This window comes from Callospermophilus lateralis, chromosome 2, assembly GCF_048772815.1.
Source record: "Callospermophilus lateralis isolate mCalLat2 chromosome 2, mCalLat2.hap1, whole genome shotgun sequence".
Classification (NCBI taxonomy): Eukaryota; Metazoa; Chordata; class Mammalia; order Rodentia; family Sciuridae; genus Callospermophilus; species Callospermophilus lateralis.
Genome location: NC_135306.1, coordinates 32,595,805 through 32,659,606, shown reverse-complemented (window position 1 = coordinate 32,659,606; position 63,802 = coordinate 32,595,805). Strand labels below are relative to the sequence as shown.

The 63,802-nt window shown below is 51.3% G+C and overlaps 1 protein-coding gene across 1 annotated transcript; it reads right to left on the bottom strand.

Moving 5' to 3' along the window:
* Nucleotides 1–3,641: 3,641 nt before the first annotated feature.
* Nucleotides 3,642–51,018, bottom strand: Anks6 (ankyrin repeat and sterile alpha motif domain containing 6). Its single transcript, XM_076843251.2, has 16 exons — nucleotides 50,669–51,018; nucleotides 42,011–42,513; nucleotides 38,451–38,495; nucleotides 37,605–37,809; nucleotides 36,258–36,364; nucleotides 34,761–34,906; nucleotides 33,443–33,641; nucleotides 32,630–32,679; nucleotides 29,573–29,776; nucleotides 28,396–28,549; nucleotides 27,191–27,369; nucleotides 20,231–20,414; nucleotides 16,186–16,253; nucleotides 12,941–13,057; nucleotides 7,602–7,698; nucleotides 3,642–4,227 (listed from the first exon to the last, which is right to left on the bottom strand). The coding sequence occupies exons 1-16, from the start codon at nucleotides 51,016–51,018 to the stop codon at nucleotides 4,178–4,180; spliced, it is 2,658 nt and encodes an 885-aa protein (XP_076699366.2). The 3' UTR covers nucleotides 3,642–4,177.
* Between the last annotated feature and the right edge of the window lie 12,784 nt (nucleotides 51,019–63,802).

Sequence of the window (63,802 nt, the reverse complement as noted above, 5' to 3'; positions counted from 1 at the left end):
TTTCCTCTGTGCACTGGGTGGCACCAATGGTACCTCAGATACCGGAATTAAATGTCAAGAACAGGAAGTGCAGACTTGGGCAGGGTCAGCATCCTAGTCTGACTCCCCGGACTGCCACTCACTCTGGGGCAGCCAACGTTGTGTGCTGAGTTGCACCAACTGATAACAAGGAGTTCATATGACCTGACCCGATGGCACCTTCAGGGAGCCCAGGAAGCTGAGCAGTGTGGCTAGTCCCACACCAGCCCCTGGAGCACAAGCAAGGTGGGGACTTGGCTTTACCTGCTAGGGCCTCCCCAGCGCCTTGATGGCACCAGTGATGGTCGCTGCTGCTGAGGATGGCTGCATCCCTGAGTGTCAACTCCCGGAGGAGTCCCTCCGACTCAGATTCTTGACCTCGGCCCCTGGTGAGGACTCAGGTCAGCCTGGCCCCCTGGCTCCCAAAGCCATCCGCAGCCCCCACTGCCAGGCCCCTCTGCACTGCAGAGTCCCCTCCAGGAACATGGCCTCACCTGAGGCACCCTCGCCACAAGTGGGCCCTTGGAAGGGCCCCTGAGGGGATCAACCTACAGCCTAGGGATTGGCCTGAGGTCGGACCTCAGCGGAAGGGGACAAGCAGGACAGCGCGTCGGGAAGGGAGTAAGGGCAGGGCCAGGAGTGCAAACAGAGCAGCCATCCCCGCCGGCCCTGCAGGCCCTGCAGGCTCCGCGTTGAGCATGGAACTGTTTGCCCTCTGCCCGCCGCACAGCCCAGGTCCCTGCAATGGTGGCTTCTGAAAACTCTCCTCCTCCCGAGAGGTTGCCATTGCAAGGAAAGTGGAGACAGTTATTCTGAGAGCAGCAAGTGGGCGAAGGAGCAGCTCGGCTCCACAGCCCGGAGAGACAGGCAGCCTGCAGAAGGGGCCAGAGGGCACAGGGCACAAGCACGGACCCAAAGCCCCAGAGACCTCCCATCCCAAAGGGCCCGTCCTTCACCAGACCCGGGGCCCACCGCATTCCCAGCTCTTGTGAAGCGTTTACTGGGGACACTGACTTGAGACCAGAGGGGGCACGTGGACAGGAAGGAGAGGACCATTGAGAACAGGCCCAAGTCCTTCCGCTGACGAGTTTGGTGAGCAAGGCCGAGGGTGCAAGGCTGGCAACGTCCTCTGGCGACCTTCCAGGTCCGCTCTACTGTGGTGACAGCCCTGGGACACGAAGCTTCATGGCCACTGTGACGTCTACAGTAAGAAGCTTTCCGTTCATCCCTGCTGTTGTCCAGTCATCACCGTTATCTAATTCTAGAATTTTCTTTACTCTCAAGTGCCGCAGTCTCTGGCTGGGCACAAATCACGAGTCTCCACACAGCTTGTAGATTCAAACAGCAATTCTTTATTCCCGAACTCACACCGGCCGTCTACAAACACGTTCTGGGGGAATCCACGTTCTCTGCCCAATCCACTCCGCATGGGCTTCTGTCTCCCAAAATATACTGTCTGACCCTAAGCACTCAAGAGGAACTCAGCAGCAGGATACGCCCTATTCTAAAGGGGGAACACCCTAATCTCCTATTATGCTAAACTGCCCTATTCTAAAGGGGGAACACCCTAATCTCCTATTATGCTAAACCGCCCTATTCTAAAGGGGGAACACCCTAAACACGGATCCTGCCCTGGTCCTTGAGCAAGGTCACCTTACAGAAGTCCTTCCACTAGACAGCATGGGAGTAAGCTGGCAAGGAATTTGTCATACCTACTTGGCTGATGGCTCCCAGCACTCAAGGAAACTCACACATTAGCAGTCACTCCCCATTCTCCTGGCCCTCAACTGGTGAGAGCCTGTGTCTGCTTTCTACCTTGGAATGGTCTCCTATTCTGCATATCCCACATCAATGGAGTCACATAATATGAAGATTTTTGTGGCTGGTCTCTTCTGCTTAGGTTCTCAAGTTCATCCAGGCTGTGGCATGCTACCAGTGTTTCATTCCTTTTTTTTTTTTTTTTTTTTTCCAGTAGTAAACAGACACAATATCTTTATTTATTTTTATGTTGTGGTGAGGATCGAACCCAGTGCATCCCACATTCTAGGCAGGACTCTGCCACTGAGCTACAGCCCCAGCCCCTATTTCATTCCTTTTTATGGTTAAATAATGCTCCATTCTGTAGACAGACCACCTGTTTGTCCATTCATCCATTGATGGATAGGAGTTGTCTGCACCTTTTGCTGACTGTGAACTGTGCCATCAACATTCACAGGCGAGTCCTTGTTTGAATACCGATGTGCATGTCTATGCAGCAAACACTGGAGAGGGAAACTGCTGGCTTCTGTTTAACTTATTGAAGAACCACTTCCCCTTCCCATTATAGCTTTTCTACAGTCACGAGGTTGGACAGGACCTCAACATTCACCTAGAAGTGCTTCTCAGACTTCAACCTCACACATCTGTCAAACTAAAACTCCCTCACTGCCCCCTGCTCCCGCCCAACAAGAAACGTCATCAGAATCAAGGCCTCAGGCCACCCTTGTATTCAGTAAACTCAGTGTCAGGAAAGCTCACCTCCGCCCTCACTCCACCTGTAGCCGTGTGCGGAGCCACTTGCCTGATCCACTCCTCACCCACAATCTCCAGCTTCCTCTCTGGCCACCCTGGCATAGGCTCCTAGACTCTGGCACCACCTGGGAGATGCCTCCCTCCAGCAGCTCTGGTCCTTGGAGTGTTCTTGGGGAGCTGGCCTCTTGCCTACAGCCTCCCAGTTCCCTTGCTCTGACCTCTGGGGCCCAGGGCTCCCTCCTCCAGACCCCACCCTGCTTTCCTGATGCTCCTTGGGGCTGGGCCCATGATAGGAGTACTGAGACCCACGAAGACACTGTGAACTCTGAGGGGAGACTTGCACTCAAACCCTAGTGTCCCTTGTCAGCTGTGCTTGTCCTGGGTGAGTAGTTGCTATCAGTGTCCTCCTGGGCCTCAAATTGAAAAGAAGGGAGCTGTAAGCCACACGGGGTTCTTGTGAGGACCAGGCAAGGCGATCCCCAGAAGCTCCTGGCAACCCCGGGGGCTGGCTTCCTAACAGCTACTGCTGGGAGAACTCTTGAGCCGCGTTTATACCTCTCACATGCACAAAGGCGGAAGACAAGCCACCCTTATTTAACATACACAGTTTGGCACAGGAAAACCTTTCAAAATCCTACATGGAAATAACAATATAATAATAAGAAGAAATGTTTGACATGAGGAAGATGAGAACCTATTCTAGGCCCCCTCAAATGGCATTCTGGGTACAGTGGGTGAGGGCTGGGGGCAAGGCCAAACCCCACCCCCACCCCCGCCAGCCACCACAAGATTTCAGTGAGGAAGGCCAGGCCCTGTGTCCATCAGCCCTGGTGAGAAGGCTCCTGAGGTCCAACAGGATATGGGCACCTGTGGCCTCAAGAAGCCAGCCCGGGGTGGGGGACGGGGGTCACCTGACGACACTGGCATCCTGTGCTCACCCTGGGGGTCCTTCACCTATTTCTCTTCTGTCATCCCCAAGCTCTGTGGCCCACCATCCATTTGGCCTCTCAGCTGAGGAGCTGAAGGGAAGGTGGGCCGAAGCCCACTCTAAGAGGAGCAGAGAACCGTGAGGCCAGCAGGGGGCCCTCAAGAAATACCGTCAAGTGCAGGACTCTCAAGGGAAGGGGACCACCACCCACTCACCTGGGAGGAGCTCGCCGCCCCAGCCAGGCCTGTGGAATGGGCGTCAACTTTATTAGGGAAACACCAGGTCTCTTTGCAGGTCGAGCAGGACCCACTGGTTAATAAGACACGATAAATCGCTTCGAATGCACAAGGGTGGCCACGGGAGGCTGCTCCACCTTGTGCAGATGTCACCTTCATCTGGCCTGCAGTCTCTTCAGGAAGGGTCCCTCAGGTGGCGCTTACTTGGGTGCACAGCTCAGGGTGGATGTCCACAGCGGTCCAGCTGTGGGCCCGGCCTACACCATGTCTTCAGGTGTCTCTACGGCAGGAGCAAACACGAGGTTCCCTCTCTGCCTGCTGGATCAGCTGCGATGACTGGGCCAGCCTTCCTTCTTTCTGTCCACCTTGCCAGGAATCCCAGTGACACAGGCTCCAGCCGGAGGGCAGGGATCCACCGGACGACTCTCCACTCCTTGGAGAGTCTGATGGGGCTCTGATGCCAGCAGAGCCATCAAAGCTGCTGCTACCTCTTGCTGGAGGTTGCTTCTTCTGGTCTCACCCACCCAGCTATGGCTGTAGAGGGACAGGTGGGAGGGAAGAAAGGGGTCAGGGGGAAGGAGGGAGAGGAGGAGAGGAAGAGAGAGGGAGAAAGATGAAAATGTGCAACCATCTTGGAGCTTCCTCGCGTCTGCACAGCTCCCGGGTGAAAAGGGTTTTCTCACCTTATCCGATTCCCAGCCCCTTGGGGACAGCCTAGAATCCGGTAGCCAAAATGCAAACTGAGACTCAAGGAGATAGAGAAAAATGCCTGAATAGCCAATGAGAAATGGCTGAGCCAAGCCAGGGCTAGGTCTGCCTCTGCATCAGTTCTTCCCAGAATAATGCTTTGCTTCTACATGTACCAAAGGACTGAAAATCAGAAAGACAAATACCTCACTTACCTCCCTCCCTGACAATACGTAACCCACACAGGTGTCTGCCGTCTGTGCGGCACTGTCCCTGGCTTGGGATGCCATTTCCCCTCCCCGCCTGCTGCTGTGCCCAGAACTGCCCTACAGGACCAGCTCCAGCTCCCCGCCTAGAGCCTGCCCAGATCGAGCTTCGGCCCTTCAGAGAGGGCTGTCTTTGTGCCATGAACTGCACACACCACTGTCTCTCAGCTCTTGTGAGGGCCCTAAGAGTTCTGTTCCTGTGCCTGGCTCCTCTCAAGCACTGCAGCTCCCTGAGGGCCGAGAGGAGTCTTCCTCTATGATCCAGAGCACGAGCCTAGGGCTGGCCCAGGGTGGATGCTCAGTTAACTTCCTGTGAATGAATGGCAAGGCCAACTTCCTGCAGGACCTGAAGTGGCGGGAGCCTTCCTCTGGCCAGCAGGGCCTCAGACACCCAGCACCTGCCAGCAGGACGCGCTCCACTCTAGGGGAGACCCTAGGACAGAAGCCCTCTGAGCAGGGCGCCCACTTGCTCAAAGGCAGGAGACTCCCTCACCCTGGTCCCACCACCAACAGGCCACATCTGTAGAGAGTTGCTGGGGAGAGGAGAGGTGGTTCCCAGGGACCCCGACCTGGCTGAGGCCCTGAGTGCCCAGGGCTGCCCAGGACCTCCCCAGTGCTGCCCAAGGGTACCTGGAGAAGCGTGGAGAAGGCCATGAGCTAGTGACCTGTTGGAGGCCCAGTGTGCTGCAGGCAGAGCAGCTGCACTTGAACCTGGTGCTGCCCAACCTGCTGGGCCACACGCACGCCCCCTTCATCTCTCTTCACAAAGAACCCACTAGCATCCCGCCACACTGGTGCCCCAAGGAGCACACTTTGGGAAACACTGGTGAAGGTCCCAGGAGGGGAACAGCCTCCTGGAGGCGGCTAGACCGCTGTGAGGGAGGGGGGCCCAGGCAGGGGGACAGGGGTCTCTCCCCACCAGGACACAAACCGTCTGGGAAGAAAACCTTGAGTCTAGTGGCGCTACGAGACATGAGCCACCCGGAGCCTCAACTTCCATGTGCTGGAGGGGGGGTGGCCAGCCCTGCTGTCCAGGGTCAGCAGATCAGGGCGAGGTGTGCCTCTGAGAAGGTGACCCAGCTGCACTCCTGTGCTTCACAGGTGCTCCACCAAGCTACCTGAGTGACTCTGCATCAGTACATGGGTGACAGAAAAGAAGTCCCACAGCAAGAGCAGCTGCGAGGCCTCAAGGCACGTCACTGCAGGCAAACAGCCCCGGACCTGCGGTGACCCTGAAGACGCCAGCCAGAGTCACCAGTGTCTAGTCTGGGGGTCTACAGGAGTGAAGGGGAGGCCCGCCAGGTCCTCCTTCTACAGCAGGTGACAAGAGCAGCTTCCTTCCTCCTGAATCTGCATCCCCCTGTTCAGAATGGGGTTGAACAAGGCCACCTCTGGGGTGGCAGTGAGGACAAATGACAATGCAGAGAAGCTTGGGCACACGGCAGGTGCTCAGTAAGCATGTCCCCCTTACAGGACCCTCCATACAGCTGTCTGAGTGGCTGAAACAAGATGTTTTGTCTTCGTTCCCATGGAAAGGGGGCTTCTGAGGCGGGGGCTGAGGACACTCAGCAGATGGTCAGGCAGAGGGGAGAATCACGAGGCTCTGGGCAGTGTGGTGACAAATGCCTCCAAAAGACAGCATGGGGGGTTGGGCTGTGATGGCCAGAGGAGGGACAGGTGACAGATGGCCTGGCACAGCTCATGGTAAGCATCAGAACTCTGTGAACCAAGTACTTTATGCACCAGGGTCTGAGCTCTGGCCCAGAGGCCAAATGACCTGTCCCTGCCACACTAGGCCAGGACATAGCTGGGTGTGACCGTGACCCTGAGCCCCAGCACAAGCTCTTTCCTCTCTACCTGCTTCCCGGGAAGCCGGGGCCCAGCGTTGAGACGCCTCCTGCCTGTCAACATCCGCCAGGGTGGAAGGCCCTGGCTGGTCTCTGCATACATGGCACCCGGCATATAATCTAGTGACTGGATTTTTGTAGTCAAAATATGACATGGTAGAAAAACACGTGAGCCAATCCACTTTTGGGAAACAGCATTAACAGGGTGCAGAAGAAATTTCAGATTCTTCACACCTTTGCCTAGAAAATTGGAGTCCTAAAGCCCCTCCACAACATGACACCTCCATCTCCTGCCTGGATGTGCAGGTGGACTGCCCTGTGTGACGCAGGCAGGTGCATCTCGAGCCTGGTCCTGGCCAAGGCCAGACAAGGAGGAATGGGCACCGAGCCTCCTCCCCACCCAGGAGCGCTGCCTCTGTGCTGGAGAATCTGCGCTGGACATGGACCCCTGAATGCCCGTGGCGTGCTATCGCCACGGAGAGCAGGGACACTCCGTGCACAGGGACCCCAGCAGCAGCAGGAGTGGCTCTGTGGGTGTGAGGGTGTCGAGAAAGGCAACCCTTAGGAAGGACGAGGCGGAGGCTCTAATACTCACTTCCCAGAGCCCAGTGCTGCCAGGAAGCCATTGGAGCTATGTGCCCCAGCCTCTTCTGCATGCCAGTGGGACCATGTGCTGACCAGGGCCAGGGGAATGAGCAGGAACGACCAAGGCAGGGGCACACAGGCTATGCCATCTGCCCGTCACCACCATCCCAGTCCCTCTGTGGCAGCCAGAAGCCGGGCCTCTGCTCCCAGGGATGGCAGGACACCAATGAAAGGAGCTGGGTCTCTGAGCCACCAAGTGAAGCCACGCGCCTACCAGAAGCACACAACTGGACAGTCCCGTCCTCACGGACAGTAGATGTGTATGGGAAGCTCTCACAGCAAGGGGCATCCCGACCAGTGAGCAGGGGCTGGGGAGGGACGTCCCACAGAGGGAGAGACAGGACAGGGCTCAGTGGAGACAGGGCAGCTGCTGGAAGCGGGGCCCTGGCCGCGTGCAGGGGTCCCGGGGCACAGAGGGCTCATGCCACGGCCAGGGCAAGGAGCGACAAGGAGCGTCACGTACAGGGGCTGCTGCCGGGTGCCCTGGTGTTGCTGGCGCTGCTCTCAAAGGAGGAGTGGAAGTTGTGAATGGTCTCCTGCAAGATCTGCCTCTCGCGTCCCTGTGGAGGGGATGGAAACAGACACGTGAACTCTTAACCAAGGATTCAGTTGACACAGTGTTGTTAATGCTCCGCTCATACCTGAAAAGCCCCCGGGCATCTTGGGGGAAATAAATTACCTAATTAAGAGAGTCCCACGCTGAGTAAAAAACAGGCCAAGCCAGGCTCTCCCCGGCACCACTTCCCTGCTGCCGGGGCTGGAGAGGACCCAGGGTGCAGGGGTCCCAAAGCCCCCGACAAGGCGGGGCAGGGCCAGCTTTTCTGGGGGGTTATCTCCCTGCCTGTCTCTGTGTCTTTCCAGAGAGTTCGACGGCAGCCCTACCACAGTCTCCTACCCCAAGGAAACAGATGTGGATGCTTCTAGTTAACTCCACTGAACCCCAGGACAAGAGGCAGCAGGAGCCAGAGGTGGAGAAGGTTCACATCCCACCTCTCCCATTACTACCCGGTGACCCTGAGCAGGACACCCCATCCCTCTGGACCTTGGTTTCCCCATTTATAAAACGGGACCATATCAGGGAGCCAGATGGGTGCTGTGGACGTGGGACCTGTGTGGGCTGAGGAGGCAGGCAGGTCCTGCCCTTGGAGGGCAGCAGGGTGGAGTCAGCATAGATTTCTAAGTCAACAAATAAATATGGTCGCAACACAGAGCAAATTAAAAATGTATGATCTCAGCTGAGAGTAAAAAGGCAAAAAAAAAAAAAAAAAAAAATTTAAAAGTCCACAGAATGAGCCCAGACTTTAAACTTGGAATGGAACCATCACTTGACCCAGTTACTCTACCCCTCAGCATATACCCAAAGGACTTCAAATCGGCATACTACAGTGACGCAGCCACACCAATGTTTACAGCAGCTCAATTTACGAGAGCTAAGCTATGGGACCAACCTAGGAACCTTTCAACAGATAAATGGATAAATAGAATGGGGTACAAATACACAATGGAGTATTTGTGAAATTATGCCATTTGCAAGTAAATGGATGGAACTGGAAACTATCATGCTAAGTGAAATAAGCCAATCCCCAAAACCAAAAGCTGAATGTTTTCTCTGACATGCGGATGCTGACTCACAGTAGGTGGGGTGTGAAAGATGGGAATGGGAAAGGCAGCAGAATGAACTGGACATAACTTTCCTATGCTTATATACGAATACATAACCAGTGTAAATCCACATCATGTGCAACCACAGAAATGGGAAGTTATACTCCATGTATGTATGATGTGTCAAAGCACACTCTACTGTCACGTACAACTAAAAAGAATAAACAAAAAAGACAAAATGTGTAATAAGAATTATAATGCATTCCACTGTCGTATATTTTTTAAAAAATCAATTTTTAAAAAAGACAAAATTACAAAACTCAAAAAAAAAACTTTTTTTTTTTTTTTTATTTCATTCTGTTTTTTGGTGGAGGGTACCATGGATTGAACTCAGGGGTACTCAATCACTGAGCCACATCCCCAGCCCTATTTTGTATTTTATTTAGAGACAGAGTGTCACTGAGTTGCTTAGCACTTCGCCATTGCTGAGGCTGGCTTTGAACTTGCCATCCTCCTTCCTCAGCCTCCCGAGCTGCTGGGATTACAGGCGTGTGCCACTGCATCTGGCATTTTTTTTTTATACCCTCCCCACAGCCTAGAGGGGCCCTTCTCCAGACCCCTGTGCAGGGACCTGTTGTGCTGGCCAGGCCTCCCACGCCCCTGGGAGGGCAGCCAGCTTCTGCCCATGTGCCCTGATCCTTGCAGATCACCTTCAATAAGCTGGTCAAAGGCTGCCAGGATTCCAGCCACAGAAATCTGCAGGTTGCAGGGCGCTGTGGGCAGGCCTGGAATCCCCACCCCACCAGTGACGCACAGTGGCATCCCAGGCCCGCCCCTGTTCCACTGAACATCTGCAAAATTGGGTGAGCGCAACCTCCAGGGTGACTATGAAGTGCCACCTGAGATGATGAACAGGGCTGGGAAGCAGGGACAGCAAGAGCTTCATTATTCACCACCTCAGCCATAACTGCAGAGAAATGAGGCCAGGGTGAGACAGGGTTCCCTGCCCACTGCCTCCAGACCCCAGGAGGGAGCTGTAGATAATAAAGACCATGATCACTCCCACGTCCAAGGCCAACCCAAGACAATCATGATAACTGCCCTTTAAAAAATCCCTGAGTTTCAAAGGCCCTGCCTGAAAATTCTCAAAAGGAAGAAAAACTAACCCCCCTCCCAAACGAAGGCCATTAAATATAGAAAAAAGGATTCAGTCAACCTAGTACTTAAAGAAATGCAAATGAAAACGAGGTACATTGTTTAGTCTGTCAAATTTATAATGACTGAAAACAAACTGCCTGCCGGTTCTCAATGCTGGCGGGACTGCAGGAGACCCCACCCCGGCCAGGGGCACTCCTGGCGCTTTCTGGAAAGAAGTTCAGGGAGAAGTGCACACGCTGAGGCTCCCAGGCTCAGGGATCTGTTCTACCGCTACTCCAGGGAGATCTTTAGAAAGTCTATGCCCAGAGCTGTCCCCTGCAGCACTGTTTCTACAAAGTTTGGGTATTTACATACCCAATAAGGAAGGATTTTTGAAAACAAAATCAATTTGAGTGCATCCAGGCAAATATATTAAAAAGAGATCAGTGACACGGGTAGCTGCGAAGATTTCTTGTTAAAGAAAGAAGGGTGTAAAATTGAAGATCCCAATTTATCTCAGCCACATTAAAATAAAAAAAGAATCTGGCACAAAACCCTGCAGAGGGATCTGAAGCTCAGGGCTCCCCTGGCACCCTCTGGCCCACTTGCTCTCTGTGCTCCAACTGCTCTTTGAGTTCCTCGAAGGTGCCACACCCTCCCACCACAGGGCCTTTGCACAGGTGCTCCTCAGCCTGGTCTGCTCTGCCCTTGGGCCCCTTACCGGCTCTAGCTCCTCTTTCAGGTCTCAGCCTCTGCTCTCTCCTCAGAATGTCTCCCCAGCCTCCGCCTTCCCAGTTCCCACAGAGTCGAGAGCTCCCACAGCAATGAACGCTCTCCTTTGTGTGCCTGGGTAGCTACGGCAGGGCTGTGTGCACACATGGGCAGACACAAACTGTTTCCAATCCTGGTCTGTGTGACCCTGGGCAAGTTCCTCCATCTCTCTGTGCTTTGATTTCCAAAGCTGCTTTGGAACCAGCCTCAGCAGCTTCCGTGGCCTCACGTGAGCAAATGTGCCCTGGGCCCCGGGCATGGTACCACGCTGGTCCTGCAGTTCTGCTTTCAGCAGACCCGGGCCAGGCAGGGCTCTTTCCCCGAATAAATCCATGCTCCAAAACTTCAGTGCCTGGCTGAGCGCCCCCTGTGAGCCACCTGGGGGTCAGGTGGCTGCTGATGCACTTCCTGACAGCAGAGAGCTGCCCACCTGCAGCAACCTCTGCACTGGCCTCACCCTCCTGTGGCCTCCCCATCCAGGAGTGGAGCAGAAACCGAGGGGTCTGAAGTCAGCTCACTGCCCATCTCTGACTCTTGGCCTCCCTACCTGTAAAGTGAGCTGTCCGGGCCCAGGTGAGGACTGTTCAGAAGAGAAAGAACACACAGTAAAAGAGGAACACCCCTTTGGGTGCTGGGTGTGATCCCAGCGGCTGGGGAGGCTGAAGCAGGAGGATCTCGAGTTCAGAGCCAGCCTCCGCAACTTAGTGAGGCCCTAACTCAGCAAGAGCCTGTCTCTAAATAAAATATAAAAAAGGGCTGGGGATGTGGCTCTGTGGTTAAGCATCCCTGGGCTCAATCCCTGGTACCAAATAGAAGGCACAGCCCCAGCCTTGCGAATGCCCGAGTGAGTTCACTAGATCACCCTCAAGGGTCACCCCATCACCTGCAGGCAGGTCACAATAACAACAGTCACAACTACTGCAGCCCGGGTAGGGCTGGGAGGGAGCAGAAAGGGTGGCAGCCAGAGGCCAGAGACAGGTGCAGGCTCTGCCTCCACTGGCCACTGGCACACGAGTGGGCAGCACCCGGCCCTGCCCAGATGGCGCTTCACCAGGGGACACAGGGTGGGGGGGGCACGGGAGGGGGCAGGCTGGGCACTGTGGCGAGGGCTGCTGAGGACGGGAGTGATCTGTACAGGATAAAGGGCTACATGAATATTCACCTGCAGCCGGGGCAGGACGTCCCTTCAATGTTTCCTGCTTAATCCAGCAAAACACGGAAAGAACCATCACGCTCTCTGCCCTGACCTACAGCAGGGAGCACAGTCCCAGGACAACGGGGAGGAAAGGGGGAAAGGCACGAGGCAGAGATGTCCACGGCGGGGACACGGAGGCCATCAAAGCCCCAGCCACGGCGCTGCTGTCCCACAGGCAGGCAGCTGGCAGGGCGAGCGTGGGAAAGCCACTGTGAGCAGCGACTCACTGGGAGGGGACAGGCCACGCACGGCCAGGAGCCCAGCAGCACCCACATGGATGTTCACAAAGGAGCGGGATCCACCCTTTTGGTCTTGAGTTTGGGGCCCTTTTGTTTGGGGTTTCTGTGGGCCTCTGGTCGGGGTGTGGAGGCACCACTGATCCTCAGCTTTAAAGGGGATGAAACAGAAACTTGACGGGGATCTGACATCAACAGCCGTGATGGACAGCTGTGTGCCAGGCGTCCTGCTGGGCTTTCTGGTTGTCGTGACAACCCCATCACGCCCGTCCTATGGACCCCGAGGGATGGGGACACGGAGGCTCAGAGCAGAGTGTGCTCAGAGCAGGATTCTAGGCCAGGTCAGGCGGGCTCAGGGCCTGTGTGAGCCAAGGCTGTCCTGCAGTGTTCCCGAGGCCACACCTGCTCCTGGGGGTGGAAGTCACCTAAGGGAATATCAGTATTTAGGGGGGTGGGCACCAGGGATTGAACTCAGGGGCACTTGACCACTGAGCCACATCCCAGCCCTGTCTTCTATTTTATTTAGAGGCAGGGTCTCACTGAGTTGCTTAGTGCCTCTCCATTGCTGAGGCTGGCTTTGAACTTGCGATCCTCCTGCCTCAGCCTCCTCAGCTCCTGGAATTACAGGCGTGCGCCACTGGGCTGGCAACCCAAGGGAATGTTTTAGCTGAATCTGAGGAGCAACAACCTCACGGGTAGGAAAGGGAGGAGGCCACCCTGGGAGATTGGGGACTTGTGCAAGTGGGGCCAGCCTCCGTCAGATATGCCAGAGGAGCCAAAATGAGACCAAGAAGGTCCCAGGAAGCCCTCTGAAGCTCCCGGAAGCCTGGAACAAGAGAGAAATGAGCCTGGGAACAATACCTTGCCTGCATTCAGCTCAGAGATGGCTGCCAAAATCTGCTGCCGGGATCCATCTGTCTTAATGCCGAGCTCCTGCAGGTCGCCGTCGGTGAGCGTGAGGAACGCTTCCATGTCCACCTGGGAAGAGAAGGGGCTTCGCTGCCGTCTGTTGGGGCCACACTATTCTCCAAATTCAACAGGAACGTCACGATTGGGAGCTATTAGTGCTTATTAGTGGGGAATCGATCCTGCCTCCCTGCCTCCAATTCTGGACTTCACGTTTAAAGTTTGGTTGGAAACGTTAGAAGCCAACCCCCTTCAGCTCCTGGCTTCTCCAAACAGACACATTTTTGGAAAACCAAGGAGCGTCTTTGAGGCAGGACCTGGGCAGCCTACAAGGTCTGTCCGTGCCAGGTCCTGCTGTTAGAAGGGGGATTCCGACATGGCTGTGCTTCTGGCAACACCGGAGGCTGCAAGAAGAATGTGGTGGGCAGTACTCACCCCACTTCCCCCTCGGAGGACAAGAGGGGCCCAGACTGTGGAAAGACAGAGTAATAAGCAGGATCAATAGAGAAGGCCACGGAACCAAGGGAGAGATGCCAGAAGAGCGCCTCAAAACTGCACAGTCCCCGGTTTCTTTGGGAAGCTCTAACAGCCCTTCAGCCTGCCTGGGCCCCGGGACTCTGCTCCAGGAAAAAGGCTAACAGGCCTCTGGGCAGGGTGGAGGGCAGGTTGAAAGTGGTTCGGCAGAAACAAGCACCCCTGCATTTGGAACATTGGAGCCTCAGAAACAGGGGACAGAGAACAGGTCTCCACCCCCGTGTAAAGTCAACCCTATATGTCTCATCTTGCATATGGGATGTGGATGTGATGGCTGGAGTTCTAAGAGCCACTTTGAGCTCTGGGGACAACAGCCAGATACCTCAGTATGTGGAGCAGAGAGCTAGGAGGACCCTAGATGACTTACCTCCAAACTTTTTGTAGCAGAAATAACTCTTATTTTGTGAAGATACCAATGTTTTTTGAATACACATAGCCAAGTCAAATTCATCCTGATACAGGTAGGAAAATGAAAATCACCGTCTTCAGTCTCATTCTGAGGAGCACACGTGTCACCTGATTTCCAGATCCTCACTGATGAGTTCACGTACGTAACAACAGAGAGAAATTCTCACCAGCACTAGGAACCTGGGAAGAGTGCTGTCCCTGACAATTCACTTCTAGGGACAAGAAGTGTCCGTGTAGCTGTGGGGAGTGGGCTGGAGGTGAGGGTGAGAGACAAGGAGCAGGCGAGCGACAACTGCAGCCTCCAAGGGAAATGCTGGCTGTGGTTCTGCACAGAGGCGAACCCCACCCCCTCGGGGCGAACCAGCTCAACTGCCCAGAGAGAAGCGGAGCCAGAGCCGACAGCTGAGCGTGGCTCCTGAGAAGGGCAGCTCGTGTCGGGGAGACCGGGCAAGGTCCCAGCCACCTCACGCTGGCCCAGCAGGCACAGCAATCTCCAGCCAGCAGCTCCCAGCCCCCGTGGCAGCACCGCAGGCCCAGCTCAGAGGCGGTGGATGGCGGGTTAGAACTGCCCAGTCCACCTCTGAGAGCTTCCTGTCTCAGTGGGACTCAGCTCCATGCCCTGCCCTGGACATGAATGACGCCCCTGAATGATGAGTGACAGGCACCCCCAACATGCCAGCTGGAGAAATGGGGGCGAAGCCACGAATCACCAGCGTCACCTCACAAAGCAGAGTCGGGCACCTCAAGAGACGGAAGTGTGCGCGGGGTGTGTGCCTGGCACACGCCGAGAGGACATGGAGCATTTCAAGCAAAAGCAGGCAGCCCCAGCCGCCAGGAAAGACTTCTTGGAAGTGAGAAAAGTCACTGAAGTTTGAGAAGCCATGGAGGCGGGAATGGCAGGCAGGACGCAGCCGGAAGGCAAACCGAGGAAGGGCACCCTGCACCGTCTACCTGTTAACCAAAACCCAAACACCTCGCTGTGTCTGAACCTTTCTGGGGACAATGAGTGGCTGCCACAATGGGCACTGTAAGGACGATGATTTCCATGTGCTGCCCTGGCACCAGAACTTTCTGAGCCAGGGATTACGACTGGGTGGCCGGTGGGCCTGCAGAAGAGTCTTATTTGACTAAAATAGTAAATTTTTCAACAGTTTATTGAAATAGAATTCACCCATCACGTAACTCACCCACTTAAAGTATATAATTTAGTGACCTTTAGCGACACAGCTATGGCCATAGTCAGCTGTAGATCATTTCTGTCACCCTGGACCCCAAGCATCCCCCCCTCCCAGCCCCTGGCAACCACTGCTCTGCTCTGCAGGTTGGCCTTTGGTGACAGTTTTGTTCATTTGTTTTCGGTTGGTTTTTTTTTTTTTTTTTTGGTACTGGGGATTGAACCCAGGGGTGCTTAAGCACTGAGTCACATCCCCAGCCCTATTTTTATATATTTTATTTAGAGACAGGGTCTCACTGAGTTGCTTAGGGCCTAGGTAAATAGCTGAGGCTGGTTTTGAACTCACGATCCTCCTGCCGCAGCCTCCCAGGCCACTGGGATTACAGGCGAGCGCCACCACACCCAGCAGTGAGTGGTCTCTTTCACCGAGCATGATGCTTTCAACTCCCCACGCTGTGGCCTGTGACATTTTTATGGTTGTCAAATACTTCACTAGAGTGGTACCACACTTTCCTTATCCGTCCTCAGGTGATGGGAGATTTGAGTTGTCTCCACTTTCGGGCCATTGTAAGGCTGCCACGGACATCTGGGGACATACCCAGGAGTGGATTTGTCAGGTCGAACCGTAACTCTGTGCTTAACGTTTTGAAGCCCTGCCAGACAGCAGAGCAGTCATTTTTAAAAATGGGATTTTCATGCTTTTAAGCTAATATGAACCCTGAGATCACCGCAGGCCCCAGGTCCGGACGCTTCTGGCAGATTCCTCAGGATTCGCTTATGGCCTACTTTATACCTATGTGCCTGCTCCTCAGTCCTGTGCAACTAAAATGTTTTCAGGACAGACATTTCTAGAGAGAGCAGCACTCAGATTACAGAATTCGACTGCAGTGTAGCTGTGCCAGGCCCAGGACTTCACGGTGATGGTGAACCGGACCAGGGGGCTGGACCCGACTTCCGTGTCCCCGGCTGGCTGGGTGGAGAGGATCAATCCAGGCTTGAAGGAGAACTAGACACTGAGACAAAGATTTATTTTGTTTTCCCCTACACTAAGATTTAAATGGACATCCGAAAGGAACGCTCTTACCTCCTGTTCTTCAAAAATCGGCTGGTATTTCTCAAGTGACAGTTTCTTAAGGATTCCAGTCAGTTCATCTTCAAGCAGGCAAGATGAGAAAGAAACAAAAATAATGGATTTTAGGATTTGGTAAAACATGCCAAGATTGGTCTTCCGACTACGGAACGGTGTCATCTTATTTCAAATGAAAGTTGACCCCTGAAAGTCAACAAGAAACCCCAGCACAGATCTGAGCTGCGCTCCTGCACGGGAGGCATACAGTGGGACCTGAGCCACCTGCTGGCCACGGACCCCACCAGGGGCGAACCCTGGCAAGAGGCTGAGAAGACCACACTGCAGCGCCCCCACCAGGCCGCAGAGTGCCCCCGCCCACAGCTGGGACTAAGCCCCGCCTCCTCGTGTGAATGACAATCACGCACAGCCAATGACAACGCCAAGGCCAGCGAGTCTAAGAAGGAACCCTAGAGAGCAGCAGGCGAGCCCCAGACCAAAGTGGAGGCTGGCTTAAGTGTGCGGAGGTCTGAAGAACACAGCAGAGAGGACCAGCAAGACAGAGGGACAGGCCAGGGCAGGTGCTGGGTATCAGAACAGGCAGAATAAAGGCCCAGACCAGTGTCTGGGTGCTGAGGAAACATGCAACGCAGAGTCCCCACACCAGGCACCTGGAGGCTCAGCCGGAAAGACACCACGCAGGCTGATGGCCCAGGGAGAGAGGAAGCAGAGAGCAGGGTGAGGGTGCATGAAGGGACAGAGGGTGCTGTTCCACGGAGGGCCGCTGGGGAAGGCCTCCCTTATCAAGAGACCCTTGAGCAGCACAAGGGGCACACTATGCAGATCTCTAAGGGAAGACCAGTAGGCAGCATCCAGGGAGAGGGCATGATAGGTGCAAAGGTCCTGAGGCAGTGGGTGAGTCTGAAGAGATGCCTGCGGGCTGGGCAAGGATGGGGGGGTCCCCACAGCAAGTGCTCAAGGTGGCTGGGAAGAGAAAACAACGGACATGACCCCTCTCGCCCTAGGGACGGTTCTTGTCTTTCGGCACCCTACACGTGGACGGTCCATGTGCTCTCAAGCCTCCCCACCACGAGGTGGACTCTACTGCCGTCCCCGCTCCCAGAGGAGGAGAGGGAGGTGAGGCCCAGAGAGCCTGGGAACCAGATCTTGGCTGTGGTCGTACTGCTGGTCCCCAGCACAGCAGGGATCAGCTCTGTGGTCTGGCTTCCTGGAAGGTGCTTAGAACTGCTGGGCCACTTCTCTCATGTGACATGTGCTACAGTGAACGGTAGGGATAAAGGGGACGTGGGGACAGAGAGGGCACTGGACCCAGCCCAGGGGATTGGAGGAAGCTTCCCTGAAGGAAGCTCTTGAGAAACTGAGCCTCAAGCCACACTTGTCCTCTGTAATTCATGACACCAGCTCTCGGCTCCGCTGCCCCTGCACACGCTGTCCCTTCCACAGCGACAAAGGGCTCTCCAAGGCAGAAGTGCGTGCATTTATGCGGGTACCTAGGTTCATCCCAGAACTCCCTGATATCAAGGAGGCACAGCACTGTTCTCCAACAAGAATACACGATACTCCTTCCTGCAAATTCCACATAGCCAACTGCTGCTCCTCACCAAATGCTTTCCACCCATCTTTGCTCTGGTATCCACAGCCAAGGAGAGCAGTTCCAACGTGAATGCTGGTTGATAGTTTTGTTTACGTGAACAAGATGAAATGCAACAACAAAGACATATGCTTGAACTTCATGTGAGCAAGCTGGCTGAATCAGATAATGGTTTTCAAATATGAAGAACAGATCCTCGATTTTTTCACTCTGTTCATGATGTGATGGCTTCGGGAGTGATACAATTTTAAGGTGAACCTTCACGATGAGCAGTTTCCCCCATCACTGTCTGAATTACATCTGGACAATCTACGACACAATCCATCAGGCCCTGATGGGTGGTGCCTGCCGATTGCTGTGGTGTAAATACCCCCAAGGCTGCTGGTTCTGACTGCCAAGGTACTGTCCCTGCAAGTGGAGCTGGGAAGAGGGCAGAGCGGTGACCATCAGCACACGCACACCAGGGGACTTGCCTTGCAGACATGGGGACTACAAAAACCTCCAGGCTGCAGGTAATAGCCAAGTGTGCTAAGGTTTTACATGCATGGTGTTTTAAACACAGGGCTGCTGGGATCTGATAGACCTTAATTGTAGAGGCACGTGGTTTAGCTTTTCCTAGTGGCTGTGCTGCTCGGCTGCTCTCACATCTCCTGTACACCTGTGGTTCCAGCTCACCCTGCACTGCAGAAGCTGTGGGTGTCTCCCTCCCCAGCACCTGCAAGGAGCCGCTGAGCTACCAGTAATGCACCTGGTAGCACATTCCACAGGCAGGTACCACAGGCAGCGTCCCTGGCTGCAGTGGGTGGTGCACGCTGCCCCGTCTCCTCTCAGGCCCTCGGGAGGACCACTCTTCCTGAAGCCGGAAGGGCACACTGGACCGTCCCAGGAGCACAGGTCCGGCTGCGTCTTGTGTTGCAACATGGTATCTCGAGGCTGACCAAGTCCCTGTGGGCTGTCCTGAGACCCAGCACAAGACCCCCAGGAGGAGAGCACGTCCCAAGCCCATGTAGGAGATATCGCAGGCCCCGTGGCTTCCACGAGGAAGAGTCCAGAGAGGGGAACATGGGTGGGAAGATGGGGCAGGGTGACATCCTGCATGGGGTCCTCATGAGTGGCCACTCGTTTCCCAAGAGAACCGCGTAAAGAACAGCTGCTTGGGACAGACTGCAGCCCTGTCCTGACAATCTACAGGTCTCGCTGCCTCAGAACCCGAGGACTGCAGAAGGGAAAACCAGGCAGAAACATGAATCTAGAAAGAAATCACTATTGGTTCTCTTTCATCCAGTTAGTGCTTTGCAAACCTTCTTTTATAACGAATGATAGGGACATGATGGGCATGGGTGGTACAAACAGGTCCTGCTCAACTCTTGGGAGAAGACACAGGAGAAATGGCTAACCCTGCATCTCCAGGGTTTCACTTTCCTGAAGGCCTTCAAGGGGGGACTTCAGACTCCATGGGGGGCAGAGGGAGGTGGCTGGTGGATCTCTGAAGCCTCTGTAACTGATTAACTGGATTTCACCAAACAGTAGAAGAGGCAGGCCCCAGAAAAAGAAGGTGCCAGCCACAGTGGGCATCTACCAGCCCAGCATGGCCGCGGCCCTGCGGCTGGTTCCAGCTCATCCCTGCGCTGCAGAAGCTGTGGGCACCTCCTTCCCCAGCACCTGCAAGGAGTTGCTGAGCTACCAGCAATGCACCTGGTAGCACCTTCCACAGGCAGGTACCACAGGCAGCGTCCCTGGCTGCAGTGGACATCGGGGGCCCTTGCCTGCCTGGGCCCATTCCCTCCTGGAACGGCACTTCCACTTTCCTCTGAGCAGTGCCTCTCTGCCTCTTCTAATCCACACCACGTCACCAGGGCAGACCTGGATCCGCTCCCAAGGCAGAAGCCAGACCTGGGCACAGAGATAGACAAGGATGGCCAAGGAGGAGCAAAAGATAACCCCCCTGGGGTTTTGCTTGGACCTACTAAGAAAGTAGCTCTTTTCTGCTGGGGTTGCAAAATCAGTTACGAAAACACAGTAAGCGTGAAGCTGCTTATCAGCACTTGGGAAACAGTTCCAGAGCACCTGGATCTGGACATGCTTGAAACCCACCATAGGCACTTCTCCCCCTTAAGTCACTGAGATCCCCTCACCTATAACTGAAATAATCCTGATTTGTAGAAAGTTTAGGAAAAGCAGATAACTCTGTGTTGCAGCAGCCCGTCCATGGGTGTGTGTGCACATAAACAAAACTCACCTATTTTCAAAAACCATGTGAGAGCGCATAACCACACCTTTAGCACAGTGAAGACAAAAATACAAGTAGAATCTGGGAAGGGGGAGACGTGTTTGTTTAAAACAAACAAACAAACCTGACCTAAGATGTAGTAATTCAGGGCACTTGGTGGCTCTCTGATGCCAGGTCACCATGGAGTGGGAACAGCCGGAGGTTCAGGGCTAGGGACTCACCCTCGTCTGTGATGGTGCCACTGCTGGAGCCCCCGCTGCTCTTGGACTGCCTTTGGGACGAGGAGGAGGACACGGAGGACTCCGCAGCATGCCCTTTGGGTGAGGGGGAGGGCGTGAGGGTCGGGGAGGTGCTTTTGGAGGTCGAGGAGGTTCCAGAGGCCGGCCTCTGGCTGGTGTCCAATTTCTGCTGAAGAGAACACATCCATAAGCCGTTGTTTCTGAGGCAGAAAGGATGAGAGCAGCGAGCCACGGTAGGGAGCGCAGGCGGCTTCCGACAACAGGATGCTGGGCCAGGACCTTGGAATCTACTTCCTGTGCAAAGCGGACACAGCTATAGGGATATCCACTGGGAGCAGAGCTATGGGGGGGCAAGAGGCACGTTAAGCAGAGCTGGGGGTCGGCGAGCAAGCAGAGCGGGGCAAGAGGCACGTTAAGGGCTAGGACACTGGCAGGAAGCTTGTCCCTGCAGCTACCAGCATTGCAACCCTGGCAGAGTCCCCTTTCCTTCCTGGGCCCCAGCTGCCTGGCTCTGACAGACACACAAGGTCCTTCTGCCCTCTGTGTGTTGCTTTTATGCTGCCACCTCCCACGTCTCCCCAAAGGACACTCAGCACTTTCTCCTCCCCTCTCCTTTTTTGATTGTTTAGCTTGAGAGAGAGAGAGAAAGAGAGACAGAGAGAGAAAAAGACAGAGAGACAGACAGAAGCGCATATCTGTAGGACTATGGATTTGTCAAGGGATACAGTACTGATAGCACTGGTTACCTGGGTTAGTACGCATTCACATACTTCCTTGCTCCTCTCGTAGGTGAGGCCCCATGAGCCATGACATCCCAGTAGCAGTGAGCAAGAGTCAGAGAGCTTTTTATATGAAAATAATTCTAGATGCACAGAAGATCTGCAAAGATACAAGAGCTTCCACACACCTCTCTTGCAGTCCCTGATTTAAAACCTTGCACCCCTCCCTCCCTCCTCCCGCCTTTTTAAAAAAGCATTTCCTTCCCTATTTTCTGATACCACAAAATGCTAATCTTGCATTTCCTCTGCCTCAGTACTGGGAAAGAGCCATTGCCAAAGCACTGTGATTCCTTTTGTTGGAGAATGGTATTTAGAAACCAAAATCTGGGCACCAGGTTGCTCACTACTACTGGGATGTCATGGCTCATGGGGCCTCTCCTACGAGAGGAGCAAGGAAACACGTGAACGCACCGGAACCCAGGTAACCAGTGCTTACGTTCTTTGACAAATCCATAGTCACACACACATGCTCCTGTGTTTTCTCCCGGAAGCTTTATAGTTTTTTATTTTCAACTCTTGACTATAGTGCATCTCAAGTTCCTTTTTATATTAGCAGTGAGACGTGAGGGGAGGTTCATTTTCTTGCGTGTGGACATCTGATTATTCCAGAGCTTTCAGCTGAAAAGACTTTACTGGTTTGCCTTAGCACTGTTGTTAAAAATAAATAAAATACGTGAACAAGTCTTGTTCAGGTCTATTCCTGGGCCCTCTGTTCTGCTCCATTGATCTGTGTGTCTGTTCTTTCACTAATACACAGTGTAGCTTTAAGGGAAGTCTTAAAATTAGTATGAGATGTCCAATTTCATTTTTTTCCCCCAAAATCCTTTTGGCTCCTTTAGGGTCTTTTTTTTTTTTTTGGCCTCTCTATATAAATTTCACAATTATTTGTAGATCCCTACAAAGTATAATTTTGATTGGGATTACACTGAATCTATAGATCACACTGCAACACAACTATATTAGGCTTCACTGTCTCATCAGTGTTTCAGAATTTTCAATCTATAGTTTCTGCATGTTTCATTAAATTTACACCTAAGTATTTCACTTCCATATAACTTTAGATTATTTCATTTTCACAAATGCCCTTAAAATGTGAATGATATTTTTTAACTCTCAAATTAAGAAATTCGATTTATCCACTGCTAGCATAAAAAAAAAAAATTCAACTGAATTTGGTTCACTGACCCTGAGGAACTCATTATTAGTCCTGGAAGCTTTGGTGTAGATTCTCTGAAGTTTCCTAGGTAGACAGTCATGTCCTCTAGGAGGAGAGATGGCTTCATTTCTTCCTTTCCAATCTGCGTGCCTTTGATTTCTTCTCCTTGCCCCCCGGGGCTAGCTGAAGTTTCTAATACGGAACTGAGAGTGCTTGGGGGTGAGAAGTCCTTGGGTCCCCATCCTAGGAACACTTGGTCTTTCACCTTAAGTAAGTGTGATGCCAGCGAGAGGTGTTTTAGATTAGATTCGGGAGGTTTCCTTCCTTGCCTAGTGTGTTAACAGTTTTGATCACAATGGACTTTGAATTTTGTTAAGTGCTTTTTCTGCATTTTCTTCTTTAGTCTATGAACCTGGTGAATCACACAGATTGATTTGCTACTGCGGATCTAGATTTGCTTTCCTGGGATAAATGCCACTTAGCCAGCGTGTGTCCCTTTTTATGTATCACTAGATTCTGTTTACTAACATTTTGGGGAGATTTTTACACTTATGTTCATGAGGGTTACTGGTCTGTCACTTTCTTTTCTTTTTTTTTGTAACATCATGAAGACGTATCCTTGTTTCCAGGGGGGTCAGCGTAACATTCTATCACGATATTGGGGTCATTCTCCAGGAGAAATAACAATCCTAAATATGTACACAACTTACTCATGGCAAAAACTGATGGACAGAAATGAAAGGAGAAATAACCAATCCACAGTTTCAGTGAGAGGTTTGAACGCTCCTCTCTTAGTAATCGATACAAGCAGACGTAAAATCCGCAGGCACACAGAACACCTGAAGGACACCACCAGCCAAGTGGACCTGACAGTTACAGGGCCTCCCCTGCCCAGCTACTACACCAGAACACACCTTCTTCTCAAGTGCATTCGGGAAACTCACCAAGATCAATCGCCATCCGGGGAGTAAACTAGACCTCAATATACCCTAAGGAACAGAAATAGAACTGGAGTGAAATGAAATGAGAAACCAGGAACAGCATGACTTCTAGAAAACCCCCACATGACAGCAAAAAGAAAAACATGCTTCTAAATACTGGGCTAAAGAGGAAATATCGAGGGAAGTGAAAAAAAATTTGCCTGTAATTAAAATAAAATCATGTATCAAAATGCGTAGGGTACAGGGAAAGCAGCACTGGAGAGGCGATTTCACAGCACCGAACGATTGTCCTAGACAAGACGAAGATGGCTGCAGAGCAATCTCAACTTCTGCCGTAAAAAACTAAAGAAGACAAGACACAAAGCAAGCTCATGGAGGCAAATGACAGATAATAGTATGAAATCCGTGAAATTGAAAATGAAAAAATAAAATCAATGAAAGCAGATGATCCTTTGAAAACACCAATAACACGGATAAGTTTTTAGCCTGATTGATGAAACAAAAAAAAAAAAAGTCACAAATTACCAACATCAGGAATGAAAAAGGAGATTTTCGTACTGACCCCACATCATGGTGATGAAGGAGCACTAACAACAACTCTGCATCACAAATGCCACAATGTAGACAAGAGAAAGATACAAGGCACGGCACTCACTCGGGAAGAACCAGATCATCTAATCAGCCTTCTCTCTATTAAACTTATTTTGTAAGTTAAAATTCCAAGAGAAAAACCCTGCTGGTTCATGTTCATTGGCGAATCTAACAAACACTTAAGGAAAAAGGATACCCATTCTCCACAACCTCTCCCAGAGAAAACAGGAGAGGAGAGAACACCTCCCAGCTCATTCTATGAGATGGCGTGGCTCTGTTTTTCTTTCAGGCTGGTTTAAAGATGCCATGACAGAGGGTGTGATTTCTTTTTTCTTTGGCTGCCTTTAATTAGACTTTCTCATCTTGTTTTCAGCAGTTTCAACATAACAGAGCTAGGTGTGTTGTTCTCTTTGGCATTTTCCTATTTAGGATTCTCTTGACTTTAAGGATCCGTGGATTTCTATCTGTCATTAACTTGTGAAAATTATCAACCATATCCGTTTAAATATTCCCTCTGCCTCACCATTTTCATAACTTTTGGGAGCCCAGAGTTTTTGTTATAACTTCCTTCTCTATTTAGTTAGGGTAATTTCTCCCTCCCTCCCTCCCTCCCTTCCCTACTGGGGATTGAACCCAGAGGTGCTCTACCACTGAGCTACAACCCCAGTCCTTAAATAAATTTTTTAGATTTTATTTTGAGACAGTATCTCACTAAATTGCTCAAGACCTTGCTAAGTTGCTGAGGCTGGCCTTGAACTTGTGATTCTTCTGCCTCAGCCTCCTGAGGCACTGGGATTATCGATGTGTACCATTGTGCCCAGCCAGTTAGAGTGATTTCTATTGACCTATATAAAAGTTCACTGGTTCTTTCCTTGGTTGTGTCAGGTTTGACAAGTCTGTCAAAAATATCTCTTGTGTTCTCATCTCTGCAACTGTCTTTTGGCAGTTTCCACTGGATTTCGACCTCTCTGCTGCAGGAGTTACTCATATGACCTTGGGTGTCCTTACTTTCCATTAGGGCCCTTACCACGTCAGTCACAGTTATGTAAAACTCCAACACCTGTGTCATACCTAAGTCTTATTCTCACGACGGCTTTGTTTCTTGGGGTGTTTTTATAAACTATTATTTATCTTGTAATTCCTCCTAAAACTTAGACATCTTGAACAGCGCAGGAGGGACTAAAGAGAACCCGTCTTCATGCCTGGAAGCAAGTGGGACTTTTCCTACCACTAAGCACTTAATGCTCTAGCTAGCTAACTACATCCCAGGGTGGAAAAAGAAGTCCCTCCCTTAGGTTTTGAAAGATTCTTTTTAACAAGCTACTTAGACTTTTATTAATACACCCCTTCCTCTGCTTCTTTCTACAAAGACATTCCCAAGCAGAGCTCCTGATTAAGCGGGTGATAATCATGATATCCCACAAGACATGTCTATCCCAGCCCAGAGCAAAGAGGCGTGATACCTGGACCACAGGGGCAGCATTCCCAGGAAGGACAAGTGAAGATGAGATTATTTACATGGGAACTGCCCTCTGCCTGTCTGCTGTGGCAGACTGACTGTCCCCAGGCTGTCATCTCCAGGCCTCCCAGAGCCCTGCCCTCTGCTAGGCAGCCCCTTGCCCCCAGGTGTGGCATGTTGATGCACTAAGAGACCGTGCCTGGTATCGATCCTGCTTTGGGCATTGCCAGGGGAACAAGTCCAAGCTTGCTGTGGACACGCATGGCCCAGCTGTCCTGGCCACTCCGCCTGACAGTCAGACAGGTGAGGGATACCCCAGACCAGGACTGTCCAGACCTACCTGCCGCTCCACAGTTTCAGAAGCTCAACAAGCGCTTCCTGTTTGAAACCCTGACCTTAAGGGCAGGAAAAGAAAGCTAAGGCTACTCCCTGGGCCGTGGGGCCTAGCGGGGCCCCCCACTCTGCCCTGTCCACCTGTCCAAAGGCTGATGCACACTGACCGTGTGGGTGGAGGAAGCCAGCCCTGTGCACACTCCACCAGGGCAGCACATGGCTTGTCTTAGGCCAGATCCAGGCGTCCCTCGTTTTGAATCCTAATTTCTGGCCTTCCTCAGGGGGGAGTTTTTTAAAAGCACTTCATGTCTCCACTTTGCTGCTGCCCGCTCTGGGTCCTTCCATGCAGGACAGTGGTCTCTAAGAGCCCTGGGTGCAGCTGGCTCCAGCCACTCCCTAGGGGAAAGCAGACTCCCCAGACTGAACCCAGGGTGTCTCAGGCATGGTGGGGTGGAGCCCAGAAACCTGAATTCTTAAACAGCTGCCAAGGTTAGAGCATGTTACCACGCTAAGAGTGTCAGGTAATGGTGGAAGTGGGTCATTCCCAGTTTACCTCCTGAACGCATCTTTTGAAAGAGTCCATTTTCTTTCGTCAGAATAACTGTGCATATAGATTAGATAGGACAGACGCATCAAGCCAGATAATAGGCAGTATGATTTATAACTTAGACACCTGCCTATTGCCAACACCAGTTAAAAGAAGCTAATCATGTCTAATACATCTAATAAGATCATCAAACAACAGAAATTTTAGACAACAGAGAAAAGCGATTTCAAAAGCCCCAGACTATCAGACTTACTTGAGTAGTTGTGGGCTTCCTAGCAGCAAAAACAGAAAGAGAAATAAAATTACATGAATTCTTACTGATAAAAGAAAATATATCAAAACATCAGTAGAGCCTTCCCCCCACTATCATTGAATTCTAAAAAGAACTTAATTATATCGTTCCTTTCCACCAACAATTCTGAACACAGTGGAAATGAAGCTCTTGCGTACAAGAGGAAAAACTTTCTGGAGCTAAATTGCAAAAGGAACCTAATTTCAGAGCCCCGCCCCCCAACACCCCTGGCACAAGAGACTTTGAATAACAAAGAGAGTGTGTAAGCAATGGTGGTTGGGGAGAAAACAGTTTCTCATACATCCAAGAAAACATAAATCTAGGGACTTGGGTGTAGGCCGGTGGTAGAGAGCTGGTCTAGCATGGGTGAGGGCCTGGGTTCAATCCCTAGTACTGCAAATCAAACAAACAACAAAAACAAAAACTAAAGGGACTAAAGACTCCCATCCAGCAAGGCGTCTGTAAACACCCACTGCAAACTCCAGAGACACTAAGTGTGGTGATTGCTCTCAGGTTGTCTTAATAGAGGAATGGTACCAGAAGCAGGGAGGTGAGGCTCAGCCATCCCTCCCACCTTTCTTCAGCCCCTCCGTATGGTACCTTCGCCTCTGAAGCATCAGGAAGCTGCTCCTGCATCCCACAGGCTCCGCCCCGCCCGTCCTATAGCTGGCTCCTCATCCATCCTTCTGAGCCCCCCTCAGAGGTCCCTGATGCCCTCCCTTCTCCACAACAGCCCCTGTCCCTGGTGACAGTGTGAGAGTGGCCACAGTGTGCTGCCTGGCATGGGAGCCATGTTAGGACAGGTCTGTGAGCCTAAGAGGAGCGGTCGCCACAGGACGAGCACCTTGCTGCTGGGAACGGCGGTGCCCGCAGAAGAGACCGGACGCTCGGACGGGCTGGACGGGCTGGACCCCGGTGCTGGCCCCACAGGGCTGGACCGCTGGCTGGGCTTCTGCTCCGACAAGCCGGCTGCTTTCTTCCTCTGGGCAGCGATCTGGGACAAGACGCTGTCCACGCTGCCACCTGAGGAGACGGAAACAGGAATGACCACCACAGGCCTGAGTACTCCCGGCCCAGGCAGGGCTTTCCCAGGACCGGAAGGTGGCCGGGCAGTGGCCACCATGCTGCAGAGGCTCTGCGGTGGGGGTGGGGAAGAGGCCGGGCAGGCCTGATGCAGCCTGGCTTTGCTCTTCCCTGGGTCTCACGGTCCTCAGGGAGCTCTGCTTCTTGGACTGATCCCCAGGGGCCACTGTCCCTCTTCCCATTTCACCAAGGCTACCCATGACCTTGAGTCACAAAAGAAAGGGAGACAGTAAGCGCCCAGGGCCGGCACTGCAGGGAGCACTAGCTGCTGTTTACAGAGCACCGGCCTCGGGCCAGCAGCACCCAGCTCAGGAAGGCCCATGGCTATGAGAGCAGGCTCTGAGGTCAGACCCCCGGGGCCCTGGTTCTGCTCCTGAAGAGCTGTGTGATGCTGAGCAAGCTACCTCACTGTCCTGAGACCCAGTTGCTCATCCGAAAAATATTCCTAATATTCATAAAGGCACTTTGCTAAGATATACACCAAAATCTGCGTGTGTGTGTGTGTATGTGTGTGTGTGTGTGTGTGTGTGTGTGTGTGGTGCTAGGGATTGAACCCAGGGCCTTGTGCATGTGAGGCAAGCACTCTACCAACTGAGCTGTATCCCCAGCCCCCAACACCAAAATCTTAATGCTGGTCACTTGTGGGTGCCTAAGGGACTCTGTGTAACAAGTTGAGCTGTGTAAGCAACGGTGGTTGGGAAGAAAATAGTTTCTCATACATCCATGAAAATGTGAATCTAGGGCCTAGGGGTGTAGCTCGGTGGTCGAGAGCTGGCCCAGCATGGGTGAGGGCGAGGTTCAATCCCCAGTACTGCAACAGCCAACCCAAGAGACTCCAGACTCCCGCCCAGCAAGGCCTCTCTGCAAACACCCACTGCAAACCCCACAAGCACGCGTGGCCACTTCTGGGACCGTGTGCAGACGGACAGCAGGCCAGTGCAGCCCCCAGCCCGAGGGGTTGCCCACCTGAGCGGCTGTGGAGCTCTCCGCCGTGCCTGCTCATGCCCCCGACCCCGCTGGAGCCGCCTGAGGAATGAGGCGAGTGGTTGAAGTTTCCAGAACTGGCAGGAGAGGCTGGGCTTCTGGAGAGACTGGGAAATTTAACTGGCCGGATGGGAGTCTGTAAGAACAAGGCCGAGTAGTGGTTAGGGACAGTGGCGCCTCCCCAGGGATGCACAGGACCACGACGGGCGCAGGCTGGCCCTGCCTGGCCCCCAAGAGCTCAGTCCCATCTTCTGAGAACCCATCAGCTCAGGTTGGGCCTGTTTGACGTCGTTCGTTCCCTTTGGTCTCACTTGACCCCGGGGCCCTTCAAGAGGAGAACCGGACCGTGTCATTCACTGGAATCCCCAGGCAGGCCCAGTCACTCCCAGGACAAGACCCCTTGGCCCAGAACAGCCACTGACCTCCGTATCCCAGCCTGCCTCTCCCAAGGGGTCCCCGCCGGTCCCTGGCTGGAATGTCTTCCCCTCCCCCAGCCTGCTCAGATCCTCCTGCTCCCTGGGTCCCTAGTGCCAGCGCTGGCCACGCTCCTCTATGACCTGATCTGCTCTGCCCATCACATGGAACCCCTTGGCTTCCTGGCTGGTCCCTTCTGCACCTTAGGGACTTTATCCATGCAGCTGGCCCTGCACCACTGGCCCTTGCCCCAGGTCCCTGAGACCCTCCCTGCCAAGGGCTCCAGGGGGCCCTGCACAGCCCCCCACCAGCCCACTACCATTCACGTCACAGCGAGAGTGCACATTCACTGTGACCACTGTGGGGGATCTCCAGGGACCTGCCAGCTCCCAGGGCTTCCGTTCCCCACTGTCCACCCCTCCTGGCTCTGGCCTGGGTGCCCTGGGGGCACTTGGTAGTGATGAATGAAAGTTGCAGTGAGCCAGGTGGCAGCCCCAGAAGAGATGTCTGTGTCCCAGTCCCCAAGACCTGTGAGTGCTGTCCCCTTCCTCACACCTGCCGAGAGGTGCCTAAGCCAAGGGTGAAGAGGGGGCTCATGCTGGCTTCCCAGGTTGGCCCCGCCCTGGGTAGCTGCATGTCTCCTTGTACAAGAGGCAGGGGATGGCCAGTCGGCCTGAGGTTCCTCTGCCTGCCACACATCAGGAACCCCACGGGTGGGGCAAAAGCCTGTGGGCTGGTGACTCACCGTGTCAGTGCCCCCGCTGCCCCCAGGGTGGCCCCTGCTGGCTCTCTGGGGCAGCACAGTCTTCGCAGGGTCTGCCTTCCCATGGGGACACGTCCGGGACCGGTCAGAGCTCCACAGCTCAAAGCTGGAAGGGGGCAGGAAGGGGGGGATGACGGCCTTCAGCTTGTCACTCGGGAGTCTGGTGAAGGGGGCTCCATTTCGCAGCTGCAAAGACAGACTGAGGGTGAGACAAACCCCAAAGGGCCACCCCACCCTGGGAGGACCGGGTTCCCCTGCTCTCAGAACCAACACCAGCCACCCACCCACCCAAGCCAGGAGCCAGTTTTCCTCCAGAAAGGGTTGAGCACCACCTGGAGCTACAGCAAGACCTGGGGGACAAAGGGACAGGGAGCCAAGGAAGAGATGGCAGTGGGGGTACAAGGAAGGGCACCTGCTGCAGGGAGAGGACATGGGGAAGGCAGGGCAGGGGCACCCGCTGCAGGAGAGAACGCAGAGGGTGGCCTGAACCAGCCCGAGGGAGGGCGTGGTGAGTGGGGGGACAGGGGGAGAACTCCAGATGCATAGGACAGCACGGCCCGGGACCAGGTGGGCAGGAGAGGGTGCAGAGCTGCAGGGCCCCCAGCCTGAGCAGAGCTGGGGCTGGGGGAGGAAGGTGAGGGGCTGCAGCCCAGGCACGCTCCCCTCCCAGCCCCCACCTCTCAGCCCACCCAGCCACGCCTCCTGCCGCTGACATTTTCAACTGTAATTTAATTTTACATTTTGAAAATGTGATTGGTTGGGGGGGGTCAGTATAAAATCCACACAGTGATGACTGTAGGACTGTCAAGGAAAAGCCTTCACACGGTCCACGCTCGCTTTAATTAAGAGAAGACAGCGAACGCGGTGCCAGATGGCGCTTGGTGGGGATGGGCACCCCACAGCTAACCTGCCTCGGGAGCTGGGCAGGCAGCAGCTCTGCGCCAGTGGCTGCAGACGCCCACTCAGTGGGCCAGAAGGGCCATGGGCCATCCGCCATCCCCCGTGGGGCAGCGAGCATGGCCCCTGAGACCTACAGGACAGGAGAGCAAGCCTCCTGGGTTCCCACACAGACTGTCCTGCCTCTGTAGGGTCCGTGAATGGGCTCTGTCCCCTCTAGACTCAACAACCTCATCTGGCAAGTGGGGGGCTGGCCTGGACCCTCACGGCTGCAAACCCACCATGCATGGGGCCTCCACTCACGGCTACCCATCTCTGTTGCTGCAGCCTTTTCGGAAGCCAATGACATGCCTGCCCTTTGCCCGGGAGTTCCATTTCTAGACATTGACCCTGAGAAACAGTGAGGCAGTGGGGCAACGGAGGAACAGAGACAGTCCACAGAGACGTCCAGACATCAAACACTAGACGCTCCGAAGTCCGATGGGCCTGTCTTGGAGAAAGATACTCCAGGTGGAATGTCCTGTAGCTGGGTCATTAAACATGATGTGGCTAAAGAGTGTTTAACACGAAAACGGTGGGTCCCAGACAGCAAGGGGAGAAGGTAATCCTGTCAGCCTCCTAGGGCTCTCTGGGAGATTAAATGAGTTAATATACGTAAAGCGCCCAGAATAGTGACTGGTATTTAGTAAGTGCTGTGGTATTTGCTATTATTATACATAACATGATATCATATTCATAGATGCTAAAAAATGCTTAGGAAAAATACTCAAAAGATATATACCACAAAATGTCAACCACGATTCTATCTGGGTGTGCAATCAAGGGTGATTTTATTTCCTTTCTTGAATCTATGCATCTTCTAAAATTCCTATAATAGCTTTTCTGACTCCCTATCGAATGGAACTGCTGCTGTTTGATAACGTATTTAAATGTGGAGCAGCCCCAGCTCCCACAGCAGGTTAGGGCCGTCAATGCGCACCTGCTGCAGGGCAGGGCATGTGGCTGCCTGGGCCAGGGAGGCTGGATGGGCTCTGCAGACCCTGGCACTGCTTACGCCCTGCCCTCTGGGCCAGTGACTGCTCCCTTGTCCTCTCCAATACTGCCCTCTGCTGGCCAGCATCAGGTTTTAGCACTAAAGGAACTTGAAGGACCAGGCTCTTAGTCCACAAAACACCAAGTCCAGAGAGGCAAGATAACATACCCAAGGTCACACAGTAGAGCTTATTCTGGGCCAAGCACCAGGCTAAGAATTTCCTGGGGATGCTTTCATTTAAAAATCACAACCCTGACAGATATTACCCCGAAGTCAGAAACTGCAAACTGTCCGCCAGTATCTGCCTTCTGCATCTTAGAAATAACATCCGTGGTATTTACTCGGGCACATGACCAACTGGAACAGGCTTCACTGCCCGGCTTCCCAGGCAGCAGGATGGAGCCATGTGACCAAATTCTAACCAATTTGATACAAGCAGAAGTGATGTGTGCAAGTTTCCAGGAAACTTCTTCAAAGACAGCTGGCATGGACCCCTGGCAGCCTCTTCTCCCTCCTCCCTGCTGGCTGGAATTAGGCAGTAACAGCCAGAGCTTTGGCACCCACTGTGGAGCAGGAGGCGACCTTGGGAATAGAACTCATGCGTGGGGAACTCTAGGTAGAAGGCATCTGGGTCCCCAGCTCCACAGTGCCTAGTCTCTACTTGAGATAAATAAACTGCTGCCTTATGTATACCACCATATTCGGGGACTTGCTCATTCTCATTGCCGAATCTAATCCTGATACATCTCTGATCTATAGATTAGGAAAGTGAGGCCTCTCCCAGGCTGGGAATGCACCCTCCCTTTTGCCTCCTTTCCCCTGACTCTCCATAACCACAGCGGAGAGTCTTCGTGTCTGATCTTCCCATCACGTCTACCCTTCAGCCCCCGCCCCGGGAACCCAGGTCTGGCCCCGAGAGCCGCAGGGCCTTGGGGTTTAGGGCTGGCATCTGTCCAGACTCCTTGGTGCCAGAGATGTTCCCTCTGCAACACATCTGATCACCAGCCCCCTCTGTGGCCACCAGGAAGGAAGGTCAGTGCCCACATCCCTCCTTTATCACCTGGTGACTGGCAGAGACTGACGTGCTTCTAGGAAGGCCCCCCACTCACCATGGTGGTCAATAATGCATCCTCCTTTTCTCCTCTTGTGCTCCCGGGACCTGAGAGACAAATGGAAACTTCTTGAAATGACCCTCCCACATGACCGTGGGGAGAGGGTGAGTGACTGGCAGGCTTCCTCTGGAAAGCCGGCTCTCCTGAATGGCTAAATATTTAATAATAATTGGTATTCAATATTTTAATAGAAGGCAAGCATCTAAAAGGCATCTAGGAGCGTTTTTCAAGCTTTTCCATAAACCACTGCTGTGCTGGGGAAGACACAGCAGCGCCCAGCTCAATAGTCTGTCTCGGCGAGTGGTGCCGAAGGAGCTGGTCCTGATTCGCAGGATCTCACCTAATCGATATTCCCCAAGTATGGAGATGTGTCAGCAGCTGGACAAAGACGTCCAGTCTGCTGAAGGCCCCAGTGGCAGGGAGCTCACGACCCACCCCCACAGGTGACTCCCTATCCTTCAAGTCGCTTCACCGAGCCTCAGCCCAGCTGCACGATAGAAGGACAAAGCGCTTCTCCAAGATGAGAGGCATGAGGGACAGGAACCCACGACCTGGGCACTGGCCAGCTCTGCCCATCCCATCTTATGTACAGGAGCGTGTCCCACCTCTGCCCCTTGTGCCCACACCAGCGCTCTGCTCCAGAGCCACATTCCCACACGGCCTCATCCCAGGACGGCAGGTGCAGAGCAGACTGCTGAACAGCCCCACCCATGAGCCTCAGCCCGGATGCACTTGATAGAAAGAAAAAGTGCTTCTCCAAGATGAGAGAGGTGTAAGGGACAGGAACCCATGACCTCAGGCCTTCCTTACCGCTGTCTTTGGTCACAGGGGCTGCATCAGGGAGTCCCAGGCGGCTTGTCCTGTCCTGGGGGGCTGCCCTCATGGTGGAGTCCAGAGCTGGCTCGGGCTCATCACAGAAAGGCAGGGGCTGGTTGCTGGACAGCCCACGGGGCAGCGTCTGCATCAGCTTGAGCTTGCGGAACCGATTGGACATTCGGTTCCACCAGGACTGTCAAGGCAACCAGAGACGGGTCATGTTCCAGCGATGCCAGGGAGGGCAGACCAGGGACAGTGACAACACTGGGCCAGCCTGCCCGCCCAGGTCTTGGGCACAGCCACAGCACCCCTGCATGACCAGCCTGGTCGTCCAACTAAATCTTTCCTGACCATTTCCAGTTGGATTCTGGGAACCTGGTGGCCTTCCCTCATCTGCTCAGATCCAAAGGAAATGCAGATCCAAAGGGGGTGGGCTGCTCGAGGCTTTACAGCAAGACAGGTGCAGATGGACAGACACAAAGTCCACACTCCTTCAGGTGGCCCACTGCACAGCCCCCTCCTCCTGCTCCACAGGCAGCTCCTTCTGGCCTCTGAGCAGTCCCGGGTCATCAGAACCCCAGGCTCAGCACCTGGTGTCTCTGGATGGGGAAGGATCAGCTAAAGCAGAAGATGGCCCAGGACTGCTCAGAGGACCCCACCTGGGGAGGGGAGAGGAGACCTGCATGACGGGCAGGGAAGGCAGGACTGCACTAGAGAACTAGAGTCAGCGCACCAGGCCAGGGTTCCTGTCTACATTCCCAGGAATAAAACAAGCTTGGTTTTAAACAATGAGAGCAGGTGGGGGAAACAGAAGCCACAGCAGACAGACCATTGGCCTGCAGTTAGAAATCGGCAACTAGAGTTTGTTTGGGGCGTCCCGAGGAAGCAGCAGAAGGGGTCTGTGGGCCAAGGGGAGACCCCGGTGGCACAGTGAAGCAGAGGCAAAACAACACCTTGCAAAGAGGTGCAGTTTGGCCAGCTTAGGACTTCTTCGTGGGAAATTATGTTTTTAATTCCCTCCATTTATAAATGGAGATTCCACTGCAAAACCTGGAGTCCCGATTCCTCTTTTAAAAAATCAGGAAGATCTGGCAACGTGGACCCACATCCTTACAAAGTGGCCAGTGCTGCTTATGATCACCCCAGCTTTCCCTGGACCCCATCACTTCCCCTTGCTCACCCCAACTCACCTGCCAGACCTGCGGGCCCTGCCCCTGAACTGAACCAGTCCTCTAGTAACAGGAAGTAGCAGGCTCTCCCCATCCCCCACCTCCCTGGCCCACAAGTCCCTTTAAGACAGGGAAAGACAAACCTTGAGCCCACCCTTGTCATCGGGCAGCACGGGGAGGCTGCAGGGCTGTCTGACCTTCGAGGCGGGCGGGGGCGGGCGGCTGTGCCGGCCCCTGTCCTTATTCACCTGCATGCAGACAGATGCCAGCAGTCGAACAAGTTCCGTGTCTACGGACACAAAAGGCAGCATTTTACCTGAATATATGTCTGCTGGGCCCTGGGGAGGGGGCCGAGCCAACCCTCGCCAGCCTCACCAGGAGGGGAACAGCTGCAGAGCCAGGAGCTCAACTCCTGCTGCCCACCTGATCTTCACAGTGGCACAGACAAGCCCGCGGGCTCAAACTACTTGACCAGGGTAAAAACCAGCAAGGCAGGCCACTGCAGAGGCCCAAATCCTGCCTCTGCTGCCCCCCCCCCCCCGGCTGTGTGATCCCAGGTGTACCGTGCAGCTTCTCTGTGCTTATTTACAAGGGGTGAAATGGACACCCACCACATAAATGTGTCTTGAGGATTCAAGGAAATTCCTTTCACACACTTTCACATGCATGGCATGCAGCAAGAGCTTCACAGAGGCTAAACACTATTATTATTAATCAAAGTTATTAAAAAAAGAAAACATTGAAAAACATGAAGAAGAAAATCTGGGGGGGCTGGAGATATAGCTGGTGGCACAGCAATGCCTAGCTTGTTCGAGGCCCTGGGCTCAATCCCCAGGGTCACATCCACACAGAAGGAAAACCTGGAGCTTCGGGGTTGGTGAACGTGTCCTCATGCTACGAGGGCAGCACAGAGGCCGCTGGAGAGGACAGGGCGGGGGGGGGTGCTGGCTCTTAGGAAGGGCACCCCTGCCTACCACCCCCACTCAGGACAGGTGGCAGGCCTCTCTGCCCTATGACCAGCAGCTGAGATCCTGGCATGGGGCTCAAACCCTGTGGTTCAGAAGGGCCTCTGCGTTTCTCGGCCTTAGAGCTGAAATTCCAGGGCAATAAGAGAGGTGGCACATCAGAGAGATCCTGTCCCTAACTGGAAGCCCCAATCCTAGTAGGGGACCCTTCACAGCAGGGGAGGGTTAAAGGGGACCAGCAGGTGCCAGCCAGGGACCAAGAGAGGCTAATGTGCTGATGTCCCTGGCCTGGCACCCTTGACCTGCAGCTTCCCCCAACACAACAAAGTGAGGGTCACTGCTCCATCTTGGATTCTGCTGGTCAGGGGGCCTTCATGCTCCCTCTGGAGTCACTGCAGGTGAAACGCAGATACTGTTCTAGGACGTGAGGGGCCAGGCAAGCAGACACTCCGTGGTTTGCCCCGACTCCTTGGAGATGTGTAGGAGCTGGTGCTGGGAGGAGGCTCAGGGAGTCCTGGCCCAAGCCCCCCACTTCACTGGGGAGGGATGTGCCTGCCCCAAGGTCACGAGGTGAGCCCTGGACACCTCAGGACTGTCCTCCTGCATGAGGAAGCAAGGGCTTAAGACACGGCTCACAGAGGAGAAGGACGTGCAGACTTGCAACCCGTAACCCACCGGGATCATTCAGCAGCATCACTAGGTCAAAGGCCGTGTACCCGTTTTTTGCCCGAAGAGTGACATCAGCCCCTTGGTTTAGCAGAAATTTGACAATTTCCTTGTTCCTGGGGAGGAAAGAAAAAGTCAGAGTTACTCTCACTGCTATATTCAGAGACGGAATGTCCCCAAAAGGTCTGGGTGTTAGAGGCTTGGTGGCCAGGGTGAAGGTACCGGGAGGTGCTATGGACCTGTGGGAGATGGAGCCTTAGGGGAACTCCTCAGATTACTGGGGACAAGCCACGAAATGGGACAGTGGAGTCAGCCTCTGTCTCTTTGTTTCCTGGCTGGAGACATGAGCACTTGCTCAGACACTCACTGCCCCCCACACCAGTGCCATCTAAGCCTTTTTCTCTTTATAAGCTAGTTGCCTCGGGTATTTTGCTATGGTGACATGAAACTGACTCACATACCCACTAAAAGCAAAAGCATGGCTAGGTAACAAGGTTGACAGTGTAAGATTCTGCACTCCATCTCTGAGCATGTGACAGGTCTGGGAAATCAGTCTCAGGCTCCATCACTCCCTGCCACCCAAGCAGGCCAGAAGCAAATGGGACCTGAACCAGAGTCTTAATGTTCCTTCCGCAGCCAGAAGAACAACTGAGGGCTCTGCCCCAAAAGCCCTTGGCCATTGACCCCATGCCGACCTCACTGCTGAATGCCCCCCTTCCCCTACATGGTGAAAGACTCCTACAGGCCAAGATGTTTGATAGGGAGGTTGGAGACTCATCAAGTAAGAAAAGCTAGTACTTCCAGCTAATGCAGGAAAGTGAAATGACCACCAGAAACAGGGACAGGAAAGGCCCCTGAGTAGAGTCAGAACATTCAGCAGCTACAAGGCCCATGAAGAGGAGGGTGAGGGCCTCAGCCGGTGACCCCCATGGCGTGAGAAAGATTTGTAAACCTCCAACACACACTGAAGGCTGTGCAAAAGAGGGTCAGCGTGACTCACTGCCAAATGTCACGGGAAGCCCATGTGTGAATGCCCATGTTCACTGAAGAGGGGCCACTTACAGGGTTCTCTATAGCTCAATGTGAAAACTCTGAATGAGCCAATCCACTGTGCAGCTGAGAGTTATCTTTCTGCCCAAAGTGTTCCTGCCACATGGCTTTTCAGGGGCACCGGTGAAATCCTGCAGGGCTGTGGGAATCCTGGAAGTGGAAGGAGGAACTGGCCTCCTTCTCTCTCACATGCCCCCTGTCTTCTAAGCCCTGAGGTCACATGCAGCCTCTGGGACCAGGAATCCCCATCAGGAGCCCCTGAGCACCTGCTCAGCCTCACCCTGGAGGGGTGGACCTGGCACTGACCCATGGTAGGTGGCCTGCATGAGGGCCGTCCAGCCGTGCACGCTGTCCTGCTTGTCAACGTCCGCGTGCCTCTCCACCAGCAGCTGCACCAGCGGCAGCTGCCCCGTGACGGCTGCCAGCATCAGTGGGGTCGCCCCGTCCCCATTGACCAGGTTCACGTGGTTGGGGTCTTCGTCAGCAATCTCCTTGACCAGCTGGAAGTTTCCTGCAAAAAGAAGCAGGAGGCCAGGTGACCCGTGGTCCCAGTGCCCCAGGTTTATCCAGGTGACTCATTCAGCACACACCTGTGCTGACCCTGCCTCTGGCCACCCACGGGTCAGCCAAGATGGATCCCCTTCTCTCGAATCCCTCAGTCTCCGTGGGATGAAGACAGCACAAGAATGCATGGAAGTGCTGTGTCTTAACAGACAAAGGAGGGAGATGAAGGGCAACAGGCATGGAGTAGCAGAATCTAGGTCCTCCTAGAGGGTGAGGATCAGGGAGGGCTTCCTGGAGATGGGGTCTGCATCCCAAGAGGGAATCTTAAGCCAAAAAGCCTTTTATCATAAGAATGGAGTGGTGGGTGTGCAGAGAGAGGCAGGGAGAGGCCACAGCCCAGCTTCACCATCTGGCTGGCGAGGCAGGGGCCTGGGAGGGCAGTCTGGAACTATGGGTAGAACACCATAACAGATACAGGCCTCCAGAGCCTGAGAACTCCCTGGTGAACTGGAGACTCAGGAACAACGAATGGCCTGTTCCTTTCTCAAATACTCTGGGTGGCCTTAAAAAGGACTATAAATATTAAATTAGGAGAATGTGGTCCTGTGCTCTTTCAATACCCCACAAAGATTTTTCTAAAGTGCTTACCCATTTTCAATGCATGGAAAATATCTGGTCGCCTTTTCTCTTCATCTGGGTAAGGAAAAAAAAAAAAAAAGAGAGAGATTTTAAAAGTTAATCACAGAAAGGCTTTCATATAACAGCAAAGTCACGGGGTATAACAACACAGCCGATTTCTAGGGATCCACTTCTCAGAAGAGACCTAAGCAGAGACCTACAGGAAGTAGGTGGCCGTCCTTCTGGAAGGGCTCTTACCATGGGGTTCTGAGAACACATCAGAGACAGACCACTGCTCTATGCCCACACTGATGAAGCAATCATCTTCAGACGTCCCAAAGTTGGGGATATCCTGTCTTAGACATATTAAAAAGTATGGTCTTGGAAAAACCTGGATTCCTGTAAGAATTTTTTTTTTAGTTTTTTTTAGGACCTTTATTTTATTTATTTTGATGTGGTGCTGAGAATCGAACCCAGGGCATCACACATGCTAGGCAAGCACTTTGCCTCTGAGCCACAACCCCAGCCCAAGAATTTTTTTTTTTTTTTAATTCTTTTCTTTCAAAAACGAAGCATACAACCATGAGCCGCTGGGCTCAATGGTAGGTCACAGACGTGGCCACTGGAAAAGACAAAGTTAATTTTTTATCTTGCTTCCGAAGTACCAAGTGATCTGAATACGACTCCCTGCCCAGACCTGCAGACACAGCTGCCTGACAGGGACTGCTCACCTGGATGTCCTTGTAATGGCCCCTATTCCTCGGCTGGTACAGGGACCCCATGCCCACCCTCTCTGTGCCTATTCCAAACCCTCCTCCAAGTGTGGGCCAGCAGGTTCCCTGCCCCTGCCAGAAGGCAGGCATCTCGGGTCAGCCTGCCCGTGGGAGGCCCCAGGCAGGACTTCCCGTGACCCTGGCCCACTCTGGTGTGGTCAGCCCTCTCCCTCGGGCAGTGAGGAGTGAGTCTGAGTGCACACTCCTATAGTAGGGTGTCTCCTCATCACTAACGGGGGACAATAACCATGTCCCCAGGCTGCTGCAGGGATCCAAGGACGACACAGATCCACCTGGGAAAATGCTTCAGAGAAGCGTAAGTCCCATCCAAAGGTGACTGCCATCCTCACGAGCCCCAGTCATCACCCCAGTAGAGTTGACTACTGAACTCCGGGGTCCTGAACATCAAGTGCAGACGCAGCACAGAATCAGGGGTCTAATTTTGTCTGTGAAAAACTACCAAGGAGCAGTGCCGCACCCCAGCCCTTACAGATGTGCCATGTGCCTGTAAGTACTCACAAGTCCAGTCTTCTGTGCGTGGGGCCTTTCATGACAAGACGCTTTGACAGAAGAGTGTGTCACTTGTTCTTAGTGCTGGCTGTTAAGCAGCCACCTGGTGTGAATTAATTATTGACAGTCCAGCCTGACCCTGGGAGGCCAGGGTAGCTTACTGTGGTGCCCAGTCACCCGGGCTGGGCCCCTCCTTGCTCTGGGCTTTGTGCTTGGTCCATGTAAGAGCAGCTCCACAGACCTCCCATCCCCAGGGGCAGAAACCCCTGACCTCTGCACCACCACCATGGCAGTGGGGTTGCCACGGTGACAGTGAGAGCGTCAGGGGTGCCTTTTCCTGCAGCTAATGCAAGGGAGACAGCGGGATAGACAAGGCCCTGGTCGGGGGTGGACATTTATTTAATAATCTCTGTCATTAATATCATAGCCTTTGCCCTTGCCATTGTCCTACCAGATGCTGGTGCACTCCCAGGGCTCCTGCAAGTTTGCCAAAATGACCTTCTCAAGGAGGCTGCCCACCACCCTACTCAATACAGCAGCCTTCACTGTCCAACTCTGATACACCTAATCATTGGACCTCACCCTCATTTCTTTCTTTCTTTCTTTTAACATTATGGCACCTTCTACCTTATACTATATAGGTTATTTAATATGCTTATTTCTTATTTATTGCTTGTCTCCCCCTGTGGAGGCCAAAGTCCTCAAGGGCAAGGATTTGAATCTCACTTGTTCACTGACATATCTCAGGAGCCTTGATGGATGCCTGGCACATAGTGACACTCCATAAATATTCGTCAAATAACTGAAAGAATGTTATGATCCATAAAAACATATTATAGCTGGGGGTGGGGCGCACACCTATAATCCCAGTGACTGCAGAGACTGAGGCAGGAGGATGGCAAGTTCAAGACCAACCTCAGCAACTTAGCAAGGAACTAAGGACTCAGCGAGACCTTGTCTCAAAATAAAACCTTAAAAAAAAGGGGGTCTCAAATAAAACACGAAGAAAAGGCTGGGGTGTGGATCAGTGGGTAAGAGATCCTGGGTGTGTGTGTGTGTGTGTGTGTGTGTCTGGGATAAACATTTTATAGGCATGACCCTAATGACTCCCCACAAAGCCTTATCAGGGAAATGTGTTATGACTATTTTATGAAATAGGACATGGAAGTCCTAGAGGGACAATTAACATGTCCTAGGCCACCCAGCTGCAGAGTGAGAGAACTGTCTCAAACTGGGCCTGCTGGACAGGAGGTGAGCACTTGTATCTGATCCTGCTGTGTGAGTGACACTGTTTCCTGGGCCTATTGCACGTGATGGACTAAAGGTTTGGAAATGCAATGTGTCCTGTGGCAGATTCGCTAAGGATCGTTCAAACCACCTTATAAATGCCAGGAAAAAAATGGCAAAAAAGAACAGGACAGCCAGGCATGGTGGCAGACACCTGTGATCCAAGCAGCTTGGGAGGTGGAGGCAGGAGGATCTTGAGTTCAAAGATAGCCTCAGCAACGGAGAGGTGCTAGGCAACTCAGTGAGACCCTGTCTCTAAATAAAATACAAAAAAGGAGGGAGATGTGGCTCAGTGGTGGAATGCCCCTGAATCCAATCCCTGGTACCCCTCATCCCCCCCCAAAAAAGAAAAAGGGAAACAGAAACACATTAATAAATGTTTAAAGAAAAAAGAAATTCAAAGGAGGGGGGCTGATTTTCACTAATTTCATGTAAACTGGTCTCGGGGCCTCACTGCTAGCAGATGAGGTTGAGCACACCGTTCCAGAGCAGAGGCTAGCAAACTACGGCCCAGGGACCAAATCCCGCTGCTGCCTGTCATGGTAATTTGGTTTACTGGAACATAACCACACCCACTCATTTATATACTGTGTATGGCTGCTTTCATTCTAACAGAATCGAGTAGTTCTGACACAGACTGTATGGCCCACAAAGCCTAAAATATTTATTATCTAGTCCTACAGAGAAAGTTTGCTGACCTTTGTTCTAGAAGGATCCTAGAACCACCTGCATCAGAATCACCTGGTTAGGAAGGAGAGGCCTGGCTATGTAGGTCTCCGGGGATTCCCCAGAGCTACCACATCACGCTCTCTGGAGGGTGGACAGAACCTGCCGTAACAGGCACCCCCATCTGACTTGTGCGCACGCCACAGCTCAAGTCCCACTGGTCTGCAAGGCTAGACTCTGAGTTTTGTGTGCCCTTCCAGGCAGGCAATTCTTGGTCTGAGCCACTTAAACAAAATTTGGGGTCCTCTGCGACACCAAAGTGGGGGCAGGGGTAGAGTGGTGGTGTAGCCTGACCTGTTTTGGGCCTGACTGTGGTCACCGGGTCCAGGTAGTCTGCAAGGTCTCTGTGCTTGCGGTCAAGTGCCACCTCGAAGGCGGTCTTCTCCAGGACGCTGAGGTGGTCGGGGTTGGCTCCCTTCTCCACCAGCTGCTGGGCCATGCCGAGCCTCCCGGTGAGCGCTGCCAGCATCAGCGGGCTCCAGCCCACAGTCCGCGCTGCATGGTTGGGATCCGCACCCCATTCCATCAGCAGACGTGCCACAGCCTCATGCCCGTGCTGGATGGCTGCCATCAGGGCTGTAATGTCTAGCAGCTCATCCCTGCCACCTCCCATTCCCGGCTGCTCTCCGGAGCGGCCGGGATGGTCCACAAAAGCACCAGCTTCCAGCAGCAGCTTCACCACACCCAGGTGGCCACCCCGAGATGCCACAGTGAGCACACTGGCTCCCAGCCGGTTCTGGGCATTGACATCAGCCCCATGATCCAAAAGGAGGTGTGCCACACTCACATGCCCAAATCTGCCAGGAAAATAGAAAATTGGTCATTTAAACAGGGAGCACTAATGAGGAAACAGCTCAATAGCCCCCATTGTCACTGGTCACTAGAGGCACAACAGCTGCCTAGAATAAATGACCTTACCCTGGTGTCAGACACCACGGTGGCCCTGTACATGCAGCCTCACCAGATAAGCAAATGCCCTGTCCAGGGAGGGTTCCAGCTTCCCCATCAACCTGCAGAGTTTGCTTCCGTTTTCATTTCCTGATCTATAAAATGGGCCCACGCCTGTACCTACTTCAAAGGTTGCTGGAGCTTAAATGAGTTAATATAGATACACAGCACCGGGAGCAGTGCCTGGCCACAGGAAGCAGTCTCTCCACGTCAGCTATTGTTAACTGCTCAGCATTAACATTCTGCAACCTGCCAAGGGCACCCAGCTGGTAAGGGGCAGCATTAGGGTCGAAACCCAGGTCGGCCTGAATCCTGTTGTCCTTGCTTTTCCCCCTATGCCAGGCTGCCCCCCACATCTCAGAGTGCATTTTATTCTGCTTTCTAGCCTGTAATCTGCCTCTCTGCCTGTGCTATCTCCCCCACGGGCAAGGCCCATGTCTGATTGACATCGACCCTCCCCAGCCCCCAACACACCCTCTGCACGCCAAGAGGAGGGGCATGGTGTTCAGCAAAGGCGCTCAGGCACCTCGACGCCGGCCTGCTGCCCCCAGCTGGCAGGAATGTTCACTGCAGGCAGCTGAGAACTTGGCCTGGGCTGGACCTTCCTCAACCAGCCTGAGCGGGGAAGACAAGCGCCCACCAACCCTAACATCAGGAAGAAGGAAACAGGTATCTCTTCCCTGCAAAATCTCTTCCTTCGTTCAACATCAGTGGATAGAAAAGTTCTGTTTTGTTGAGTTCAGCAGAGTGTGCGAGCTGGAAGAGGCCCGGACTAACCAGGAAAGAATGACCAGAAGGGGCTCTCCCTGAGAGGTCCAGGAGACCACAAACATCTGCATCTGTAGGGCGGCTTTAAGGTTTGTCCTCACTCCTCCTTTCTGGAAACGGGTTTTGCTTCTCACCTAAATCCAGGGCCTCCCTCCTCCTGTGGAGGCAGGGCCAGGTCTGAGCTGGGCTAAGTCTCCCGCTGAACTTATAAATACCTTCTGGGACATGAACCTTAACAGCCCAGGGCAACTCACTTTAGGGGGGACAGCTTGGTAAACTGGCTCCCCCAGCTGAGGGGTTGGGGGCTGGGCCTTTCCAGTCTCTTCTCCCAGAGCAGAGAGAGGGACAAGTCACACTGAAACACTGGCTGCAACTCTGCCCCCTGCCCCTGTCTCATCTCCAATCTGTTCCCTCACCCATCCTCCATGCAACCCCAAACAAAATCTGATGGCTACACGCCAGCTTCCCAAAGAGGGCTATTTTACCAACCCCACCCTCCCTGCTCCCCCCAGCCCCTCAGTAAGTGTGCACTTACTGAGCACACTCAGTCCTGCTCAGGCTTTGGCTCAGATCTCACCTTTTCTGTGTGGCTTCCAGACTGAACCCCTAATAGGCCAGGTCAGTTGCAACCTTATTCTGTGTCCACACCTGAACCCTCTTTCTAGAACTCTCTCTCTCCCCCACTTGACTGTGGTCTTTCCAAGGACCCAACTGGTTTCTGCACACTCTTGTTTCCCCAGCCCTTAACATAGGGGCTAGCACATACTGGAGCTCAGGAAGTGCATCCATAGGCAGGTAAGCGAATGCATAAACAGAATAACCAGGGGGACGAAGGTCCAGGCCGCAGAAATAATGGAGGAACTGCCCACCAGAGTCGGGGCTTTAAAGAGATTGCACTGTTTAGTGATCAAGCATAAAATAACACCTGGCATAATCTCTAACGGCAGATCACAAAGTGTTTTCAGATTTTTATCTCATTTGATCCTAGAAAGCCCAGAGGGGAACTCCTTGCCTCGAATTTCACAACTGAAGATTACAGGGGAAAGCAATTAATCTCAACTGGAACTCCAAGCCTCACGCAGCTCTTCCAGTCTACCCAATTTTTACAAGGGAAGCAAAGGGCTGAGTTAGAGCAGGTACATTGAATTCTGGAATGTTTTCTGAACTCACAGGTAGCCCTAAAGAGCATTCAATTAGGCTGGAAATATACGAAGATTCAACAGAGGCTGAGATAATTTTTCGGATGCTAAGTTTCTAATAGGTAATTACTGGAGATGGGGATGTTAGGGGCTTTCTGAGCAGGTGCTATGATTACCAATTAATTTCAGCAATTCACACCTGTGTTTGAAGATAGCACACGTTCCCACCACTCAGAGCACTGGGCCCATGGTCCAGCTCTGCCACTCCCACAGCAGGGGAATGAAGAAAGCGGAGGGACGATAAAGAGGCCAAGGGAGAAATCAGCGCCAGAGTAAACACCAGGCCACCCAGTCTCCTGGCCAGACATCGCTGGCCAATCTAGTGAGTCACTTCCTTGCCACCAACACCAAGAAGAAAACTATCAGATTTACGGCTGGGAGTACAGCTCTGGGGCGACCTGCTGGAGGGTGAATCTGACTTTGCCACGAGCTGTGCAGCCTGGACACGTTGTTTCTCTGGCTCAATTCCTCATCTGGAAAAGGAGAATTAAAATAGAACCCATTCTCTAAGGTTTTGTGTGGACCAAACAAGCTAGTTCATTCAAAGCACTAAGCACATTACTTGACACAAAGAAGGGGCGCACTCAGCCCCACCTCTTCTTTCACGAATGGGAAAAATCATTCGTGTAACCGTGTCTATCACTAAAACCTCTATAAGAAGCCAGAGTTGCAAAGTCCAGGCAGGGACCTCTGATGGCCTGATCCAGCGATGAGCTTTGGAACACCAAGACCGGGGGTGATACACAGATGCTCACTCGGGCCAAAGTGGTGTCTGCCAGAGTGTCACTTGAGGAGGATCTTGGGGCTCATCTCAATTTGGAGAAGGAGGACACGAGCCCAGAAAGCATCCACACAGGGGTCATCCCGATCTGACAGGATGACAGACTGACTTCAGGAAGTCTCCCACATGACTCCTCCACACTAAGGCGTAAGACAGACCCCAACTCCACACAGGCAGGTGGTCCCTGAGTAGACGCCCCCTACTACCAATAAGCCTTGGAGTGCCTGGGACCCACCTAGAGTCAGTGACAGCAAGCGCAGATTCTAACCCTCTTGTAGAAAGAAGGTTCCTACCCTACTGTCACAGAAATATAAGAGTATATCATACTATCCTTCCCAAACAGCACCTGTGGGATAAACTGAGGCACGAAGAGGGATGTGGTTAGTTCAGTCTCTCGATTCAGGAGCGACAAAGTCAGGCTATGTGGGCCCCAAGTCCCAGCTCTTTGTACGCCACCACGATTCACAGAAAGTCCTCTAAAAAAGTTAAATTATTACTAGTTAAACCATCACAGGTTATTCTGAGTCTCCTGCTCCATCAAGATGAACAGGAATCAACCTGAAATCAATCAAGTAACGCTGACCATCCTGCAGCACTTGAGGAGGAGCAAAAGCTGGTGACCAGGGGTCTCTGAGACACTGGGAGGCATCCAGGTGGTCGGGAACCTCAGCAAGCACCCGTGGCCTCTCCAGGACCTCTGTGTTAGGGAAACCCACATGCCAGAGCCACTGGGAGCCTCTTCTCACACAGTCCCTACCCTTCACAATCTGCCACAGGACTTCTGAATCACAGCCTCCAGAAAGGTAACTCGGCAATCTCTCCTTGGAAAACAATCCCAGTGATTCTCAGGTGTGGCCAGCTCTGGGTACCACTGAGGATGGCAGCCAGCTCTGGGTACCACTGAGGATGGCAGCCAGCTCTGATGTGGCATGGCGAACACTGCTACCAAGGCCTTCCTGAGGACTTGGGAAAAGGTGCAGAGCATGGGAGGCTCCCTGCAAGAAGCGGAACTGGAGCGGGCAGTCTTCCCTGAGGGCAGAAGGGAAGAAGGGACACCCCTGTATATATGCAGCTATGATGAGGGCCCTGCAGTGGGACCCCCAAGTCAGCTCTGACCAACTGTCAGCTTGGGGACAAATTCCATAATCTAAATCTCAGATCCTCGTCTATAAGATGGAGACAACATTCCTAGCATAAATACTCAGTGTTAGCTTTAAAAAATGCAGAGACACACACAGAAGGCCTGGATGAAATCATCTCGCCTTGATTTAGGAAGCCAGGAAAAGCAGAAGAGGAGGTACAGGGAAGGGTCTGAACTGGAGGCCCTAGAATGCCACACTCAGGGTTCTGGCTGGGGAGCCATCAGGGGAGAGGCACAGCTGCAGAGAGGGAGCAAGTGGGGGCCACTACAAAGGCCTGGTCTGGACCAAGGCAGAGACCAAAAAAAAGGAGAGTGTAGTTTCAGGGCCCAGCGCAGTGGCCCAACAGCTCGGGAGGCAGAAGCAGGAGGATTGCGAGTTCAAAGCCAGTCTCAGCAAAAAAGTGAGGTGCTAAGCAATTCAGTGAGACCCCGTCTCACAAAATAGGGCTGGGGATGTGGCTCCAGTGATTGAGTGCCCCTGAGTTCAATCCCCTAGTACCAAAAAAAAAAGAAGGGTGTGGATTTCAGGGCCATGCCAAAGCCCACTGGGCAGACAAGTCCGGGATTTACCTGGAGTTTTAAAGCTAGGAGAAGAGGTGGTGCCATTAAGAGGGATATAAAAAGGCTTTAAAGTCACCTCAGCTACTCTGGGCAAGGAGAAAAGGTGTCTTTAGACAGAAGATGTCAACGTGTTAAACAGATGGGTAAAATGCTAGATTTAGTAAACATGGGCAGCCCGTGAACACAGGCTGCAATCTCTAAGTAGGTTTCTAAGTAGGTTTATAAATTAATTCACATCAATGTCCCAGGGTTGGGGAATGGGTAAGAGCAAACCACAGTACATCCCATGGATGGACTTCCATATGGTGGCTGAAAACAATATTTGCAAGAATGAAATCTTACGAGTAATACAAATTAAGTTACATTAGAACATCTGTGTAACACTTGGAAAAGAATTCTGAGAAATAAAATATTGAGTCACCAAGAGAAGATTACTGTTAAAAGCTTTTTTTTTTTTTTTTTTCCTAAAAGGCATGGAAAATACAAAGGGCTCACACATAGGGAAAGAAGCTTCTTTCACCAACCACTTAAAATGTGCAAACTCGGCTATGCTGAGATTTTCATACATCAGACTGGCAATGATCCAAAAGTTTGATCACATATTCTGTAGGCCAGAGAAAGACAGGCACTCATACACTGCTGATGTGGGGTGGTGGGGGGCAGGGGTCGGGTAACTATTGTGGCTGGCAGAATAAATGGCCCCCAAGGTGTCCACATCCTTATCTCTAGGCACTGTAGATATTCTACGTGACCTGATCAAGGGACATTCAAGCTTGGACGGAATAGAGGTCACCATCAGCTGAGTGGTGAGCAGCCTCGATGACCCGGGTGGGCCAGGGTCACCTCAAGGTTCCTTTCAATGTGGCAGGTGGCACAGGAAAGTAGAAGGCTCCTTAGAGGTAGAGGAGGTATGAGGGAAGAGAGGTGGGAGTAAAGCTCTGTTTCTGGCTGTGAAGACGGAAGGGCCCCTGAGCCTGGGAATGCAGGCCACTCCAGAAGCTAGAAGAGGCAAGGAGCAGAATTCCCCCCAGAGCCAGACAGAGCACCACCCTGCAGCACCTTAATTCTAGCCCAGGGAGGCCCATGGCCTCTGACCTCCAGAACTGTTAACACAATAAATCTGTGTCCTTGTGGTAATTGATTACAGCAGCCATAGGAAACAAGCACACCTTCAGGGAGATCTGACACTATCCATCAAAATTACAAATGGCCCTTATGCCTCCCCAGGGAAGCTCCTGCAGCGACAATTGAGCACCTGTAAAATGACATGTGTACCCGACTGGTCACTGCAGCATGAATGCAAACAGCAGGAGACTAAATGACCACAAAGGGCTGGTGAAATAAATTATCATACAATAAAATATTGTCAGGCTATTGGAAATCAAGGGAGGTTTTTAAGTACCGATGCAGAAAAACTGCCAGAGTATATCAAGTGGAAAAAGCCAAGTGCAGAATAGTGTAGAGTCTGAACAAGGCTGAAGTCAACCACCTCGTCTGCCTGTATGTGTATCAAAGAGTGGTTTCCAGGGGACATGTGGCAATATCTGGAGGCATTTTTGATTAAATAATCCTTTTTAAAAAGACAAATTAAAAACACATTTTTCTATAAGGAACAATATTAATCCGGCCTAGAGAACCTCCACCCCCACTTATCTCAACACCATATCCTCCATGACTCATCCCATCAGCTGGTAAGCCTGCCCAACTCTGTCTATCCTAAAAACCTTTAAACCCTAGGCAAGCATCCTCCTCAATCCCAGAGCCAAGCTCCCTGAAAGAGCTACCGGCACTTTCTGTGTGTTCACATCCTCCTCAGTCCTCCACCAATGCCGTCCTGCAAACCTTCACCATCTGGGGCTCTCCTGCCATTGACAGACCAGTGCCATCTTCCCTTTCTCTCTACAGGGATGCCGGTGCTATTGTGACAGTATGATAAGTTAGTATGTACAAAGCTCTTGGACTTGGGCCTGCATATGGGTAATCCATTAATATTAATAGAGTAGATTATTGACAGAATGGACAGCAGGTATTCCCCTCCCTGTCTCCAGGTGTGGCAAATGAGGCTGCCACTCTTCCCCACCAGGTGGTACCGTCTGTATCCCACTCTTCTCATCTGGGATTGTGTTGTAACTTGTCTCAGCCAAGAGAATGTGGCAGAAGTGAACAGTGTGTTTCTGATGCTAGGGACACTGCTGCTGACACAGGACAGGCCAGGCTGGACGGCTGAAGGATGAAAGAGAAGCAGTCCCATCACCCCTGTGGTCACAGCCAACATCCAGTCAACTCTCAAAAACAGCCACCCAGATCCCTTACACAGTTATGGGCAAACTGTTGACCACAGCTGTGTAAAGAAGACAGATGAGACCAGAGTGGCAAAACGATGCTAAATAAATGGTTATTGCTTTAATAAAGCCCCAAGGTTTACAAGGATTGTCTTGTAGTAACTGACACATTCCCCTTGGATAATTCCTCCTATACCAACTTCCTATCCTCGGGCTCAGACCCTCCTGTGCCCTCCAGACCCCCAGATCTGGTTCCCTGCTGGAAACTCTGAGGTGTGCTTGAGGCCACACTCTTCTCACACCTGCCCCTTCTCCTGTGTTCTCCAGCTCAGTGTCTTTACCATCAACCAGAAATCCAGAGGTAGTCTTTGCCATCACCCTTTTCCTTGCCCGCTTTCCAAGGCCAGGTAGACATTAGAACCTGATTCCTGAGTAAATCTCAAACTCATCTCTGCTCTCTGCCACTCCCTCCTCTCCATTCTGGTCCAGGCCTCTTACCTCTTTCTGGATTGCTACAGTCCCCTCCCAAGCCGCCTCTCTGACTCTAGCCTATCTCTTCAGTCCAACTCACACTGCAGTGAAAGTGATCTTTCCAAAACACAAATCTGATCCTGTCACTCATTCTATGACCCTCCAGTGTCCTTAGGTTAGTGGGCCCTTCTAAGTACCAACCAGGCACCTGACTTCTCTGCAAGGAGACTTCATCTCCACATCCTTCCCCGCTGTCCTCCCACTTGCTACCTTGTTTTTCCATTATGTGGTTCCCCCTCCCATTTTTTCTGTCTTGGTTAATTTTGACACATCCTCCTTTCTGGACATCATTTCTACCAAACACCTTCCCCTCTCTCTCCAAACTGGGTCAACTGCACCAGAGTTACCCAAATTTTCCTGCTCAAGTTTGTTCCTTTGTCTAGCCTGTCCACCAGTCTGTGAGCCACACAGGGGTGGGGACTTCACTGGTTTCCGCAGTACCTCCAACGCCAAATCACGGTGAGAGGTAGGGTCTCAGATAACCTTTCTTGCAAAAAAAGAATGAATTAAAACATCAGAACCCGAGTCTCTAAGGTTCTACTCGCTCTCCAGATTGTTTTGAAAGGCCAAAGTTTCTAAGACTCCGACTTCATGTTAAATACAAGATCCTTCCACTTCTAGTCTAAGTTTACCAGAAAATGCTCAAGTTGACCGGTCCAACTCTAAGGAGTCCTTGACTCTCTGCCTCCCGGGGCGTCTGCGGCCGTCCGTGGGCAGGTTGGTCCCCAGCGCTGCGCTCACCTGGCCGCCTGCATGAGCGCGCTCCAGCCGTAGTGGTTGCGGCTGTTGACTGAGGCGCCGCGCCGCAGCAGGAAGCGCACGAGGGGCTCGTGGCCCCCGGCCGCGGCGAACTGCAGCGCCGTATTGCCCGCCTCGTCCGAGCAGTCCACCGGCACCGGCGCCCCGGGCGCCGCCGCCCCGGGCCCAGCCGCTTCGGGCCCCGCCGGCTCCGCGCCCGCCTCGGGCTCCGCGCCGCGCTCGGCCGGCTCCGCCGCCCCCGGCTCCAGCAGCCGGCGCGCGGTGTCCGTGTCGCCCTGGTCACAGGCGCGCAACAGCAGCTGGAAGGCCGGGGGCAGCCCGCCCTCGCCCATCGCAGCCGCGGCCAGCCGCGGCCCGCGTCTGTGCGCTCCTCCGGCTCCGCCCCCGGCGCCGCGCCCGCGCCCCCTTCCGCCGCCGCCCGCGCCCACTGCGCCGGGCGCGCGCTGGGCCGAGGCCGCGGCTGTGGCCGCGCGTACACCACCCGGGCGGCGGAGGCGGGAACCCCGGGTTCCGGGAAGCCCAGAGCAGCGCCCGCCTCCCCGGTGGGTTGGCCCTTGACTTTTCGGCGCCCGCTTGTGACCCTCTCCCGCGGTTCTGGAGACTTAAGGCTGAGTGCGGGTTTTTGAGCGGCTGTCCAGCCTTCCCCACGGGGCCACCAGGCCAGGCCAGGTCCATAGTTGAACAGGCCTGGACAAGGCCCGCGTGCCCAGCTGATGCCGGGGGCCCTCCTCTTAATGGTGCTTCTCCAACAGTTGTGTAGTGGCACACATTCCTCCACAAAAAAAAAAAAAAAAAAAAAAAAAAAAAACAAAAAAAAACTAAGCTTCTCAGACTATAAACAAAAGAGTTTCTACAGGAAAAAAAGAAAGTTCAATGTAGTTAAACTTCCTTCCTATTTTCCTGTTGCTCTATTTTACTTGGCCACTGGCCGGGAAGAAATCAGCACTCCAGGTGCTGAAGGCCCTTTGCTTGTTTTTCACAAAGTACCCAGTATAGTAGTTTGTAGAAGCTGTTTGCAAATGCAAAATGTGATTAAAAAAACAAAAACAAAATCCTTTAACAAGGCCTCTGGCCTTGAGTTGGAGCTTCACAGAGATGTTACCTCTCTAAAATAAGAGAAGTTACCAATTGGGCTCCATGGTAACAGATGGCAGAGGGAGGAAAGAAGGGAGAGAAGAAGCTCTCCCCTTCTCAGGTATTGTCCCTGAAGGGTTAACTTGCCCAGAACAGTGAGGGGGGGGGAGCTGCTTTTATGTGAACTTCTGAGCCCCACCCCACCACCATCACCCCTTACATGCTGGGTATAAAAATCTGAAACTACCTGAACTCGGGGTTCAGGGCTTTGATTGATTACAGCAAAAACTGTGCCCTCTGAACCTGGCTGCAGCCAAATAAAACTGTTTCCTGCTGTCCTCGGTGCCTTGCCTCATCTGTCCCTACAAAAGTTGTTGATTGGATTAAGGAGGGTGCCTCTGTGCTCCCACTGTGTTCTTCGAGGGTTGGTTTGTCACCTGAAAGGGGATACAAATGCCTCCTCTACTTTTTGTCTCCTTATTCATGGTCCTTGACATGTGGCCCACAAACCAATACCCGGACCAACTGAGACATTTTTACAAATACAGATTTCCTGGCCACATCTCAGACCTACTTAGAAACTCGGAGTAGGGCCAGCAACCTGTGTTTTAGCAAGCTCTGAGCTGCTTATGATGCATGCTAAAGGCAGACACACTGATCCTTACTAGATCTTCTGAATTTACGATCGACTGAGACCTAAAGAGGTTGTGCCTTACTTTAGGCTATGCAGCTCTCCTGAGGGAGACTGTGCAGGATTCAGGTCTTCCAATATCTGGTCCAGTTCTCTTTCCATTCCCCACAAATATTTATTGAGTGCCAGCTAGTGCCAGGCACAGTTCTACAAGCTGGAAGGACATGATGGACAAGATAAGATCTCTGCCTTCCTGGAGCTAACAGTGGAAAGAGAATGTAAATACAGAACCCAATAAATTACTTGAGTGGTGGATGGTGTCTGAGTGCTATTGGAACAGTAGAACATACATCCAGGTAATTAGCAGAGAGAGAAGGATATTATTTCATAATCAGTGGGCAAAGATTTCACTGAAAAAGGAACATTTGCAGAGACCAGAAGGAACTGAGAAAGCAAGCAAGGTGACATTTGGAGAAGGAGCCATCGAGGCAGAGGAAAAGAAAGACGCTGTGAGAAGAGTGGCCCTGCCCACAGATAGCATACCTCATGCCACCTGCCGTGGCACTGACACTAACATTCTCTTAGGATGGGGTCATTAATTTCCATAGACTGTGAATTTTGGCCCCAAAGCCTAGCAAAAGGTCATACAGTAGGTGCTCAATGCATGACTGTTTGTGACTAAGTCTCATCTATATAGAATTAAAACAGCACAAACCTTGATGGAAGGAAGGAATAAGTCATGCCTTTGTCAGATCGGAGAAGATATGGATGCCCCGAGGATCTCGGTTGGCAGGGCTAAAAGAAAAGTTCTTCTAGGTAAAACGTAAAGATAAAGAAAGTCCCCAGGGCTTAGATTGCAAAGGTCTTTGGCAGCAGGGTGAAGATTGTGGGGTTTATTCTGAGAGCAATGGGGAGCCATGGGAAGCGTTTGAGCAGGCAAGTTGCAGGGTCCATGCTCACCACTGGGGCTCAATTGGTACATCTCACCCCCTTCCAGATTTGGCCTCGCTCATCACAATCAGAGTTGAGGACAGCTTCCTTTGGAAGGTCTAAGAAAGTCATTTGTTTCAATGAAAATCCCAAGTATTATACCTGTCTTATTCTTTTTATTCATATGACTTTTATTTTTACTAATTGGTTGTTTCATTTATAAAAATAATGTAAAAATTCAAATTCCAATTATACAAAGAGGCACAAGGCAAAAATAAAAGCCCCTTTCCCACCTCCCCTACTCTCCCAGTCTTACTCCCCATAGATAACCAGTAGTCACATGCATTTTATCCCCAAAACATGTCATGTATATGCAAACATGCACACAAGAATGTAAGCAGTAATCCCGCATCTCTATTGCAAACAGCAGAAATCAATGGTCTGGATCATTTAAGCAGAAAGAGGATTTAATACAAAATTACTTCACAGTTCACAGATCCCATAAAGATTTTTTTGGAGGCCAAACAGCAAGAACCATACCCTTAACCATGCCACAGCAGCAGCCTATACCAGGATGGAGTCAGCTCAGGACTTTTTGAGTATAAATGGTTTTAGATTCAGAGCTTGAGGTGGGAGTGTCTGATTGGCCCAGCCTGGGTCATGGCACGTGACCCAAAGGGAATCTAGGAAAGCCACTTTGGTATTTTGAGAATCTATAAGAGTGGGAGGGAGTTCTGCCCCAGAAGGTGGGGCACTCCCCAGTGTAGGAAAGGGGTTCAGATGTTCTGCAGCCAAAAAGTACAACAAATATCTTCTGCAATCTTTTCTTTGTAGACATGCTTTTTCTCTTGGGGAGACTGCCTCTGTCCCTGTGGATCAATGGTTAGCGGGTGTTCAAGCCCATTCTGATTGGTGTGAGCCCAGGGGTTTTGCTGAAGCAACTGGGAACAAGGCCCTATCTGGTGGGGTTGTCAGCTGTCTGAAGTGGGGGTCTCCTAAACCAAATGTGCTCACTCTGCCACCACCTGGGAGTGAGGCCATCACAAAGGAAAGCAGAGCAGAGTGACAGGAAGAGACCAAGGCAGAAACCTCTCATCCCCATTCTTTTTGGCTAGGTTTATTTTGAGCAGGGCTATCATCACAGACCACTTGCAATCCAAAGCTTAACAAATGCACAATTTCCTTTTTCAAATGCATGGGTTCATATTTAATTTTTTAAAAAAATGAATGGGTTCAACTAGATGTGGTGGTGCACACGTGTAATCCCAGCAGCTTGGGAGGCTGAGGCAGGAGAATTGCAAGGTCAAAGACAACTTCAGCAATCTAGGGAGACCCCAAACAATTCAATGAGACCCTGTCTCTTTAAATAAAATACAAAAAGGGCTGGGAATGTGGCTCAGTGGTTAAGTGCCCCTGAGTTCTATCCTTGATACCAAAAAAAAAAAAAAGAAGAGGAAGAAAAGAAAAAGAAAAAAAAAATGGATGGGTTCAAATGATACATGCTGTTCTGAATTTTGCTTGCTTTTTTTTTTTTTTTTTTCCATTTAGCAAGTGTCTTGGGCATCATTCCATGTAGGTGAATGTCGATTGGCTGCATCCTTTTCAATGGTTGCTTGAAAAACCATTCAGAGGATGTACCATAATTTATTTAATCGCCTTTTAAGTGGTGCCCAATTGGCTTGTTTCCAGTATTCTACTGTTATGAAGAAATCTTGCACTGAACAGCAGTCAGAGTCCTAACCAGGGATGGCTAGAACACTTAGCTGAGGAACTAAGGAACTAAAGGGCCATTTACAGAAGTATGGACAGGTTTATTCAGAGCCACAGGGATGGCTCAGTGCTCCAGGGATGGTAGAGATAGGGAGCAATTACCATCCCAGGCCTGAAGGGACAGGTCTGGAATTCCATAAGAGAAAACCTCCTCAGGCTACCTGATAGGAACCGTGGCGATTGGTAGAGGGATACCGCCAAGCCACAGCAACTCGGTAGGAAGCCCTTCCCAGAGGAGTAAACACCTCTATGCTTTCCTCCTGCCAGTGCTCCTCATAGGAAACCCAACGGGAAGCCAGAGTTTGGGAGCCTGCTGAAGTGGCTCCTAGGATCAGCCTCCCAAGGCTGGAAGACACAGAAGAGGCTGTGGAAGATATGCAGCAACTCACTGCTGGGTGTGTGGTCCTTGGGTCAGCAGCACTGGTACCTCCTGGGGGACCTGTTAGAAGAATAGCACCTCGGTCCCATCCCAGTCTCACTGAACCACAATTTGCATTTTAGCACTACCTGAGGTGATTCAGGCTCACATTAACATTGGCAAAGTGGGATGCTGCATATTTGGACAGGCATCTCTGTCTGTCTGTGTCACTGTCTCTATAGTTTTAATTCCTTCTGAACTCTCTTCTAGCATTTTCCCCCATTGATCTCTATGTTGGTTTGTGTTCCCCAAGAATAAGATGCCTGGGTGTTTGCTGGCTTGTTTGTTTTCTGGGGAAAATGCCTGCAGAAGTCAAAATGACTTCTGATTTCTGACAGCGGCAAAGGATAAACAGGGCAGGTGAAGAAGGGAAGGGAAGCTTCAGACCACAAAGCAGGGCTAATGCCTGAGAAAGGAGACGGCAAGGAGCTGTAGACTGCAGGGCAGTTCTGGAACAGTCTCAGCTGCCCAGCTCCATGCGGAGGTCTCAAACAAAGGTTGCCTGCCAAGGTGTCTTGCATTAGGCAGAAAAGAACACATGCATGCATGTACCTCTATCTGTGCTGGTCACTGACTGGGAGAAACCAGAGGATTCCCCAAAGGACCAGAAGGCATAGGAGCTGGAAGCTCTCTGTCACTGCACCCAGTTGCCATTCAGCCAACACGTACCAACCACCTTTTCTGTCCCAAGCATTGTGTGCGTTGAATGACAGGAACACAGTCCTTGGCTCCTGAGGGATCCCATATAACTGCAGAACAGTGTGTTCTGTGAGCTCTTGTCATTAATTTGAAGAAAGGTATCTCAGTTTGGAATATGTCATTGACAGCTTCAAGCAAGACTGGGCCACACTGGGGCAGAAAAAAATGGTCTAGGTAAGAAAGAGAAGAAACAGATTGGAAAGATGGAACAGGTGGTCAACTCCTTGACCAGACTGACGGAAGTCAAGAGGGCTCAGAAATAAATAATCTCTAAAGAATATTTACTTTCAAATTCCTTTCTTTTCTAATAAGATAATGATGTTGCAAAGAATTCTGATGTTGTACAAATATAGAATGCAAGCTCCTTGCGATGAATGCTTTTGGGTGCTGGTCACCACTGCCTTCCCACAATCCAGCACACTGTCCACCAAATAGTAGGCAATCAATAAAAAAATTGGTGAAAAAGTAAAGAAATTGAATGAACATGAAAGGACCACAGAATCTCATTCTTCAGAAATAAATATAGTACAATTAATGGTTCCACAAATATTCCTTTAATATTACCTTTTGCATGTTCATTATTTTACGAAAGTGGGATCATACTATCCATTCAGCTCCAACTTGCTTTTCCGTATTTACTGTGTCTTAAACACGTTTGTATGTTAACACCTTGCCATAGGCCATGCTTGTTAATGCCACTGTGTTACATGTTATGTTATGGTATAGATGTGCAATGCTTTATAATTCCTAATGTTGGACATTTAGGTTGTTTCCAACTGCTGGCTTGCTTTCTTTCTTTCTTTCTTTCTTTCTTTCTTTCTTTTTTTTTTCCCATACTGGGGAATTTTTATTCCTTTATTTTGAGATAGCATCTTGCAAGTTATCCAGGCTGACCTGGAACTTGCAGTCATCTTGTCTCAGCCTCCTGTGTAGCTAGGATTGCTGGACACATGTGCCACTGCGTCCAGCTCCAGTTATTAGCTTTTATATACAATGCTCCAATAAAATTTCCTGTGTGTATATCTCTTGAGCACTTGTGAGTCTATTTTTGTTGGATAATTTCCTAGTTGTGGAATTGCAGAATCAAAAGGATATTAACATTAACATTTCTAATAAATGGTGCCTAATTGCTTTCCAAAAGGTTATGTCAGTTTACATTTCCACTGAGAGTGAATGAGGGTATGTTTATCTACCTCCTAGCCAATACCGGAATTAATAGCCTCTTAAGTCTTTGCCAATCTGATAGATGAAGAAAGATTGCAGAAGAAGTTTAATTTGCATATATTTTAAGCAGGGAGCTTAAGCATATTTTCATACTTTTATAGCTATTTAGATCCATTTGGAGAGGAACAATCTATTTAAATCCTTTGACCATTTTTATTTCTGTTTGTTCTTTTCATTTCTGTAGTGATTCACATGCTGGGTAAATGTTATCTGCAAATATCTTTTTTCTGATTTGCCTTTTGACTTTGTATTATTTTTGAAGCCTTATAGAATGAAAAACATTTTAATAGTCAAATGTATAAATCATTTCCATAGTGGCCTCTGATTTCTTTTATCTGATACTTTTATTGCTGGATTTCTCTCTCTCCCTGTTTCTTTTTCTTTCTTTCACTTCATGTCTCCGAGCCTAAATTTCCTCGTCTGTATTCCTTGCAAGGTTGACATTAGGGTGAGATGAGTCTAGCAATTTGCAACACCTAATGGTGCTCAATAACAAATCTATTACTTGGGGCTTTAACCTACGTCTTGTAAGACCTAATTCCATTGCTCTTTTCTCTGCCAGAAGCCTCTGTGGGGAAGCATTTCAACTTGGCATCCTTATGAATTGTAATCTTTGTCTGTTTTCTAATCTGACCACAGATCTTAAATGTGTTGGGTGTCTGAACAGAGGTCAGGGGCACAGATCCAGGCTTTTTGCAGCACACCTGCCTTCTAGCACCACCTGGGAAGAAGTAGGCAGGCCCCTGGGCACTGTGGTGGAACACATCACAGGAGACTGATAGCAGTACAGGCTTGTCCTTCTCCCCATGGCTCACCCAAGCCCCACCCCTCTCTGGAACCGGGAGCAGGGTGGGGGTGGTCTCTGGAGTAAAGAGGTCTGCAGGCTATATCCAGCCTCCACCTGAGCCACCAAGTTGTCAGAGGCCCTTCCCCACGCTGTATCTCAAACTCCCCGTCTGTAAAACCAGGAAACTGGGCCAGAGTTGTGCTTCTGGAACTTTTTTGGCTTGTGATCCTCTTGAGATGAACGGATTCAGAGGTTTGGACCCACTTCCCCCTGGTAAAACAGACAGAAAATACAGCCTTCACCAGTTCTCCCCAGGAAGCCCCAGCAGAGGGAGTGCCAGACTAACCCAAGATATCATCTCAGCTCTAGGAGGCTACTGGAGCCTGCAAGGCTTTCTCAGTTTCCCTCAACCCATCAACTAGACAATAAACCCTTTCAACACCTAGTAATTCTTCACCCATTACAACTCTGGGAAGTTATCTTTTTGATGTGTGATTACTCCATTAGGCTCAGCACCAGGATGTCAAAAACAGATCTTGTGACCAAGATTCTTGTCTTGACCTAACTTTAGCCAGGCTCTTCTGAGCTCTCTTCTCAACTGCAGCCTCTAACATTCACTCATGTTCAGACTTAAGCAAACACCAGCATAGTTTCTAATAGCACAAGGCCACACCTATAGGGTGACTTGAGATTCCCGAAGCATCCACAGAGCACAGGGGTCCCTGAAGAGTGCACTTGGTAGCCAAAACTGACCCCAGGCCTTTGGCTTCCCCTTCTTAGAGCACAGTCTAAAAAGGGCTTCTGACTGTGAACCCTCCCTCTATTTCTTTGAGATGACTATGTATTTCTTACAACTCAGGAGCACAAGGACCTGGAAGCCATTCATTTAAAAGGAATCATCAGAGGGGATGGGGCCTCTCTCTCCCAGCTCTGGAGAATGGAATCCTGACTTTGATGATGTCAGCTAAGAGACACAGCTGACCTAATTAGCATGCACACAGACCAAGCCTTTGTAATTATTCACTTCCCTGACTCTGCTGGGTCCCTGTTCTCCCCATCTTCTCCTTCAGCCCCTTTTGAAACACTCAGCCACCTCCCCACAAACAAAGCTGGGGTCAGTGCACCCTGACCCTCTACCCTGCAGCAATAGTATTCTATTGACTAAATCTGTCCTTCACACTTTAACCAGCATCTGACTTTGTTTCTCTTTGACACTTGCTTCTTAGAGCATGCCTGGTCCTGCAGCATGGTGCTGAGAGCACAGTAGATGCTCAGTATTTCCTGACGGAGAAAATACTTCCTTTGTTCTAGTTCCCTTTGCTGCGTAACAAACCATCCCAAGGCATCATGCTGTAAAACAACCACTGTCTTCTGCCTGTGGACTCTGTGGGCCAGGGATTTGAGTAGGGCATCTTTCTTCTCTGTTCCATGCTACCTGGGGCCACAGTTGAGATTAATTGAAGGTTGGGCAAAGTGGGAGTGGCTTCAGGTGTCTCAGAGCCTCGGTCTACCACAGTCTACTGATTGAATAGTTAGAGGGTTGCCTATTCCAAAGAGGAAGGATTAAAGAATTTGCAGCTTAGATTCACAATTGCCCTACTACCAGAGCCAGGTCTGGGGGTACTTCTTGCAATTAGTCCTTTGTATGAGTCAGGATTCAAACTGGCTACATAGGGTGGAAAACACAAAGACAGTGACTAAATGAACAGACATTTACGTCTCTTTCACAAAAATGGAGCAGAAAAGGAGAGTCAGGACTGGTCCAGGGTCTACAGGGTTAAGTTTCTATTTCACCATTCTCTCAGTGGATGACTTTTACTTCATGATCCAAGTCTTCATATCCAATATCTGGCCAGGAAAAGGAAGGATAAAGAAGTATCCTTTAAAGACACTATCATAGGCTCCCACCCCCTGCATTATTAGCAGGGGTTATAGTCAAAGACCCCCCAGTGGATGCCTGAAATCTCGGACAGTACTGAACATTATATATACTGTATTTTATCTGTGATAAAGTTTAACTTATAAGTTAAATTTATAAATAGATCAAGAGATTAGCAATGAATAATAGTAAATTAAGAAAATTATTGCAATATACTATAATAAAAGTTATGAGTGTGTCATCTCTCTCCCAAAATATCTCATTGTACTGCAGGTCTTAGTAATCTTAGCACATGGTTTCTTATCTTTCCTGATTCATTTGAGAACTTTCACGTGTTTACTTAAAGGAAGCACTTTACAGCATCTCATTGACTATCCCAATTGTCACCTTACACTTTGGGGCCATTATTAAGTAAAATAAGGGCTCCCAGAACACTCCTAGAGCACTGTGAAATCTCATCAGTTGGTGTGATAACAAAGAGGGTTACTAGGTGACAGGTGATACATACAGCATGGACACTTTGGACAAGAAGATGATTCATGTTCCAGGTAGAACAGATTGGGGCAGTGGAGGATTTCACCATGCTACTCAGAGGGCATGAAACTTGAAATTTATGAGTTGTTTATTTCTGGAATCTTTCGTATAATATTTTTAGACGGTGGTTGACCATGGGTAATCCAGATTGCAGAAACCAAAACAGACAATGAATCAGGGTAAAGGGACTACTCTACTCAGGAGTCCCACTTGACACCACCACTAGTAGCTCATCAGTGGCACATTTAGTCACATGGCCATTCCTGGCTGCAAGGGAAGCTGGGAAATCTAGTCTTTATTCTACCAAGAGAAACAAATTAAAAAATCAAAGCTTCTAAGTGGATGTGGTGGCGTATACCTGCAGTGCCAGCTACTTGGGAGGCCAAGGTGGGAGGATCACCTGAGCCCAGAAGTTTGAGGTCAGCCTGGGCAACATAGTGAGACCCTGTCATGAAGGAGAAAGAAAGGAAGGAAAGAAGGAAGGATGGATTGAAGGAAGAAAGGGAGGTTGGGTTGTACTGTTAAGAAAGAAGAGAAAGGATATGGCAGACATTTGAGAGTTCCTGTCATATCTTTTTACTCCTTGCTATTTCTTGTTCTGCTACCCCCAAGCCGTGGCTTTGGACAACATTTTTTTTTTTTTTTTAATCACCAGTTCCTTGTACCCGTTCGCAGGGAGGAGGATATGCAGTCTATAAGGAAGCTCAAAGTACCAGACAAACATACTAATGCTCTGACTTCAGGGAGGGAAACTGGAGCCCCACCCAGTCAGCTTACTTTTTGTTTGTGGGATGGTCCCCTGGGCTTCTTCAGAGATCTTGAAAACTCCTTGATTAGATAATGACTAGATAACCAGGCTTCTTGGGGAATTGTGTTTGTTGTCTTTGGGGAGTAGCCCAACCCTGCACTTCACCAGGCTGTGCCCTTCCTCAGATACTCACAGTGAACTCAGACCCACACCTAAGGAGGTCAGGGGTGAGACGGCAGGCAGCTGCTGATGTGACTCTGTACCAAGCTCTGGGATCTCGCAGCTCATAATCTAAATTTTTTCATCCATTCTGCTTATGAGGGCAAGGTGTGGATTCAACACTGTTCAATGTATCAAATGCCTTAACAAAGCATGATGGTAGTGAGGGCTGAATTGTGCCCACCCCCCATGACATTTTTGAAGTCCTAATTTCCAGTAACTATGAATGTGACTTTATTTGGAATTAGAGTCTTTCCAGATAGAATCAAGTTAAAATGAGGTCCTCAGAGTAGGCCCTCATCCAATATGACTCTTCTAGAAGAGTAAAAGGGACACTGTTGTGAGCAGTGCTATTAATAATTACTTGAAGGTGGATTGTCTTTAAATGCAAGCATATATTCGATCACATCAATCATCAAATATAAATGATTAATGCAAAAAGTGTTGGGTGTGCGGGAGCACCCCAACTAGCATTCAGTGCACACTAATTAAACACTATAAGCAAATCACACAATCCTAGGGCAACCACGAGCCCCAAAATATCTCTGATGCCATGTGACTTCTCTTAGCCAAAGAGCACACGTTGTCCTTGTCCGGTGGTTCTCTCCAGCTGATGGCTGGATGTCAGGGAATGGTGGAGTCAGTCCAGGGCAGAACAGCAAGGTGGCCCATCTCATGGATGTCCTTGGAGCAAAAACTCTTCAATGTGGCAGGACCAGCAATTTAAATACACTTCCAAGTTGGTGGTATACGCTGGTGACTGGTTATACCTAGTGAAAGTCAATGTCTATTGGTTATGTCCAGTGAGGTGATGTAATTGCAACTGGGCATGCATGTTCTTTGCACATGTCCACGGAGCTGTGCTCCTTATCAATTGTAACCAGTCATTGCTAAACATCAGTGTAAAGGAACTACTATACTCAGGAGTCCCACTTGACACCACTATGACTAGTGCCTCTTACAGCTCCTTATCAATTGCAAACACACATGACTAAGCAGTTCAATGGCTGCTGTTCCTTATGGCTGGCAACTTAAGTGAATCCCAGCATGTCCCAGCATGTCTATGGCAGATGCTCCTTACAGACACCCAGAGAAAAATGCCCTGGAAGAAAGCTGTGTCACTGTGGAAGCAGAGACTGGGCCTGTGGAGCCACAGCCAAGGAATGCCAAGCCTTGCTGGCAGCACCAGAAACTGAGAAAGCTATTGAACAGCTCTCCCCTGAGGCCTTCAAGGAAGTAGTGCCCTGGTGACACCTCAAGCTCAGATATCTGGCTTCCAGAACTGCAGGAGAGCAGATTTGTGTTGTTTTAGGAATCATTTGTGTATGTTATGACAGCACTAGGAAACAAGAGATGTCAACTTGTATAGGCTCTAACCCCAGCTATTCAATCAAACTTCATCTGGGCATTGCAGTGAAGGTATTCTGTGAATGTGATTAACATCTGTAATCAGTTGACTTTAACTAATGGAGTTTATCTGGATGGGCCTGACTCACTCTGCTGAAAGACCTAAGAGCAGAAGACAGGCTGACCTGGAAAAAAAAAAAAAAAAAAATCTGCCTGTGTACTGCAGTCTCAGCTGATGTCTGAGTTCTGTCTGTCCTTGCTGAGGACCTGCGGGTGGATTTCAGATTCGCCTAACCAACCCCCCACAGTTGTGTGGTTCCTTGTAATTAATCTCTTAATATACCTCCCATTGGTTGTGTTTCTCCAGCAGAACCCTGGCTAACACAAGGGGATGATGCACTCTTGAAATATGTTGGCCTAAAAGGCTAGTCAGGCCTGGCTTAGTGGGAAGGGCATCTCAAGCAGAGGAAACAGCATGTTTCAAGGCTTAGAGTAGCAAAGCCTGGCTTCCCTCCTTACCTGGGGATGGGAGGTAAATCTGCAGTGTTTATCTAGCCTCATTCTTTTATTTTGCTCCTAAGAGGAAGTCGCATCCCTCAGCCCAGTCGTGGCCTGGTTATTCCAGCACCCTTGGAGCTCCCTCTTTCCCTCCCCCCAAAAAACCTTCAGCCGAGACCTGGGGTACTTATCACTAATGGATGCCCTGGTGTGTGTGTGTGTGAAATTTATGTGTTTTTCTGAAGGTATAATTTGCTCCTTTGTTCAGTTTCTTGGAGGTGTCCCGTTAAGTGAAGGATAAGATACACAGCTTTGGACAAATAGGGAGCCCTTCGAGGGGTTTATTTCCAGAGCCCCA

Excerpts from the sequence above, each read along its gene's own strand:
- Anks6 (XM_076843251.2), bottom strand. The coding sequence starts at position 51,018 with ATGGGCGAGGGCGGGCTGCCCCCGGCCTTCCAGCTGCTGTTGCGCGCC. Across the intron at positions 29,777-32,629 it reads ATGCATTATTGACCACCATG|CTGCGAAATGGAGCCCCCTT; the intron begins GTGAGTGGGGGG and ends CTGTCTTTGCAG. Across the intron at positions 16,254-20,230 it reads TGGCACCATCACAGACGAGG|ATGAACTGACTGGAATCCTT; the intron begins GTGAGTCCCTAG and ends GCCTGCTTGAAG.